Genomic DNA, 72089 nt, shown 5'->3' on the forward strand with positions numbered 1-72089 from the left:
ATTAATCATTTGGTGAAGTCTAACTCATGGGCGTGTTGTATAGGTTGTGAAGCTCACACAACCATGTGACAACATCACATGATCATGTCTATGACTAAAACACCATCAACATCACTCTCAAGGCCATCTGCACGGAATATAAGGGGTTCAGTGAAGCTCAACAAAATGTAAAAGAAAATACGAGTTCAGACAAATAACATAATAAAGCATATACTCGCACAAAAGAAAGACAAGAAAATAACTCTCAGAAGGTGAAGCCTTTCTGAGTACAAAAGCCTAAATACTACTAACAAAGCAACTAGGAGAAAGAAACTAAAATAATAGTCTCATGATTGTGACGCCTCAAGCGTCAGTATCTGGAGCTGGTGCTGGTGCTGGCACAGAAACGGATGAGACCTCTTCATCAAGAGTCTGCTGAATACGATCAAGATGCTCCATAATCCGTGCCTGGTTCTCAAGGATGGTAGCAACGGCAGCCTCGAGTTGAGCCATACGCTCGTGAACTTGAGGGGAAGATGACTCAAGATCAGCTGATGCTGCCGGAGCTGCCTCGGTGACTATAGGCTCGGCTGCAGGTGGTGCCTCTGTAGCCTCAACAGGCTCCTCGTCGTCCCCAAATGACAATTCTACTAGTGCATATCCGCCCGAGCCTGTACATCTCACAATGCCCATCAAACGGAGAGTAGCCAAACCCAATGGTGCCAGACTACTGACTCTCTCCTCGCCTCTGATCGAGCGGATAAGACCCATCTTGAACATAAGACGAGTGATGTAGGGTCCTGCAAACAATGCTCCCAATCGCAAATATTCACTCTGATGACGAAAGTAGTCGTCAACCACATATCCTAAGTGGAGAGGGACTCCATAGACCATAGAGTGGAGGTACAAAAGATCTTTCCTGGGAAGTGAACCAGTACCATCCCCCCGACCTGTCACGGACCTGCTAAGAATAGCATGGATGTACCTGTTCGCCGGTCGAGTAAGCAATGAGGCCTTAGACTGGCCTGTGGAATACTGACGATCACCGCATAGATCATGGAAGACCTGGCCCGGAGTGAGATTATAAGGATAATCGGTGAGGAGCACAGTGTACTCGGTAGTATCAGCGTAGTTCTGATCGTATCATCCGAGATATATCGAGAACTGGGTCAAAGACATCCTATGCGGCTGACCAAAAGTGCGAAACGAATGGAATTGGAAATGTCAAAACTGATATCAACTATGTCATGATCAAAAGGAAATGAGGCAAGAACTTCCAAGGTGATATCTCGCCTGACGGGCTCCTGAATGGAGAATAATCGGTCCCAACCCCCCCACACTAACAAGTGCTCTTTCCTCCTCAGCAAGACCAATGTCCTCTAGTGCATCTAAGTCGATAAAACGTGACTACCCAATCTTCAGGTGCTGGAGACGCTCAAACCGTTGCTGATGAATAGGGTCAGGAAATTCGATTACCGGTGGTGGGGTCAGTTCCCTATCATGGCGAGAACGTTTCTGGGCTAACCTCTTGGTCCGTGGTGCCATAATCTGCGAAGAAAGCACTTAAAAATATCAGTTCGGCATGAATACAATGAAACTGGGCACCACATGCGCAAGAACAGCAAGCCGGGGAAAAAACAGGGCTAACTAGCCTTTGTTCCAGCCCACGCGGGCACGTGGGACAGCCACGCGCCCGCGTGGGTGTGTGCTCGGCTCGGACAAGCAAAGACTTAAGTGTGGTGGAGTTTGATAAGTGCTTGAGTAGACATATTTTTATATATGTTTTACATGCATTGAGCATCATTTTTACCATGGTTTATGTCTCATATTGTGTATTTGGTGTTCTTTTATGCATATAGGTTGTGTGAAGAGTAAAGAGGAAGCAAAGATAGGCTATAAAGACACAATGTTGGGAGTTCTTGTTCAATTCAAGGACGAAGACAGGAGAGGAGTTCATAAACATGGAGATGTGTGCCAACTTCCAAGAAGATTCAAGTCAATTCACTAGTTGGAAGGGCACAATGGCAGCAACATCTTCATGTTCCTTCTCTTTGTGAAGATTACAAGACCTCTCAAAGATATGTCGATGAAGAAAAGTTTTATAGCCTACCACATGGACATGTCCCCGGAAATGTGGCCTCAAGAGAAGAGTGTTCGGATCACGTTTTGTGAAAAGTACTGTAGCAATTTCACTTGACACGTCCGAATATGCGTGTAAACCGCAAGTGCACGGGTGTCGAAGTAATAATTACCCCGGTGAGTTGGTAGTCGAATCCACAGGGAACGGAAGTATTAGTATTAACCAATTCTTAGTTATCTAGTCGAAATCAATGGATGTGATGAAATAAACTAATTGCAAGAGAATTAATAAGCAAGCAAACGAGCGAGAAAACAAGTAAAGGAGATCTCAATCAATAAAGATGAGGTACCCGGACAATGCTCCCCCTAGGATCTAACATGAAGCTCATGATTCACTAAATAGTTCTAAACCAAGTCTAATGAGTCGAGGTAATCCAAGAACAACCGGCCCTTGCATCGAAGCCATCGGTACTAGTCCCCTATAAGGTCCCGGCGGAGAAATCACTCAATCTCCATACCTCACACCTCATATGACCGCAATACGCTCTAGGGACACCTAAGAGTGAAACTGATTCCTAAAGATAGATCCAACCATAATTCCCGGCGAAGGATCTCTAACCCCCTACAAGGTCCCAGCGGAGAAATCTCTCAATCTCACGCCTCACACCAAATATGTTTGCATAGAGTTTAGGGAATACGGAGATAGGAAACACTCAATCGGAAGGGAAAGGGGACACTCCACTATCTCATGACTCACCTTCTCAACCCTCTTTAACCTTAAAATTCTAACTCTAATGGAGACCTCTCTCACATCAAAGTAACAAATCATGCGAATCCAATCAACCACAAGGATTAATTAAACAAGCAAGCAATGGGAATACAAGATTAAAACTCAAATCAACTCGGATTTAATAGAAACATAAAGTAAATCATTATAAAAACATAGATCCTAGGGTTCTCATACCCAAATACTACTAAGGTTTAGCCCTCCATGGAGCAAGTTACAAAACAATGATTATTACAATGAAAAGCAATGAAAACCATGAAGTAAAACCCCTTAAATTCGTGATGATGGCCTTGATGGGTCGCCCAACGTCTTGAAGGATCCTTCTCCGAAACTAGGTCGCCGAAGGCTCCCTCTATGCTATGACGGAGAGAAGATCGATCAAAGTTGGTGATGGACACCCCCCAATATCACCAAAGACCTCGTCCAAAACCCTAGCCGCCTTGACTTCAAAGTGCTCGCGAAAACCCTCGCCAAAAGTCCCTCAAAAATAGGGCAAACGGCCTATTTAAAGTCCAAAACCGCTCCTGTCACGTGCCCTCACGAGCCCGTGTGGATTTTCCACGCGGCCGCGTGGGCTGCAGGAATTTCCACACGGGCGTGTGAATAGTAATTTTGCTACAGTGATACTACAGTGAAATTACCACAGTACTTTTCACAAAACGCGATCCGAACACTCTTCTCTTGAGACCACATGTCCGGGCACACGTCCATGTGGTAGGCTATAAAACTTTTCTTCATCGACTTATCTTTAAGAGGTCTTGCAATCTTCACAAAGAGAAGGAACATGAAGATGTTGCTGCCTTTGTGCCCTTCCAACTAGTGAATTGACTTGAATCTTCTTGGAAGTTGGCACACATCTCCATGTTTATGAACTCCTCTCCTGTCTTCGTCCTTGAATTGAACAAGAACTCCCAACATTGTGTCTTTATAGCCTATCTTTGCTTCCTTTTTACTCTTCAAGGTATTCACAACCTATATGCATAAAAGAACACCAAATACATAATATGAGACATAAACCATAGTAAAAAATGATGCTCAATGCATGTAAAACATATATAAAAATATGTCTACTCAAGCACTTATCAGTGTGCCGCAAGTGCATAGGTTGTCAAAGTAATAAAGTACCCAACGGGTGGATAGTCAAATCCAGAAGGAATAACTGTCGAAAAACAAGTAGTATTGCTACTTAGCTAATAGTGAAAGTCAAGTGATGATTGTGATTCAAGCTATTGATTAAAATAATAACAAATGAAAAAAGAGAGAGAGCAAGAGAAATTGGAAATGTAACCAATGACGAAATGGGGTACTTGGACGATGCTCATCCTAGGACTATTGTTTCAAGTGCAAGACTAATATTATACCTCCTAATTGAAGTTTAATGAGTTATGGAGATCTAAAGACACACGGTCCCAAACCTAAGGTCAACCGTGACTAGCCCTCTACACTAAGCCCCAACGAAAAGGTATACTCTCAACAACTCACACTATGTAGGACTGCTTAGGGCTCCAGGGATTCCAAGTGATGAACACTATTTCCTAATGTAAATCAAACCCTTTGGTCCAGGCGAAACATCCCTAATCACAATTAAGCCCCGGCACTAAAGATTTCTCAACACTTCACTTTATTCTCGCGCAACTAAGCCCCAGTGGAAAAGATCTAATAGCACTTCACTCTATCATGATTGCAAAAAAATCTTGGAAAATGGAGGTAGGATAAATCACATCAGAAAGGAAAGGGGACGTTCCTCTACTTCTCGACTCACCCTCTCAACCCTCTTCAATCTTGCTAAGTCTAACCAAATGAAGTGTCACTCATTCAAGAGGTTACCTAGAGGATTTCTTAACCCTAGTGTCACTCTATGGGAAAATCACAACAAAGATTACACAAGATTGAAACTTAATTAAAACATCAATTAAAGAAAAAAAGTAGAAGTTAATGAAACAAAATCATTTTAGGGTTTACAAGTCCAAGTACCCACTAGGGGTTTAGCCCTCCATGGAGTAATACAAAATCAAAGATAAATCAAAAGTGAATACAAAAACTCCATAAAGATAACCCCCTTGCTTTCGGTGATGACAGTCTTGAGGAGCTGCTTCTTCTTCTCCAAAGATTCCTCCTTCGAGCCTAGGGCACACCGCGGCGAATTAAGTCGTCGGAAGCTCCCCCAATAACACTCCTCCGAAGGAAATCGATGTTGAATGCCATAGAAACGCTAAAAAATCCCAGCAAAAACCTTTCCACGCCTAGCCTCACTCTCTCCAAAACATAGACAAAAGATCCCCAAACCGATATCTCAAAGTGGTATTTAAATGGCTGAAATCGGGATTTCACATGCCCAGTGGAAATTCTACACGGGCATGTGAATTTCTAGGCTTCTCATTTCCTACGAACTGCAAACAATAATTGCTACAGTACTTCGCTATACTGACTTGCTACATTACTGCTGATTTTATTTTCTTCATCAGGGCCGCATGGTTGGGTACACATCCATGTAGTAAATCATATCGCATCTTCACTTCCAAGCACATTGACAAAGCTCTTGACAATGTCATACAAGGTGGAACATATGAGTGTGACTGCCTTTGTGCCCCTCCAATTTATAGATTTACTTGCACATTTTGGAGATTGGCACACAACCACATGCTGGTGATCACAACTTGTGCCTTGATCCTTGTTTGGTACAAGAGATTCTTCAAAAATCGCGTCCATGATCTATTTTTGCTTCTTTTTTCCCAAACTTGTCTCCACAAACCAAAATGAGCAAATAAACATAAATACACAAGAATCAACAATAAAATCTGATAAAAGTGATGATCAATATTAGAAAAGTATACTTCGTAATACTTATGCACAAGCACTTATCATACACTCTATGGCCCTTGCTTTGTAACTAACCATGGTCCATGCACGTCCAGTGTTTATCTCACCAGGTACATTGGGGACAATGTTCAATTTTAGGTGTGGGAATGGAGTGTTTTATGATATTGCATGCTTGAATTACCCATGATAGCTATGATTTCATTGTTAAGATCTTCCTAGCTTGAGAGAATGATATATGTGAGTTATACTTCTTATCTATGCTTGAATGTAGTTCTGCTTTATCTTTAGTGCACCTTCAAGTTTTTCATGATTACTTCCACCTTATACAGTCCAACCAACTCATCATAATGACATTGGCATTAGAATGTTAAATTCTATCTTCAATACTCTTTTAAGAGCTTTTGGTTCTGTCATTATTTTCTTTAGCCTTAAGTAGAGTATTGTAACAAGTTCCACACTAGGGGACATGAGATACAGTGTGTACTTAAAAGAAAAAGAGAGTCTACGACAGTATTCCTCTACTAATTTAGCACGAATGCGTTTATGTAGATCATAATTGAGTAAATTGGGTGGCTCTTGTGCCTAATCAGCATGTGTATCCTTCAGAAAGAATTTTTCTTTTCTTTTGTTTTGTACAGTCTACGTTAGTCAGCCACAGAAAAAAAAAGAGAAAAATAAAAAATGAAAATTTTGTATATATGAGAGAGAGAAAATAAAAGTGTCTCAATTGGTCTCCTGGAACATGTCGCATAATCACTTGAAGGCTAGAGTTGTATTTAGGAACCAAAGGACTCCTAACTAATTATTAAGGATGTCTTTAACACTTTTAATGTTGATCTCATTGTCGTGGGATGAATGGGCATCCTGGGGTAATCCAAGGTTTTGAGGTTAAGGTAAGGAGCTAGCACACACTCACATGATCACTTTAGATGAAACATGACTATCATTACTTGATTATTTATAGAACAACTCACTTTCTTGATTTCTTCTCACTTGTGTTTGTGGGGTTCTTTGCATTTGAGCTTGAGATCGTATATTTAGCCGTTTATCTTCTTGCCCCTATTCTTTATGTTTGTTTGCTTGGGGACAAGCAAATGCTTAGATGTGGGGATGTTTGATAAATGCCTAAATGTATGTATTGTATATATATTTGTTGTGTATGAATTGTGTATTTTCTTAATGAATCAATTCCTTTTTATCGTTTAATTAGTTCCTTTTATGTTACAGGCATAGAAGAAGCCTAGGTGAGCTTGACAATGAGATTAAAGAAGAAATCGACACCAAAAATGGCGTTTTATAGCCCTAGTGGACTGTAGCATTACTGTAGTAGCCTGAAGCATGAAGATTTGAAAAAGAAGCTAAGTTTGGAATTTCTTACGAGCAACCTCACAGCCGTGAAGATGACCACAAGCTGACTACAGAAACAATACTATAGTAGTTTTGTTGTAGGAGTTGCTATAGCACCTTACTGAAAATTCAGCAAGTTTTCTGAGGACCCTCACAGCCCGTATACTGACAGTGAACCAGCTCGTAAGCCATCCCGAGATCATCTTTAAAAGAAGACTTTAGGGTATCTTTGAGAAAGAGAGGAACCTTGTTCTTGAAGCTCATCACCACCATCTTTGATCCTGAAGAAGAATAAGGTTCTAGAGGGCAAATCTGAGGGGAAGATTGACGAGGAGAGGGGGATTTGATGAGATCCACTCCTAGGGCACATATACAAGAGGTTGAAGACGACGAAGATGCCTCTTCACAGGGTTTCTCAAGCATCAATCGGCTCTTCATTCTTGATGGAGTTGATGCTATTATTTTTGGCTGTTTTCATGGATTCTACTTTGTTTTTTATTAGTATGAGCAACTAAACAAAATAGGTCACCGGATGTAGATGAACCTTATGGGGCAAACTTGTGTAGATTGTATGATTTATTGCATTTGGTTTGTTTGTGATCTATGCTTGGTGCATTTTAATGCTTTGATATGTATGAGAACTCTGTGTATCATTTTCTTGGCTTTACAAGGTTGCGTAATCATCGCCCTTATAAACTGAGAATTCCATTACCCACATTACAATCATAGGAGGATTTGGTAGAAAGAAATTCCATATCAATACTCATACTAGATTAGGGGTCAATTACCATGACCATCGGGTTGGCCCAACTTAGGGTTTTCACGATCCAAACTACCATTTGCATGATTGTTGTAGCATCCTTCACACTTTAGTAGCCCCAAGGTGATCCTCATCCATGACCACTTTTGTTACTTGATTATCACTCATAATTTGCCTTCACTATAGACACTCTAGTTGACTTTTGTTTGTTAATTAGTAATTTCATTGCACCACTTGTAGTTGTAGGTTGAACAATAAGCAAGAAGGAAGTAAGTGTAGCTTCTCAAACCCCAGGGAATACGACCCTCTCGTGCTCGCACGAGAGGTATTACTTGACAACTCGTATACTTGCGGGATTGCATGCATCACTAATCTTGCGAAGCCAAGGAAAAACATTAAAGCTCAATAAAATAAAATAATATAAAAGAAAAATAAAAATCCACAAATGTGTCCAAAAATAAGTACAAAACTGGCAGGTCTAACTCTTGCCATAAAAGATGAATACACGTGATGAAAAATAAATAAAAGATACAAATGAAAAGCAAAACTAAGGCTCGATGGCGTCGGATGTATATACGGAGTCAGTCAATGGGTGTGATGTGGTCGGTAGAGCAATAGCCGGTGGTGGCATGACCAAGTGTCTCAAAATATCAAGTGTGCTAGTCTGCCCAGCTCTCATAGAGCTCAACTCAGGTTTGCTGATGTACTACCCGCACCTCCTCATTCTACTGTTGAATCTGAGTTCTACATCTTGGGAGCGCTAAGAGGCTAAATGTGCTCAGGCCAGTGATAGCAGAAGGGAGTGACACATCACCATCACTGGACTCGTCTTCTGACTCTTTATCGAACTCATCCTAAACCCTATTAGTTAGTTGATCAGTAATGCTGAGGATGAGGATATATTGGGACATTCTACTCATCACTATACACATCAAGCGTAGGGTATCCATCTCGAGAGGTACCTACCTACGCCCTCCTGCCTCTCGAGCTAATCTGCTAGTCCCATCCCCCAGATCAATCTCATGATGTAAGGATTGGTGAAGATCACTCCAAGGTGTACATGCTATCTCTAATGAGTAATGACGTCCACCAACATATAACCAAGGTGGATAGAGTAACGTTTAGTTAAGCTATATAGGAAAGGAAGCTAAAATTGCCCCACTGCACCTGTATTGTTGAGCCAGCCTATAAAAGATTGAGGCATCACAGTGTGCACACACCTCAAAGCCAGGTGATGCAGGAATAAGGCATTGTCAAGCCCAACTCATAGTTTCACTTGTGACTGATATGAAGTCACACGCTAGTTGCCGCCACTCACAGTGAGAAATTAATTAGAACCTGCTCGTACTAGGGGTGCTAGTGAACTGCGTGTAATATGATCCAGCGGTGACAAAAATTCAATATAGCTCTCGATCCGCTACCCACTAAATAACTGCAATCATACAGTACCGACCAGATCAAAGCCTACCAGCCCCCAGTCCAGTGACACACCCCTTCAGAATGCGTACAGCAAGTGCACAGGTTGTCAAAGTAATAAAGTACCCTAGTGAGTGGGTAGTCGTATCCACAGGGAATAGTGCTTAGAAACACAAGTATTGCTATTTAACTATAGTGAAAAAGATTTAAGAGTGGTGTGAACAATATCAATGCAAATAGAAATAAAGTAAAGAAGAAATAGACGTAATAGAATAATTGGAGAGGCAATCAATTAAAATGGGGCACCGGGACATTACTCATCCTAGGACTATTGTTTTAAGTGCAAGACCACTCATTATGTCTCCCAACTGATGTCTAATGAGTCATGGAAATCCTAAGACACACGATCCCAAACCTAAAGTCAACCGTGACTAAACCTCACACTATGCCCCAGCGAAAGGGATAGTCGTGATGCCACACACTGTGTGGGGTTGCATGAAGATTTGGGGACTCCAAGTGATAGATCTAACCCTTTGGTCTAGGCAAAAGATCCCTAGTGACATTTAAACCCCAGAGACTAAGAATTACTTCAACACTTCACTCTATTGCTCACACAACTAAGCCCCAGTGGACTTTGTCTCTTACCACTTCACTCTATCATGACCGCAAAGAACTCTTGGAACGTGGTGGCACGATAAATCACATCAGAAGGGAAAAGGGGATGTTCTACTACCTCTCAACTCACCCTCTCGACCCTCTCCAACCTAGCTTTGTCTAACCCTCATGGTGTGTCACTCATCCACAAGGATTACCAAGACAGATTCTCAACCCTAGCATCACTCTAAGATAAAATCAATTCAACAAGCATTCAAGGTTGGAACTCAATTAAAAACATCAATTAAAGAAACATAATGAAAGATCAATGAAACAAAATCATCCTAGGGTTTACAAGTCCAAGCACCGACTAGGGGTTTAGCTCTCCACGGAACAAGATACAATCAATAATGAAATCGAATATAAAAGCATGCAATCCATAAGTAAAACCACCTCGTAGTCCATTTCGATGGTCTTATGGAGTTTCCTTGTCTTCTCCAAGGGTTCCCTTATCATGCCTAGGACACACCTCGCCGAATCGATACCAATGAAAGCTCCTCTAATAACTATCTTTTGAAGGAACGCTGTGTCCAAGGCTGTGGAACCATTCTAAAGACCTAGACAAAGCCCCCTAATCCACACTTTTTATCAAGGCCACATGAATGAGCACACATCTATGAGGTAGATCACATTGCGTCTTCAATAAAATCACATTTGATAAAGATCTTGCTAGTATTGCACAAGTCGGAACACATAATTGTGACTGCCTTAGTGCCCCTCCAACTCGTATGTTCACTCGAGCACAATAGAGATTGGCATACACTCACATGTCTTTGAGCACAACTTGTGTCTTCACATTTGTTCAATCCAAGACTTCATCAAAAATTGCATCCACAATCTACTTTTGGTTCCTTTTATCCATACTTGTCTCCATAACCCTTCATGCACAGTGAATAAATGGTAAAATCAGAGAAAAGTAATGCTCAATGTAAGAAAAGAATACTTCGTATTACTAATACACAAGCACTTATCAAACTCCCCCACACTTAAGCTTTTGCTTGTCCTCAAGGAAAAATGAAACATTCAAGCACATAGAAGGAAAATTGAAAGTGTGATAAGTGCTTGAGTAGACATATTTTTATATATGTTTTACATGCATTGAGCATCATTTTTACCATGGTTTATGTCTCATATTGTGTATTTGGTGTTCTTCTATGTATATAGGTTGTGAATGCCTTGAAGAGTAAAAAGGAAGCAAAGATAGGCTATAAAGACACAATGTTGGGAGTTCTTGTTCAATTCAAGGACCAAGACATGAGAGGAGTTCATAAACGTGGAGATGTGTGCCAACTTCCGAGATGATTCAAGTCAATTCACTAGTTGGAAGGGTACAAAGGTAGCCACATCTTCATGTTCCTTCTCTTTGTGAAGATTGCAAGACCTCTCAAAGATACACCGATGAATAAAAGTTTTATAGCCTACCACATGGACGTCTGCCCGGACATGTGGCCTCAAGAGAAAAGTGTTTGGACCGCATTTTGTGAAAAATACTGTAGCAAAGCACTGTGTAATGTAGAAAAAATACTGTTTGCGGCCCGCGTGGAACCTTCTGCAGGCCATGCGGGCGTGTGGAAATCCACATGGGCGCATGGGGGCACGTGACAGACGCGGTCTAAGGCCTATAAATAGCTGTTTTGCCCTATTCTTTCTCATCTTTTGTGCGGCCCTTGAGGGGTGAGATGGCTAGGGTTTGGAGAGGAGGTCTTTGCGGCTTTCGAGGCGCTTCGTCACCAACTTTGATCGATTCCTCCTCCGTCATAGAATCAAGGAAGCCACCGATGAACCTAGCTTCGGAGTGGGTCCTTCAAGACGTCGAAGCTCTCCATCAAGGCCATCATTTTATATATAAGGGGGTTTATTTCTATGGTTTTAATGTACTTTCATTCATTGATGGTGTGTTTTGTATGTTGCTACATGGAGAGCTAAAACCCTAGAGGGTATTTGGGCTTGTGAACCCTAGGATTCTCATCTTTTGTGGATTTTCTTAGTGTTTCTATTTAATCCGAGTTTGATTAAGTTTTAATCTTGATTGTCTAATGCTTGCTTGCCTTATTGATCTTTTGGTTATTTGATTTGCTTGATTTGTTACTTTGGTGAGGGAGAGGTCTCCATTAGGGTTAGAATCTCAAGATTGAAGAGGGTTGAGAGGGCGAGTCATCAGATAGTGAGCATCCCATTTCCCCTCCGATTGGTGTATTCTATCTCCGTTACCTAAGCTCTATGCAACCATATTTGGTGTGAGGCGTGAGATTGAGAGATGTTTCCACCAGGACCTTGTAGGGGGTTAGGATCCTTCACCGGGAATTAGGGTTGGATCAATCTTTAGAAATCGGATACACCTCTTGGAATCCCTAGAGTGCTTTGCGGTCATATGTGGTGTGAGGTGTTGAGATTGAGCGATTTGTCCACCGGGACCTCGTAGGGGTCTAGTATCGGTGATCGGGAGGCCGAATCCGATTATATTTGGATTTCCACAACTTACTCTTCATAGAAACACTTTGCTCATTCAATACCTAATACCTGAATCCTAGGGGGAGCATTGCCCGAATACCCCCCTTTTACTAATTGAGATCTCCCTCCATTTCACCGTTGCATATTCGTCTCCGGTATTCATTTCTTCGCACATTAGATCACCACACCTTTCCATTATCATTAGGCTAGAAAGCAAAGAAGAAGTTAGTACTAGTAGCCCTATTCCCTGTGGATTCGACTACCCGACTCATCGGGTATTTTATTACTTTGACACCCATGCACTTGCGGTTTACACGCATTTTCAGGCGTGTCAAGTTTTTGGCACCGTTACCGGGGAACAGGATACTAGGAAGGCTAGGACTTTGTTGCTCTAGCAATTTATCTTTTTCATTTTATTTTTCTATTCCACACTTTCTTTTTCTTCCATCTTTCTCATCGGTTTTTATTTTGTTTTCATCATTTTCACTCTATATTCTTCCACCATTCTATTTTGTTTTATTTTGTCTTATTTACTTTTTCATGCATGGAACCTAAATAATGATTAATCCAGTTAGATTTATATTTTCAGGTTGATGCTCTCACTAGAAAAATTGATCAGTTTGTCAATGTTTATCAACAACACAATCCATATCGCATCAACTATCATCCAAATCAAAGGAGCTACCCAAACCTCTTGTGGGATATTGATGGACAACAATGGGAAGCACCTCAAGAAGAATTTCAGCTGGATGAGAAGCTTGAAGAAAATGTACTTCGTTTGGAAAGAGTGTTACCGAGATTTATTGAAGCAACCGATGCCCGTTTCCAAAATATTGTTGCCACATTAAGTTGTCATGAGATCTTCATCAAAAACATTGAGCATCAATTAGGAGAGATCTTAGACATGCTTGCTAAAGAAAAAGAAGAATTTGAACAAGCAAAGCAAGTATCTCCAGGACATGATGAGGCCATGAACAACATGGAAGAAATTGGGCAAATTGAGTACATTGGGGTAGAAAATGAAAAGCAAGAAGTTGAATATCATTTTGAGATTTTGGATAGTGTGACTGAAGATTGTGCTTGTGAGCGAGAAAATTTTCAAGGGGATTTGCTAGTGTCATGCTCCTCTCAAGTTGAAAATACATTAGAAGAAGCAATTCCTAAGGTTATGGAACAAGCATCTTTCTTTGGGATTGATCAACTCTTACAATACAAGAGAGAGGTTTTGGGAAGGGAAGAAGATGTGGGTAGGAGATTGAAGCCATCCAATGACCCACCTTTGCTAACCTTGGACAATTCCCAACCCAAATTGTTTCCTTGGAGGCCAAAAGTAAGATGGTTGGTCTCTACAATTAATATTCCACCACGACAACTAGATTCTTGGTTTAAAGAAAGTAGCTATGCAATGTCTAGTCGGGAGGAACACACTCTTTTCAAGCCTCCATAAGGTAAGGAAGAGGTACGCCAAGCTTAGTGACGTAAAACAAGCACTTCTTGGGAGGCAACCCAAGTTTTTAAATGTTTTCTAGTTTAGATTTTCATTTCTGCAGTAATAAATTCATGAGTGGGTGCTTCGATGAATTTTTGTTGGTGTTGAAGTTTTCATGGAAAATTTTTGGTGATTTAAATTGATTTTCGTGTATGTAGCATGGTTTATGGTGTAATTCATGTTTATAGTTGAAGAACTATTATTAATTTGAAGTTTGGAGCCTTGCGTAGACTGTCTGCAGAAATTTTGCAACTCACGCGGTCGCGTGGAATTTCCACGCGGCCGTGTACAGTACCCACGCGGGGGTGTGGAATTTCCACACCCCCATGTGGCTTATAAGAATATGAGGGGTCACTTTTCATTATCTTCATCACTTACACGCTTCATGTCCCACTTCTCCATCTTCAAGAATCCGAACTTTTGAGCACAAAACTAAGTTTCTTCAACTACTTTGAGATTTAAAAGTATTTTGCCGGCATTTGCATTAAGTTTCCTTCACAAATTTGCACCGGTAAGCTTCATCTTCCCCCATTTTCTCCATGCTCTTATTTTGCCAATCCATGAAGTTTTATTGGTTTATAAGTGTTGTTTTTCATGGAAAATCTTGTAGAAACACTTTATAATGTATGGATCGAAAATTTTTGGAAGCGTTGGAGGGGCTCCCACGCGGGAGTGTGGCCGGCCGACGCGCCCGCGTGGGCTGGCCAGACGTTCGGCGGCGCGCCCACGCGGGCGCGCGGCCAGCCCACGCGCCCGCGTGGGCTGGCCAGCCGTTCGGCTGCACGGTCACGTGGGCGCACGTGCATCCACTCACCCACGTTGGCTGGTGCTTGCATGGCCTTGCTGCTAGGCCAAGCCGCGCGCCCACGCGGCCGCGCGCCCAGCTACGCACCCACGCGCGCCTAGCTACATGCCCACGCGGGCTAACGCCACGCGCTGGCGTAGCGCCCTACCCAAGACTAGAACGCGCCCACCCGGGCGCTTGGCTTGCCCTCCACGCCCGCCTGGAACCCTGTACTCATCTAATTCATACTTAACTGACTTCTTTTGAAGCTTTATTTGCAGGTATGACCCCAAGGACCGAAAAACTTGTTCCGAAATGCTTTGATTTCATACGGTTAACCTTGGATGAGAACATTCTTTTGGTACACCGTCAACACCAGAAGACGACGTTGATGCTTGAGGCGTCCAACTCATGATTCTTTAGTTTTCTTTACTTTTGTTTTCATTTTTAGTTTTTCTTTATTTTATCTTTTAGACTTTAGTTAACTTTGTGTTTTGTTTTGTTTGTGCAAGTTTGTGCTTCATGTGTTTACTTATAAGAACTCGTACATCTTTTCTATTTTGTTGAGCTTCACTGAACCCCTTGCCTACGTGTAGATGGCCTTGAGAGTGATGTTGATGGTGTTTTAGTCATAGACATGATCATGTGATATTGTCACATGGTCGTGTGAGCTTCACAACCCATACAACAAGCCCATGAGTTAGACTCCACCAAACGATTAATGAGGAGTACAGGGGAGTATTGTTTTAATTGCATTCCCACACACATTATGCTTCCATTGTTATTATTTTTATTGTGCTTGCATGCTTACATTGAAGACAATGTACATCTTAAGTGTGGGGGACGGTTCACCTTATACATGACTTTTACTTGTGTTTTCATGAGCATGCTCTTGTTGCCAATGAAGGTTCATCTTAGGGTTAAGAGTTTAATTCTTAGTTTTTGGAGGTTATAAACATGGATTTCATCATGCTCTAGTTTTCATCCAATTTTATTGAATATTTTTGTCCGATTGCTCTTTGTGCACTTTTCTCGCTCATTAGACCTATGAAGACTCTAGTTCATTATGTTTGGGACTTTAGTGTGCTAGTTTTTATTTGAAAAAAAAATCAGAGGAAAATCAGAAAAAAATCAGAAAAAAAATTGAAAAAAAAGAATTGGAAATTGTTTGTTGTTTGTACATAGGTGGTAGAAAGAGCAACCACCCATGATGTATGTAGCTACTCTCATAAGTCGGATACTTGTTATGTCCTAATGAGAGAAAGAGCTATCTCATGGGATGTGTGAAAGCTACCATCCTTGGTAGAAAGAGCTACCACCTCAAAAGTGTGAAAGCCACTCGGGAGGCATCTTGGGAAAAGGCTACCTTAGAGGATTGTGTGAAACTGCTACCTATTCTTTTTGTTTATAAATAAGTCCCATGTTAATAAGAACCTGGTAGTGGACATAGTGTTGACATGAGTTGAGTTTTTCACACACACACACGCATTCAGATTTTATCACATTCATTTTTGATTGGATTGTTTGATAGAGCATTGATTGTTTTGTCTAGTGTTTGATTCTCTCCATGACTGTAGAATTTTATTCTTGTACTCTTTTGGTGAACCAAAGGCCAAGCACTTCTCTTTTCTTTCCATGAGTTTAATGTTTAATTTTGCTTGAGGACAAGCAAAGACTTAAGTGTGAGGGAGTTTGATAAGTGCTTGAGTAGACATATTTTTATATATGTTTTACATGCATTGAGCATCATTTTTACCATGGTTTATATCTCATATTGTGTATTTGGTGTTCTTTTATGCATATAGGTTGTGAATGCCTTGAAGAGTAAAAAGAAAGCAAAGATAGGCTATAAAGACACAATGTTGGGAGTCCTTGTTCAATTCAAGGACCAAGACACGAGAGGAGTTCATAAACGTGGAGATGTGTGCCAACTTCAAAGAAGATTCAAGTCAATTCACTAGTTGGAAGGGCACAAAGGCAGCCACATCTTCATGTTCCTTCTCTTTGTGCAGATTTCAAGACCTCTCAAAGATACGCCGATGAAGAAAAGTTTTATAGCCTACCACATATGGACGTGTGCCCGAACATGTGGCCTCAAGAGAAGAGTGTTTGGACAGCGTTTTGCGAAAAGTACTGTAGCAAAGCACTGTGTACTGTAACAAAATTACTGTTTACGCGCCCGCATGGAAAGTCCTGCAGCCCACGCGGGAGTGTGGAAAATCCACATGGGCGCGTGGGGGCACATGACATAAGGCCTATAAGTAGCCGTTTTGTGCTATTCTTTCTCATCTTTTGTGCGGCCCTTGAGGGGTAAGACGGCTAGGGTTTGGAGAGGAGGTCTTTGCGGCTTTGGAGGCGCTTCGTCACCAACTTTGATCAATTCCTCCTCCATCATAGCATCAAGGAAGCCATCGGTGAACCTAGCTTCGGAGTGGGTCCTTCAAGACGTCGAAGCTCTCCATCAAGGCCATTAGTTCATATATAAGGGTGTTTATTTCTATTGTTTTAATGTACTTTCATTCATTGATGGTGTGTTTTGTATGTTGCTCCATGGAGAGCTAAAACCCTAGAGGGTATTTCGGCTTGTGAACCCTAGGATTCTCATCTTTTGTGGATTTGCTTAGTGTTTCTATTTAATCTGAGTTTGATTAAGTTTTAATCTTGATTGTCTAATGCTTGCTTGCCTTATTGATCTTTTGGTTATTTGGTTTGCTTGATTTGTTACCTTGGTGAGGGAGAGGTCTCCATTAGGGTTAGAATCTCAAGATTGAAGAGGGCTGAGAGGGCGAGTCATGAGATAGTGAGCATCCCATTTCTCCTCCGATTGGTGTATTCTATCTCCGTTGCCTAAGCTCTATGCAACCATATTTGGTGTGAGGCGTGAGATTGAGAGATTTCTCCACCTGGACCTTGTAGGGGGTTAGGATCCTTCGCCGGGAATTACAGTTGGATCAATATTTACGAATCGGATACACCTCTTGGAATCCCTAGAGTGCTTTGCGGTCATATGTGGTGTGAGGTGTTGAGATTGAGCGATTTCTCCACCGGGACCTCGTAGGGGACTAGTATCGGTGATCAGGAGGCCGGATCCGATTATATTTGGATTTCTATGACTTAACTTACTCTTCATAGAAACACTTTGCTCATTCAGTACCTAATACCTGAATCCTAGGAGGAGCATTACCCGAATACCCCACTTTTACTGATTGAGATCTCCCTCCATTTCACCCTTGCATATTCGTGTCCGGTATTCATTTCTTCGCACATTAGATCACCACACCTTTCCATTTATCATTAGGCTAGAAAGCATAGAAGAAGTTAGTACTAGTAGCCCTGTTCCCTGTGGATTCAATTAGCCGGCTCACCGGGTATTTTATTACTTCGACACCCATGCACTTGGAGTTTACACGCATTTTTGGACATGTCAAAGTGCTTGGCCTTAGGGTCACCATAAGCATACAAGGGAAGCATTCTGCAAGTAAGGAAAATTTCAACATCGAATAAGAAAAATCAATGCTCCAGCTAAAAACTTGAATTTAAAAGGACAACAACCTGATATCGTGTAAGTGCGTGTAAACTCACTCAAGTCAACCCAATGTATACTCCTCAAAGCTCAAAGTAAGTGGGACTTATTTATTTACAAAAGAGGAAAGAAAAGGTAGTAGCTTCACACATCCTCTAAGGTAGCCCTTTTCTAAGCGTCCGCTAAGGTGGCTTTCACACTCTCGAGGTGGTAGCTCTTTCTACAGGGGTGGTAGCTTTCACTCATCCCATGAGATAGCTTTTTCTCTCATTAGGGCATAACTAGTATATGAATTATGAGATTAGCTTCATATTTCATAGGTGGTAGCTCTTTCCACCCCCATTGCACAAACAAAACTACATAAATAACACCTTTTTTTGTTGAAATTAAAACAAGAGCCAAACTAATTTAGTCCCTTAAACATTGAACTAGTGTTTCCATAAGGTTTAATGAGTGAGTAGTGCAACTAGTGTCAATCAGGAAAAAATTCCTAAAAAGTTCAAGTACAACTAAAGCATGAGAAAATTCAATGTTAAAAATTCTCCTAAACTTAAGAATATAACCATTGTAACTAAGGTGAACCTCCATTGGCTACATGAGCATGAACAATGAAGGATAAGCATAGAATATGTGTAATGTGAACTCCCTCCCCCCTACACACACACTTAAGATATACACTGCCCTCAATGTACACATGCAAGCACAATAAAAAAACTATAAAAATCAAAAGCATGTGTGAAGATGGGCAATTGATACAATACTCCCCTGAACTTCTAATGGTACGTTTGATGTAGCTAAATTCATTGAGAGTTGAGTTCCTATGGGTTGTGGAGCACACACGGCCATGTGAATAGCAGCATGACCGTGTCCATGACTATTCCTCTATTTCCAGACTCACAAGACCATCTGCACATATACATAAGAGGGTTCAGTGAAGCTCAACAAAAACAAAATAAACTTAAGTATATAAAGATATGAAACTAAAATACAACTCTAGACAACTAAAAGTAAAAGATAACCTCAGAAGAAGGATCCTTTCTGAGTAGTACAAGTTCAAATAAGATGCAAAAATAAAATACAAAAAACATAAAGACAATGAAAAGTAAAGACGCATTAAGTGTCAGTGTCGAGCTCTGTTGCCTCTACTACTACTGCTGCTATTGGATCAACTGGTACTGCTGCAACTGGTGATGGTAGTACTGGTGATGCCGGAGGAGTTAGTGCTACTGAAAGATGTCGAGATGGGCCATCACCTCTGTGTTGTTCGTAGCTTGTGTAGTGCAAACCTCAGCAATCTCAGCCTGTAGCACCACTATAGCACTCTCGAGCCTCTAAAAGTGATCATAGGCTTGAGATGGAGAAAACATATGCACTAGAGGTGGCTAATGTGCTGCAGGTGGTGCCTCTGTCTCCATATTCTCCGACTTTGGCTCCTACGTTGGCTGAGACCCCTCTACTGCATTTGTCTCGGCCTTGACTGGCTCTAGTGAGAGCATTTCCATCACATAAACCCCGTCTCTATACCTCCTTATCATACTCATCAGTTACATCATCTCAAGGCCGAGAGGAGAGGGTACCATAATCTTCTCGGCCCCTCAGATGGCGTTCATAAGACCCATCCGCATGATCAGTCTGGTAATGTACGGGTCTGAGAAGAGAACTCCAACTCTAGCATACTAGCCCTGGTGGCGTAAGTATTCAGCCAAGATATACTGACAAGGTCCCCTTGCATAAATCCCGTAAGTGCACGGATTTATCGAAGTAATAATCCCGGGTGAGCGGGGTCGAATCCACAGGGAGTAGGGAGTAAAGAAACTTAATTCGATTCTTAGTTATGTGGAGTATCAACAATGATAAGTGTGTTAATGATTCAATTCTCAGAAATTAAAACTAACAAGTAAGAGAGCAAAAGTAAGGAGGAGGCAAGGTAATCGATAAAGATGGGTTACTCGGATGATGCTTCACCTAGGATAATCGCCCCAAGTGCAAGAACTCTCTATTATGCTTCCTAATCAATGCAATGGTGAGTCGTGGAAATCCTTACATACATAGTCCCAAATCTAAGGTCAACTATGCCTAACTCTATACATGTCCCGGAGGAGAAATCGAACAATCTCAACACCTCGCACTCGCATAGAGTTGCGATAAGCTCTAGGGATTCCAAGTGATAAATCTCTTCCTAGATTTAGACCTAACCCTTTGGTCCAGGCTGAAGGTCCCTAGCCACAATTAAGCCCTAAATACTAAGATCATCTCAACGCTTCACTCCATTGCACGTACAACTAGGCCACAGCAGAGGTTCATCCCTTAGACCATTCACTCTATTATGGCTGCAAAGAACTCGAGGAACGGAGGTAGAATCTATCATGTCGGAGGGGAAAGGGGATGCTCCTGTACCTCTCGGCTCACCCTCTCAACCCTTTCCAACCTAGCTTTGTCTAACGCTCATGGTGTGTCACTCACTCACAAGGTTACCAACAAAAACTCTCAACCCTAGTGTCACTCTAGGGGAAATGTTCATACAATCAAGCATTCAAGGTTGGAACTCACAATAAACATCAATTTATTGAAATCATAATAAAGAAGTTCAATGAAACGAATACATCCTAGGGTTCACAATCACCCAATTACCCACTAGGGGTTTAGCTCTCCATTGAGCTAAGTATAATCAAAGAAATCGAATGTAAAAGCAATGAATCCATAAAGAAACCCCCTAGATGGTCATGTCGATGGTCTTGTGGAAAGTCCTCTACTCGTCGTCCAAGGATTCCTTCGTCCGGTATAGGATACGCCTCGATCGAAGCTCCCCTACCAACCTTCTTCCTAATGGAATCACGATGTCGGAGCCGTAGAACCTCTTCAAAACCTTGGCCAATACCCCTCGAAACCCTAGCCGAAGCGTTCTCGCAAGTTGGGGAAAACATGGAGAAACGAATACCAAAATCGGGGCTGAATCGGCTTTAAATATGGCCGGAATCGGGCAACTCCATGGGCGTGGACGATACACGCGCCCGTGTAGAATTTCCACACGGGTGTGGATAATTTCCACACGCCCATGTGGATTCTCTGTTTCTCTGGTTTCTCGGCCGGCTGTGAACAGTGCTGCTACAGTATTGCTGCAGCCTTCGTCCTGAATAACTTCCCAATTCCATACTTTCATCGGGGTAACGCAAACGGGCACATGTTCATGTTGTGAATCACTTGCTTCTTCAATAATATATATGTTGGTGGAGCTCCTGTTCTTATATGCATAAGACGGAATGCTCGAGTGTGACTGCCTTTGTGCCCCTTCAAATGGATGTACTCACTCGAATGCGAGGAGTTTGGCACACACTCTAGCATCTCACACCTGTCCTATGTCTTCGCGTTTGAACCTTAGCAAGATCTCCTCCAAAATGGGTGCATTATGATCCACATTGGCATATTTCCTTCATACTCAGCCTCACAACCATACCTGCATAAAAGTAACATAAAAACACACATATAAATGTAAAAACCTGAGAAAAGTAATGCTCAACATAAGGAAAGAATGCTTCGCATTCAAATCACACAAGCACTTATCATGTACCCAAGGTGAATCGGCTCACTGTGCACCATGGAGTATAAGTACAATAACTCCTGCCTGCTCAATACTCCTATAATGTCACCACACCCATTCATCGATCGGCTGAGTATGGCATGGATGTATCTATATGCTGTCCGAGAAAGGCAGATGGCCTTGGGAACACCTGGCTCATACTGCCCCTGTCCACATAATGCTCGATAAGCTCTCTATGGAGTCAAACTACCAGGATAGTCCATCGGCAACTGATCATACTCCTCAGTGTTGATGAATGCCTCATCATATAAACTCAAACGAATAGCGAACTGTGTCATACTCATGCTATGATAATGCCCAAACGCTCAGAACTAGATAGCGTCTATGTTGGAAAAACTGTTATATGCTATGTCGAACTTGAATGATGCTAAAACCTCCAGTATGAGCATACAAATCGTCGACTCCTGAATAAATAATAACCAACATCCAACTGCATACAGCTAGGAGCTCCTCCACTTCATCAGCCATCTTATCCCCTAACTGTATCTCTCTTAGTGTGCTCAAATCTGGGAAACGAGAGTGTCCAAACTTCAACTTGGACAAACGTTTAAAACGGGCTTGGTGCTTAGGAATGGCGAACTCCAGATGTTCCGGCTCTAGAGAATGCTCACGTGGATGCTTGTCAGCTTGCTTCTTTGTTCTGGGTGCCATATCTGCAAGAATTGAAAAACAATTGATCAAATTAACACAAGAAATCAATACTGTAGAAATCCACAAGGTTGTGTGGAAATTCCACACACCCGTGTGGATCTAGGGGACATGAAAACCGCACGGCCACTATGCAAAACATTCAAAAATCCATCACAAATTCATTCTAGAATCACTCTAAAACATGCACCATCCATTTAATCATGAAATCAAATAATATTAACCAGTTTAAGCTAAATATATCAAGATTGGCGAAGAAAAGAAAAGAGGGAAAGGGGGCTTACCGACAAAATAAGAGTATAAAACCTTGAATACGGCTGGAAAGCACACTAAAAAACCTCTATAAATCAACGGTGAAAGGTCGAGAGAGTGAAAGATGCGTTTTCTGAGTGGTTGGGAGTGAAAAGGTAAAGAGGTGCGAATAGATTTTAAAGAAAAGCCGTGCCTCTTGGCATTCTGTGCATCCATGTGGGTGTGTGGAATTTACCCATGCCCGTGTGACTCCATAGGGGGCATTACAAGGGCAGACACACGCCCCTGTGTGCTTTCGGGTTAGCTATAGTTGTTCTCGAACGCATCCACATGGGCGTGTGGAAATTCCCCACGCCCTGTGCCTGACCTACAAGGGCACCCACACGTCCCTGTGGCTGCTTTGTCCACCTGAGAATTTGGCTAAGTGTTCCACACGCCCCTGTGGAAATTCCATATGGGCGTGTGGATTCTCACAGGGGTACTCACAAGCCCCTGTGTGCTCTCAGGATGAAGAAGAAGTCTCTGCAGAGTTTCACACGGGCGTGTGGACATTACCCATGCCCGTGTGGTGTTAACAGGGTTATCCATAGGGTATTCACATACCCTGTGTCTTCTTGGTATGGACTCTGAGAACTCTACAGAGAAACACATGCCCATGTGGAAATTACCCATGGGAGTGTAAAGGTTATAAGGCCGTTCACAGGGGCATTCACACGCCCCTGTATCCTCTCGGGATGAGCTCTGAATGGAAACACATGCTCGTATGGGAATTCCACACAGCCGTGTCTCTTCTCTGGATGACTTAAAAAAATTACAGACTCTGTAAAAAACTTTTTGCACACTCATACACAGAGAGCCTATATATACTATGAAAAATTGACCAGAGAAACATGGAAAACACGCTCAAATTACCAAGAAACTTCACTAATCACAATTAAGCACACTAAAACAGCAATAATCCATAAGTAAAACACAGCAATAGCATGAAAAAGATTAAGACACCAACACTCAAGCTCTTATTCATGTAAGTACTAACCTAACATCTTGAAAAACAGTAAAGACTTGGGTTGCCTCCCAAGAAGCGCTTGTTTAACGTCACTAAGCTTGATGTACCTGACCTTACCTCACGAGGGGCTCATAAATGAAAGTTTTCCTCTTATCTACAACTCAAAAGCATGATGCACATAATTATTTCAAGGAAAAGGGAGAGTTGTCGGGGTTGTTACAACACAAGAGTCCATCATCTTACTCTGTGCTTACACATCTCCACTAGCCTTGGGGATCTTCTTGTGATGTCTCCTTGCTCACTTCATCTTTTGGATCATCCTCTTCATGATCCCCGTGGTAGGTTGCATCTTGTCCTCTAGACCAAGTGATAAGACTTTTTCATTGTCCACTTCTTGATCTTGCAACCCCTCATAAGGGTTTGGACACATCATTTCCTATGCGTATTCATCAATTAACTCATCAGTGGTGTCAAGGAAATATAAATTATCATCAAAATCAAGAGAATGTCACATGGCTTCAGTAAGGCAGTATGTCAACTTGTCATACTTAACTCGTAATGTCAACTCCCCACCATACATGTCAATGAGAGCCTTGGAAGTACGCAAGAACAGGCTTCTAAGTATCAATGGGACCTCGACATCCTTATCAACATCCAACACCACAAAGTCAACAGAAAATATGTACTGGTCAACTATCACAAATATGTCTTCAATGATGCCCCTCGGATGTCTAATTGTTCAATCAGCCAATTGGAGTGTCATCTGAGTGGCCATAGGCTCTCCCAAATCTAGCTTCTGAAAGAAAGTATAAGGCATGACGTTGATGCTAGCCCCTGAGTTCGCCAATGCTATTTCTTCACCCAAATTACCAATGTTGCATGGAATGATAAACCTTCTAACATCCTTCTTCTTGTTCGGCGTAATCTTTTGCAACATCGCCGAACATGAAGCATCTAAGATAACATATGCACTCTCTTCCAACTTCCTCTTAGTAGTTAACAGGTCTTTAAGAAACTTTGCATAGCGAAGCATTTGAGACAATGCATATACAAATGGAATGTTGATGTGCAACTGCTTGAATAGACCCAGGAACTTCTTGTATTCGTCATCATTTTGGTCGTTCTTCAATCTTGAATGATAAAGGATTCTTGGTTTATAATGTGGGGGTGCCACCTTTTTCTCTTTGTGGGCTCTCTCCTCAACCTCCATGACCACAAGTGACTCAACATTGATCTTCCGACTAGGGATCCTACCCTCAACTTCACCACCACTTCTCAAAGTAATCACCTTCAAATGTTCTCTCAGATTAGTCTCCATGTTGCTCGGAAAACCACTTGAGGCCTTTCCGAGAATGACTTCGTAATTTGTCCCACTTGGTTCTCCAAGTTGTACAATGATGCAGTGTGGTTGCGAAGTGTGGCTTCAACCAATTGAAATCTTCTATCTGATGATGAAATGAACTTGGTTAAAGCCTTCTCTAAGCAGCTAGTTTTCAACCCTGAAACTAGATTCTCCATGTTCGAGACCTATTGTTGTTGGAAACCCGGTGGTGCCATAGTCTTCTATTACCCATGATTACTTCAAGAAAGGTTTGGGTGGCTCCTCCACCCCAAATTGTAGGTATTTATATATGGATTTCCTTGACTTCTCATTGCATTACCTACAAAATCAACTTGTTCCATGGAAGTAGTACCACCAATTAAAATAGGGTAATCAGATGGTACATGTCCTCCCCACACCTAGTGTAACTCATCATGGCCTCCACTCTAGGAGAAGTTACAGTGTCTAACTTCTTGCTCAATGACTCAACCTGGGCTGCCAATGATATGACTGTATCGATCTTATGAAGTCCGGCTACCTTCTTTCTGTCCTGTGTATTCCACTAATAACTATTCATAGTCATTTCTTCGATGAGATGTCGGGCTTCGTCGGGGGTCTTGCCTCCTAAGATACCTCCTGCTGCAGCATCAAGTGACTGCTTCGTGCTTGGGTTCAAACCACTGTAGAAAGTTTGAACAATCATTAACTCGGGGAATCCATGTTGAGGACATTTCCACAGGAACTCCTTGAACCTATCCCATGTCTCAAAAAGAGACTCCAATTCTGTTTGCACAAAAGAAGATATCTCATTCCTAAGCTTCACAGATTTTCTTGGAGAGAAATATCAGGCATGAAAGGCTTCTACAATCTCCTCCAATGTAGTGATCGATGCTATAGGTAATGAATGTAGCCATTGCTTTGCTCTTCCTTTTAAGGAAAATGGGAAGGCCTTTAACTTGATAGCATCATCCGTGACACCATAAATCTTGAGCATGTCGCACACTTCTAAGAAATTTTCAATGTGATTATTTGGATCCTCATTGGCCAAACCATGAAACTGTGTTGACTACTGTAACATCTAGATGAAGCCCAACTTAAGCTCAAAATTCTGAGCAGTAATCAGTTACCACACACTGTTAGATTGCATGCCAAGATTTATGGGTCTGGCATAATTTGAGAGTGTTCTCTGCTGCTCATTCTATTCTGCCGTATTATCAGACCCTTTGCCTTCTATCTTAGCTTGATAAGACTGTTCTTGCACAGGTTCTTTTCCCCTTCTATTAATTCTCTTTCCAGTCTCTGGATTACCTTCAACCAACGTTGAAGGGTTCCCTCCGGTCATAACCTGGAGTTGCAACCAAAGAAAAAAATCAGAACGATGGAAGAATAAAAAAGTATGAAATAGAACAAGTAATGACTAGCTAAAACTAGCAAAGTGCAAAATGTTTCCAAAATGCATACTCCTAGGCAACGGCGCCAAAAACAATGACACAACCCTTGCGAGTGTGTACTGCAAGTGCACGGGTTATCAAAGTAATATAGTACCCTAGTGAGTGGGTAGTCATATCCAAAGGGAATAGTGCTCAGAAACACAAGTATTGCTATTTAACTATAGTGAAAAATATTTAAGAGTGGTGTGAACAATATCAATGCAAATAGAAATAAAGTAAAGAAGAAAGAGACGTAATAGAATAATTGGAGAAGCAATCGATTAAAATGGGGCACCGGGACATTGCTCACCCTAGGACTATTGTTTCAAGTGCAAGACCACTCATTATATCTCCTAACTGATGTCTAATAAGTCATGGAAATCCTAAAGACACACGGTCCCAAACCTAAAGTCAACCGTGACTAACCCTCACACTATGCCCTGGCGAAAGGGATAGTCTTGATGCCACACACTGTGTGGGGTTGCATGACGATTTGGGGACTCAAAGTGATAAACCCTATTCCCTAATATAGATATAACCCTTTGGTCTAGGCGAAATACCCCTAGTCACAATTAAGCCCCATCACTAAGGATTACTTCAACACTTCACTCTATTGCTCACGCAACTAAGCCCTAGTGGGGTTTGTCTCTTAGCATTTCACTATATTGTGAATGCAAAGAAATCTTGGAATGTAGAGGTATAATAAATCACATCGGAAGGAAAAGGGGCATTCCGCTACCTCTCGACTCACCCTCTCGACCCTCTCTAACCTAGCTTTGTCTAACCCTCATGGTGTGTCACTCATCCACAAGGATTATCAAGATAGATTCTCAACCCTAGTGTCACTCTAAGGGAAAATCAATTCAACAAGCATTCATGGTTGGAAATCAATTTAAAACATCAATTAAAGAAACATAATGAAAGATCAATGAAACAAAATCATCCTAGGGTTTACAAGTCCAAGCACCCACTAGGGGTTTAGCTCTCCATGTAGCAAGATACAATCAATAATGAAATTGAATGTAAAAGCATGCAATCTATTAGTAAAACCCCCTCATAGTCTGTATCGATGGTCTTGTGGAGTTGGCTTGTCTTCTCCAAGGGTTCTCTCATCAAGCCTAAGGCACACCTCGCCGAATTGATACTAACAAAAGCTCCCCCAATAACTATCCTCTGAAGGAACACAGTGTTGAAGGCCATGGAACAACTACAAAGACCTAGCCAAAGCCTCTCCAAATCCTAGCCGCGAGCACCTACAAAGATGGGGGAAAAATAAGAAAAACATCCTCCAAGATGTTTGAAATCACAGCTTAAATAGGGCTGGAATCGGCATCCACACGGGCATGTGGAATTTCCACATGCTCGTGTGAATTTCCAGGAATTGAATTTCTGCGAGCTATGAACAGTAACTACTGGAGTAATTTTTCTATAGTGCTTCGTCAAAATACTCCCAAATCCACACTTTTCATCAAGGCCACATAAATGGCACACATCCATGTAGTAGATCATGTTGCGTCTTCAATGAAATCATATTTGACGAAGATCTTGCTACTATTGCACAAGTCTGAACACATGAGTATGACTGTCTTTGTGCCTCTCCAATTTATAGTATCACTCGAGCACAATGGAGGTTGGCACATAATCACATGTCTTTGAGCACAACTTGTGTCTTCATCTTTGTTCAGTCTAAGACTTCATCAAAAATTGCATCAACGATCTACTTTTGGTTCCTTTCTTCCACACTTGTCTCCATAACCCTTCATGCACAAAAGAACACAAATACACATGAATAAGCAATAAAATCAGAGAAAAGTAATGCTCACTGTAAGAAAAGAATACTTCGTATTACTAATACACAAGCACTTATCATCCAACTAGAATATGCTCAAGGTCTCAAGGATGGTCTCTCGTCACGTCCTCTCCTCTACTAAGAACAACCAGCTTCACTTGCTGGCCTTAATCATCCATCGCACCTCATCCTCAAGCCCAGCTATGAAAGAACTTGCATGTCCACCCTACAGGACCGACCAAACAGATTCTTCCTTAAGCTGGCATACCACTCTCAGAAGGGAGGGGCAGAGATAATCGTTGTCAAGGGCACTTTAGTTGCATGCGGAACCACGGTCTCCTAACACAAGATCGTAGCCTCAGTTCTTGCCTCTTGGTCGGGCCAAATGTGTTGTTCTTCACTCTAGTCATCCTATAGAAGAAATAATATGAAAGTTCAGCTCAAAAATATGTTATTTTCTCAAAATAGGAGTGCTTACGGCCTACTTATAAGCAAACTCACAGTTGTAACCCTCGGGGAAACTTGCCTTTATGGCAAGTCTTACAGTGATAAGTCTTGAGCTCAGGCCGTAAGGACGCCTCCTAGTGTGAACACATGCAAGTGCACGGGGTCTTCAAGTAATACCTATGTGTGGCATAGGGGTCATATTCCATGGGGCCAAGGAGCTACTATTACTTCCCTTTCGCCTATTTCCTAGGTTAAAACTTCGAATGATGAACATTAATTATAAAAAGAGAAAAAACTAACTAGAATGAAATCTGGACTACTACTATGCACAATTGCCATGCAAGGGAGAATCAAACACAAGAAAAGGTGATTGGGACAGTGAATCCCCCTAGGGTTGTCATTAGGTCATGAACTTAGGATGATAAGTTTCGAAGGTAATTTGGGACCAAGAGATTCCTAAAGTAGGTAATCCTACATCCCTCGGTTATTACCCATAATCCCATACAAGTATTAGTTCAGGATCTCTTCAACCAAATCCTCCTATCATTGAATTGAGTGTCAAGAAATCTCTAATTATGGTCAAACACGCATCTAGGTTTATCTCTAATGGTTGGAGGAGTGCCAAATACCCGAATCTCTCTGTGTATTGGTATATGTATCCCTTTCAAGCTATGTGAGTCTAATACAAGGATGCATTTGTGCATCCAAGTACAATTAGAATTTGAACCACAGAGTTCTCATAAAATCCAAAACATCAAAGAACACATAGAAAGAACCACAAACTACAAGATTCCATAAAAGAAATACAACATCCAATAATACATAAACAAAGATGATCATCCATATTACAAACAAGCAACCAGAGAGTTCATCATGTCCAACCCACAAATAAGTAAGCTCCTCATGAAAACGAATACTCATACAACTCCAAGGAACAAATAAACATGAAAATAAGTAAGAACGACTCCCTCTAGCTTTGAAGCCTCTTGGATGGTGAAGATCTTGAAAGTTTGAAGAGATCTCCGATCAAACGATGCTTTGATGCCCTTGATCTTTTACCAATCTCCTCCTCAGGTGTTTGCCTCCCTCTTGGTGATGCTTTGAGTAGTAGATCACCAGAAATCATCGACGAAAAAGGTGGGGTGGTGGCCCAAGAGGCCCAAGAAGAAGATGATTTGTCAAAAGCACTAAAAAACCCACTTTAAAGACCTTCTTGGAGTGGCTTCATGACCTCATTCATGGGTGTGAAAGAACCTGTAAGAGCCTCAAGATTTCACCAAAAATTCTGTAAAGTGCCATAGTAAAATACTTCAATAACTGCCACAGTCTGTGCATTTTTCAACCGATTCACAGGCGTCTTCATGGGTGTCAGCAAACCCTTTAATGAAACCCGAGACTTTTCCATTTCCTAACTCCTTCGTTCTATAGTACTGGGCTCTAAACTGCCATTTTCAATGTCATTTTTCTTCTCTTTTGTGTTAACGAGCTCACCTGGGCATCCTCAAGACCTGTAACACGAATAAGACCAATTAAACCACAAAATGACAATGATTCATCAATATATACAAAAATAATACAACATAAATATCTATAGAATACAAACAATTAGGCATTTATCACCTTCTGTATATTGAAGCTCAAATATTTTACAAAAATTGAATTGATACTATAGGAATGACTTATTAAACATGCATACAAACATTTCAAGACATTAAATCAAGTAAAAGAGTTCAAACCCAATCCAAAGTGCTCAAAAATGTAAATAAAGAACAAGTGAAAAAAATGGGAGGAAGATTTAATCGCTGATGATGAAAATGGTGAAGAAAAATTCAAAATGAACAATGAAAGGTCAGTGGCAGCACTTAAACCATAGCTTCTTAAAGGTGGCTTACAGGTGTACTAATGAGTGCATTTTATATAGATATTTTGCATACCCTATTATATGATTTGCTTGTATTTTAGAATATATTTTGGTATAAATCAATTATACTTTGGGTATTTGTGTTTAATTGTGCAAGAAATTAGCTCTTGCGATAAAACAATGAATCTTGGAACAAATCATGTGTAAAACAGAGCTGAAATTCAAACTACAAGAGAAACACGGGCAGAAGCACGCCCGTGCTTATTCCTAAGCACTTTATGTGAAAATCCTCATCTGGCTAATCAGTGACTATAGCACGATAATTGTAGCATGGGAAGAACGATCAGAAGCATGCCATGTGCTTCACCCCATGCAAATTATAGCCATTTCTAGAAGAAGAGAAGCACAGTACTACAGCAGAAATATTGTAGCAGAAGTACTCTTTCAAAAGTACTATAGCACAGTTACTATAGCAAGCGAGGGAAAAAGCACAGCTTTGGTGCCAGAGCATGGCCTGCTTATAGGAAGCATGCCTGTGCAAATTATAGGTTTTGTATTTTTCAAGCCAAAACAGTGTCAAAGACTTTTCCAAAAGGGCACGATTAAGAGCACGACCATGCTTGCCTTGAGAATGCTTTTTTAGGCTCCAAAGTTAGTTTTTCAAGAGGAATTTTGGCTGGGGTTTCTTCTAGATCTTCTTGGAGGTAGTGGCTAGACTTCATTATCAATGGATTGGAGGTGGATTTGAGGTGCTAGGACATCTAGTACAGTGAAGCAATGTCGATGAAACTTTATCAGAGCATCGTCAGAGTTGTTTAGGAAGCAAAAAGGGGATTTTCATGGATTATTTCTCTTTTTCTTTCTTAAGTCTTTCATGTGTCTGTAAACCTTTGAGGGGCTAACTATCATATGCTGGTCTCTCTTGTGTTTTTTTTGATTATTCATCTTTGTGTTCATTGCCATTGATGTGTGTATGATGCAAAAATCGATATGGAGATTGCCACTATCTGTGTGAGTAATGATGAGGCATGCATGTCCCCCCGTAGTTGCAATTGTAGTCAAGAGTGCATGTCAACCCTAGATTTGATTAATCGCAGTCTAAAGGATAAGCTTTATTCATCTAGATAGGGCACACATTAGGAAAAGGGTTGAGTCCATTCTGAGCCTTGAGTGAGGATGTATGTTATCAAACCCTCTGTAGAGCGGATACCACGGTCCAAGGAGATGTACATATAATCATTACCTAGTCAATACATCTGTCAAGGGGATTAGTCTGAGGCACTAATTTATCTCAGCAATTCTAATAAGTGCAATTCATACCGGGTTTTACTTACTCATAATTCATTCTTTTGCTTGTCTTTTAGCACATTTTGGTTATATTCGATGCTATTCTCGGTACATTTGTTCATGGTGCTAGAATTTAGGGTTTAAAGCAATTAGGAGTGAAATCGAGGACAAAACAAGCAAAGGATGCAGATTTTTTTTTAAGTGTCCAAGCCAAACATGGGAGGAGCACGGTCATGCTCTGTCCCCGTGATTATTGACATGTCTGCATATGCGCGTAAACCGCAAGTGCACAAGGGTCGAAGTAATAATCCCAGATGAGTGGGTATCATATCCAGAGAGAGTAGGGAATAAAGATACTTAAATTGTTTCTTAACTAATGTGGAAGATGAATAGTGATATGTGTGACAAGATTCAATTCTCAAAAGTAAAAACAACAAGAAAGAGAGCACAAGTAAAGGAGAAGGTAAGGCAATCAATAAAGATGGGGTATCCGGATATTGTTCTGCCTAGGACAATCGTTTCAAGTGCAAAAAACCTCTATTATGCTTCCTAATTAATGCAATAATGAGTTGTGGAAATCCTTAATTGCATAGTCCCAAATCTAAGGTCAACCATGCCTAACTCTATACATGTCACGGAGAAGAAATTGAACAATCTCAACACCTCGCACTCGTATAGAATTGCAATGAGCTCTAGGGATTCCAAATGATAAACCCTATTCCTATGTATAGACCTAATCCTTTGGTCTAGGTGAAAGATACCTAGCCATAATTAAGCACTAGATGATAAAATCACTTCAACGCTTCACTCCGTTGCACTCGCAACTAAGCCCCAGCGAAAGGTCATCCCTTAGCCCATTCACTCTACTATAGCCGCAAAGAACTCTTGGAAAGTGGAGGTAGGATAAATCACACCGGAGAGGAAAGGGGACGCTCCGCTACCTCTCGACTCACCCTCTCAACCCTCTCGAATCTAGCTTTATCTAACTCTCATGGTGTGTCACTCACTCACAAGAGTTACCAAGAAGAACTCTCAACCCTAGTGTCACTCTAGGGGAGTATTCATACAATCAAGCATACAAGATTGGAACTCACAATAAACATCAATTAATTGAAAGCATAATAAAGAGATTTAATGAAACAAATACATACTAGGGTTCACAAATACCCAAGTACCCTCTAGGGGTTTAGCTCTCCATGGAGCTAGATACAATCAATGAAATCGAATATAAAAATAAAGCATCCATAGAAAACCCCCTCGTTAGTCATGGCGATGGTCTTGTGGAGAGTCCTCTACTTGTCGCAAGGGTCCATTTATCCAACCTAGGATACACTTCGCCAGATCGGTGCTGACGAAAGCTCTCCCACTAACCTTCTTCCAAACGGCCTGCGATGTTGGAGTCGTAGAACCTCTCCAAAGCCCTAGCCAATACCTCTCAAAACCCTAGTTGCAGCCCTCTCTCAAGTTGGGGAAAAGATGGAGAAAAGAATGCTGAAATCAGGGCTAAAATCGGCTTTAAAAGGGCTGGAATCGGGAATCCACACGCCCGTGTGAGCGCCCCTGTGGATTTTTCACACGGGCGTGTGGAATTTCCACATGCCCGTGTAGATTCTCTGTTTTCCTGTTTTCTTGGCCGGCTGTGAACAGTGCTGGTGCAGTATTCTTGCTATAGTTTTGCTATAGCACCCTACTACAGTACCAGCCCGAAATACTCCCGAATCCATGCTTTCATCGAGGTAACACAAACGGGCACACGTTTACGTCATAGATCGCTTTGCTTCTTCAATAACGGACATGTTGGTAGAGATCTTGTTCTATATGCACAAGTCAGAATGCTTGAATGTGACTGCCGTTGTGCCCCTCTAAATAGTTGTGCTAACTCGAATACGAGGAGGTCGGCACACATTCCCGCATTTTGAACCTTAGCAAGATTTCCTCCAAATTGGTGCATTATAACCCACATTGGCTTCTTTCTCTCATAATCAGTCTCACAACCCTACCTGCATGAAATTAACATAAATACACACATGTTAGCGTTAAAACCCTAGAAAAGTAATGCTCAACACAAGGAAAGAACACTTCGTATTTTTATCACATAAGCACATATCAAACTCCCCAACACTTAAGCTTTTGCTTATCCTCAAGCAAAAATTAAAACATTAAAGCATAGTCGAAGGAAATATTGGAAGTGCTTGGCCTTAGGTTCACCAAAGCATACAAAGAGAGCATTCTATAAGGGAAATTTCAACAATAAATACGAAAAATCAATGTTCTAGCTAAAAACTTGAATCAAAAAGGAAGGCAAACCCAAAATCATGTAAGTGTGTGCACTCACTCAAGTCAACCCAAAGTATATTCCTCAAAGCTCTACTTACAAGGGACTTATTTATCTACAAAATGTGACAAAAATTCAAAAAGGGTAGTAGCTTCACACATCCTTTAAGGTAGCCCTTTCCAAAGCGGCTGCTAAAGTGGCTTTCACACTTTCGAGGTGGTAGCTCTTTCTACCGGGGTGGTAGCTTTCACACATCCCATGAGATACATCTTTCTCTCATTAGGGCATAACTAGTATCCGACTTATGAGAGTAGCTTCAAACATCATAGGTGGTAGCTCATTCCACCCAATGAGCACAACTAAACAACAAAACTATTTTATTCCTTTTTTTTTAGAATTAACACAAGAAACAACTAAAACTAGTCCCTTATACTCAAACATGAGTTTCCAAAAGAGTTCAAAGAGTGAGTAGTGCAACAAATGTCAATCGGGCAAAAATTCCTAGACATTCAAGCAAAAACTAGGGCATGAAAACATCTAATGTTAAAAATTCTCCTAAACTCAAGAATACAAATAATGCAACTAAGGTGAGCCGCCATTGGCTATGTGAGCATGTATATCAATCAAAACTGGTATAAAAGAGATGTGTGCACTATGAAACTCCCCCCCACCACACCCCACCCCACACACACTTAAGTTGTACATTGTCCCCAATGTACACATGCAAGCTCATTCATAATGTAAATCAATTAAATTCAGATGTGGAGAAGCAATAAAAACAATACTCCCCTGACTCCTAGTGTTACATTTGATGGAGGTAAGTCCTTTGGAGTGTTGTTCCAACGGGTTGTGAAGCTCACACGGCCAAGTGCCGAAACACCTTGGTCATGCCCATGACAAAGTCTCAATTCCCTTGATGACAAGACCATCTGCACACATACACAAGGGGGTTCAGTGAAGCTCAATAAAAACAAAAAATAACTCGAGTATATAAGAGATAAGACAATGAATACAACTCAAGATACAAAATAAACTCAGAAGGAAAGTCCTTTCTGAGTATACAAGTCCAAAATAAAATGCGGAAATAAAAGACGAGGAAAATAAAATCAAGTGTCAATGTCGCGCTCTGGATCTGCTACTGCTGCTGCTGGTGATGAAGTACATGGTGGGTCATCTGGTGCCGGAATAGGGGATGGAGGTGCCGGAGAAACTGAGAGGGCCTGAGGAGTCCTCGGTCACAGGACAAATGATGAGCTGACATCTCGTTCTAAGATCTGCTGTAATGTGTCGAAATGTGCCATGAACTCCATATACTGTGCGGCCTGCGCAACCCTAATATCAGCAATCTCTGCTCGGGCCTCTGTTACCTCTGTCTGTATCACCCCCACAGCGCTCTCGAGCCTCTCAAAGCGATCCTGGGCTCGAGATGGTGAAAACATGCGCACGGGGGATGGGTCCTCTGTCACCGGAGGTGCCTCGGTCTCCATAGGTGCTGAATGAGGCTCAGGGCAGGCTGGGAAGCCTCGGCATCATCTCCCTCCTCCTCGGCTATCTCTGGGAGCATAAACCCCTATCTTAACCCTACGGACCATGCCCATCAATCTCATCGTCTCCAGGCTCAGGGGCGCAGGTATACCCGTCTTCTCAGCCCCGTGAATCGCGCCCAAAAGACCTATACCCAGAGCTAATCTCATAATGCATGGACCCCAGAAAATCTCTCCTAATCTGGTATACTGGCCCTGATGTCGAATGTATATAGTGACAATGTGCCCTAGATAGATCAGTGTGTGCTGCATCATTAAATACAAGTACAGAAGCTCTTGTCGGCTCAGTACACTAGTGCTATCAGCACGGCCATTCACCGACCTGCTCATGATGGCATGTAGATATCGGTACATAGGTCGGGAAAGGCACATGGCCTTGGACACCCCCGTCTCATACTAGCCCTAACCACATAATGCTCTGTAAGTTCTCTGTGGGGTCAGAGCTCCAGGATAATCCGTTGGTAACTGATAGTACTCCTCACTGTCTGTAAATGCCTCCTCGTACAAGCCGAGCCAAACTAAAACCTGAGTGATACTCAGACTATAGTGATGTCCAAGTGCTCTGAATTGAACTATGTCGAGGTCGTCAAATCTCACATAGGATCTGTCAAACTCGAATGTCGGCAGACGCTCAAAACAAGCCTGATGCTCGGGGATAGTGGATCTCATGCTCTCAGACTCAGGAGACGACTCTCGCAGATGCTTATCAGCTTACTTCTTTGACCTGGGTGCCATAGTCTGCAAAAATTGAACGAGAATTGATCAAACTAGTTAATTAAACATAGCTGCAGAAATCCACATAGTCGTGCGAAATTTTCGCACGCCCGTGTAGATCCATGGGCCGTGAACAAACGCATGGCCATGCTTCACACTCCACAAATGCACCATTACAATGCTTTTACTTCGTTCTAAATATAAATAATCATTTTAATTGAAGAAACGAAGCATTATTGACTAGTTTCATCGATGAAAATTATGAATTTGCAAAGGAAATCAAAGATAGGGCTTACAGTCGAGTTGAGATGAGAAAGCTTTGAAAACGGCCAGAAAACCAAGCAAAATCCTTCCAAATTGGCGATATGAGGTCGGGAAACAATGTAGAAGTGCTCTCAGACAACCGGAGGATATTAAGGTGAAGAGGAACGATAATTCTTTTAAAAGGACTCATGCCTTTTGGAGTTCTGTACATTCGTACAGGTGTGAGGAAATTACACACGCCCGTGTACCTCTACAGGAAATTTTCACAGGGGTAGGTGCACGCCCCTGTGTGCTCTCGGGAAAACAGTCATTGCCTCTGAACGCAAATGCACGGGCGTGTCAAAAATACCCACGCCATGCGCCCGACCCACAGGGGCAGCCGCACGCCCCTGTGGCTACTCTGGACATCTGAGAAAAATTGCTAAGTGTTCCGCACACCCATGTGGAAATTCCGCACGGGCGTGGACATTCACAAGCCCAACTCACAGAGGCAAGCGTACGCCCATGTGACTTCTCGGGATGAAGAGAGCTCCTCTGCAGAGATATACACGAGCGTGTGGAAATCACCCACGCCAGTGCGATTTTCACAAGGACGCCCAAAGGGGCGAGCCCACGCCCTTGTGTGCTTTCGGGAAAATCTGCCAATATCTGCAGGAATTCACACGCCCGTGCGGAAATTACCCATGAGCGTGCGAGGATTGCATGGTCATTCACAGGGGCGAGTCCATGCCCCTGTGCCTTCTCTAGATGAGCTCGCAATACAAAACCACGGGCGTGTGTTAATTCCACATGCCCGTGTGTTTTCTTTAGATGCCTTAGAAAATTCTGTAGAGCTCTGCAAAAAATTTTTGAACATGTTTACACACTGAGAGCCTGCCCTATTATGCAAGTTTTACCAGTGAAAAACATGAGAAATAGCTCAAACGACCAAAACTTCAGCCAAACTAACATGAAAACACATGATGAACTTGAAAACCCATGATAAATCATAGCAGAAATATTAAACATCAAGACACCATCACTCAACAATTTATTCAAGCAACACTAAACTACCAAATTAAGAAAACAGTAAACACTTGGGTTGCCTCCCAAGAAGCGCTTGTTTAACATCACTTAGCTTGACGTACCTTATCTTACCTTACGGGGGCTCATAGATGAAAGTTTCCCTCTTACCCATGGCTTGGAAACATGATGAGCAAAATCTCTTGAGGGTAGAGGGTGAATTGTCGGGCTTGGGACTGCCTAGCAATGATTCACCCCGTTTATTCGGTTCACGCACGTCTCCAACAACCTTGGAGCGTTTCCGGTGGCGTCTCCTAGCCCTCTTCAATTTCCGGAGCACCTTCTTCAAGAACTCCGGGGTAGATGGTACTTCTTCCGTCGAACCAAGTATCATGATCTCTTCATTATTCTCCTCTTGGTCGAACAAGCCTTCATATGGATCCCGATTGAATATTTCCTGCATGTATTCATCAACAATCTCATCAGTAGCGTCTAGAAAATACAAAGTATCATCGAAATCAAAAGAATACCGCATGGCTTCAGCAAGGTGGTATGTGAGCTTGTCATCTCCAACTCTCAAAGTTAGCTCTCCACCGTCCATGTCAATCAATGCCTTGGATGTCCACAAAAATAGCCTCCCAAGTATCAAGGGTACATCCGCATCCTCATCGACGTCGAGCACTATGAAGTCAACCGGAAAAATGTACTTGTCCACCTTGAAAAGCACATCCTCAATGATGCCTCTCGGATGTCTCACTGTTCGATCAGCCAATTGCAAAGTCATCCGAGTAGGCCTAGGCTCGCCCAAGCCTAGCTTTTGAAAGAAGGTGTATGGCATGATGTTGATGCTAGACCCTGAGTCCGCCAATGCCATTTCTTCACCTAGATTGCCAATATTACACGGAATGATGAAGCTTCCTGGGTCTTTCTTATTATTCGGCATGTTCTTTTGCAAGACCGCCGAGCAAGACGCATCTAAGATTACTAAAGCACTCTCCTCCAACTTCCTCTTGTTGGTCAACAAGTCTTTTAAGAATTTTGCATACTTAGGCATTTGGGCCAATACCTCAACAAAAGGAATATTGATGTGGAGTTGCTAGAACAAACCCAGGAACTTCTTGTACTGTTCATCCCTTTGGTCATTCTTCAATCTAGAGGGATAAGGGATACTTGGCTTGAAAGGTGGGAGTGTCATCTCCTTCTCTTTGCTTCTTCCCTCTTCAACCTCTATAACCTCAAGTGCGTGTTCATTTGGCTTCTCACTCGGAAGCCTACCGTCGACCTCATGACCACTTCTCAAAGTGATTGCCTTCAATTGCTCTCTTGGGTTGGTCTCGGTATTGCTCGGCAAACTTCCATGTGGTCTTTCCGATAAGGACTTTGCAATCTACCCCACTTGATTTTCAAGATTATATAAGGAGGCGGTATGGTTGTGAAGTATAGCCTCAGCTGATTCAAACCTTGTATTTGACGATTGCACAAACCTAGTCAAGGCCTTCTTCAAATTGGTCATTCAGGTCTCCAAACCTGAAACTCTCTTTTCTACATTTGGGCCTTGTTGTTGGAAACCCAGTGGCCCCATGGCCTTTTGTGGACCTTGGTTGCTCCACGAGAAATTGGGATGAGTCTTCCAACCTGGATTGTAGGTGTTGTTGTATGGGTTCTCTTGAGTGCTCATGCCATTACCTATAAAATTGACGTTCTCAACCGAAGATGCATCACCAAAAGATATCGGGCAATCAGAGCGAGCACGTCCTCCACCACACCCGATGCAAGTAATCATGGTTGCTACTTTGTTCGAAGTTAGAATATCTATTTTCTTACTTAATGATTCCACTTGAGCCGCTAACGCAGTCACTGCATCTATCTCATGGAGATCGAGCCACCTTTTTCTTCTCCCTGGCATTCCATTGGTAGCTGTTTAACCCCATTTCTTTAATTAATTGACGGGCCTCACCGGGGGTCTTGCTACCTAAGGTGCCTCCTACTGCCGCATCCAAGAGTTGCCTTGTACTCGAATTCAAACCGTTATAAAAGATCTAAACAATCATCCACTCTGGGAATCCGTGTTACGGGCACTTTCTCAGGAGCTCCTTGAACCTTTCCCATGTCTCAAATAGAGACTACAATTCCAACTGTATAAAGGACGAAATATCATTCCTAAGCTTTGTAGATTTTCCTGGAGGGAAATAACGGTGAAGAAAAGCTTCTACCATCTCCTCCCATGTGGTAATTGATGCTCTAGGTAATGAGTGTAGCCACTGCTTCGCTCTCCCTTTCAAGGAAAATAGGAAGGCTCTCAACTTGATGGCATTATCTGTCACCCCGTTTATCTTTAGCATATCACACACCTCGAGAAGGTTCTCTATATGACTGTTCGGATCCTCATCGGCCAAACCATTAAACTGTGTAGATTGCTACAACATGTGAATGAATGTCCGCTTCAGCTTGAAGTTCTGAGCTGTAATCTGGGGACGCACAATGCCCGAATGTGTCTCCAATACTGAAGGTCTGGCATAATCGGATAATGTTCGTTGTTGCTCATTCTGTTCTATATGTTTTTCATATTTTTCTACATCTAAATCAGCTAGATTAAACTGTTCTTACACAGGTTCTTTCCCTTTTTCTTCTAAGTGTACGTTCAAGCTCGAGATCTCCTTTAATCAGTATAGAGGGGTTCTCTCGGGTCATAACCTAGAGCTGCACCTAAAAAGAAAGAAAAAGAAATCAGAACGATGATAGAATAAGAAAATATGAAATAGAATGAATAAATGAATAGCTAAGAAAAATAAAGTGGAAAGTATCTCTAAACGCCTACTCCCCGGCAACGGCGCCAAAAACTTGACACATCCGTATATGCCTATAAACCGCAAGTGTACTGGGTGTCGAAGTAATAATCCCAGATGAGTGGGTATTGTATCCACAGAGAGTAGGGAATAAAGACACTTAAGTTGTTTCTTAACTAATGCGGTAGATGAATAGTGATATGTGTGACAAGATTCAATTCTCAAAAGTAAAAACAATAAGAAAGAGAGCACAAGTAAAGGAGAAGGTAAGGCAATCGATAAAGATGGGGTACGCGGACATTGTTCTGCTTAGGACAATCGTTTCAAGTGCAAAAACCTATATTATGCTTCCTAATTAATACAATAGTGAGTCGTGGAAATCCTTAATTGCATAGTCCTAAATCTAAGGTCAACCATGCCTAACACTATACATATCCCGGAGGAGAAATCGGATAATCTCAACACCTCACACTCGTATAGAATTGCAATGAGCTCTAGGGATTCCAAATGATAAACCCTATTCCTATGTATAGACCTAACCATATGGTCCAGGTGAAAGATCCCCAGCCACAATTAAGCCCTAGATGCTAAAATCACTTTAACGCTTCACTCCGTTGCACTCACAACTAAGCCCGAGCGGAAGGTCATCCCTTAGCCCATTCACTCTACTATGGCCGCAAAGAACTATTGGAACGTGGAGGTAGGATAGATCACACTGGAGGGGAAAAGGGACGCTCCGCTGCCTCTAGACTCCCCCTCTCAACCCTCTCCAATCTAGCTTTGTCTAACTCTCATGGTGTGTCACTCACTCACAAGAGTTACCAAGAAGAACTCTCAACCCTAGTGTCACTCTAGGGGAGTATTCATATAATCAAGCATACAAGATTGGAATTCACAATAAACATCAATTAATTGAAAGTATAAAAAAGAGATTCAATGAAACAAATACATCCTATTGTTCACAAATACCCAAGTACCCACTAAGGGTTTAGCTCTCCATGGAGCTAGATACAATCAATGAAATCGAATGTAAAAACAAAGCATCCATAAAAAAACCCCATCATTAGTCGTGGCGATGGTCATGTGAAGAGTCCTCTACTCGTCATAAGGGTCCCTTTGTCTGGCCTAGGATACACCTCGCCAGATCGGTGCTGACGAAAGCTCTCCCACTAACCTTCTTCTTAACGGCGCATGATGTTAGAGCCGTAGAACCTCTCTAAAGCCCTAGCCAATACCTCTTAAAACCCTAGCCACAGCCCTCTCTCAAGTTGGGGAAAAAATGGAAAAAAGAATGCTGAAAATTGGCTTTTAAAAGGCTGGAATCGGGAATCCACACGCCCGTGTGAGCACCCCTGTGGATATTTCACATGGGCATGTGGAATTTCCACATGCCCGTGTGGATTCTCTGTTTTCCTGTTTTCTCAGCCGGCTGTGAACAGTGCTGGTACAGTATTCTTGCTACAACTTTTGCTATAGTACCCTGCTACAGTACCAGCCTAAAATACTCCCGAATCCATGCTTTCATCGAGGTAACGCAAACAGGCACACATTTACGTCGTGGATCGCTTTGCTTCTTCAATAACGAACATGTTGGTGGAGATCTTGTTCAATATGCATAAGTCGGAATGCTTGAATGTGACTGCCCTTGTGCCCCTCCAAATAGTTATGCTAACTCGAATACGAGTAGGTTGGCACACATTCCCGCATCTCAAACCCGACCTAAGTCTTCATGTTTGAACCTTAGCAAGATTTCCTCCAAAATGGTGCATTATGACCCACATTGGCTTCTTTCTCTCATAATCGGTCTCACAACCCTACCTGCATGAAAGTAACATAAATGCACACATATTAGCGTTAAAACCCGAGAAAAGTAATCCTCATCACAAAGAAAGAACACTTTGTATTCTTATCGCACAAGCAGTTATCAATTATCACTATATAAAGATGCCTGAGTAACTGACCAAGTATGGGTGCCTCCAAGCCAAGCACGGTCAGAGCACGATGGTGCTTCCTCCCTGTGATTTTCTCTAAATTAAAGCACCATTTGCTCACAGGGGAAGCATGACTAGCGTGCTCCTTGCACGGTCCTGCTCAAGTGAAGCATGGGCAGAGCACAATCGTGCTCTCCCTGTGATGTTCTCTAGCTAATACTTAGCCGATTCACTCAAAAGTCCCACAACAGAGCACAGTCTAAGCACAATTGTGCTGAGACCGTGTTAAGCCCGAAAATATCTTTTTAACTCCCAGATCTAGGATTTCTTTTGATCTTTTATTCGGAGGTTTTCTTCTCTATTTGGAGAATACTGATGAGGATGATGATCAAGCTTCACCACACCAACTAAGGAGATCAAGGTCAAGTTAGAGGCACAAGAGAATTGGAGTTTGCTCATCCATGAAGCTTTTAAATCTTAACTAAGAAGATTTTGTAAAAGAGGGAAATAATGATTTCTTACCTTAATGCTTTCATTCATTCTTCTCAGTTGTATGAATTCATGAGAGGCTAATCGTTCCACGGTGCCCTAGGATGTTGAACTATGTTGCTTAGTTTACTTTGACTACTTTTTTTTAATGTCTATGGAATTCTTACGCATTCTTGTGTTTATCCATGTGTTTGTATAACTTGGCATGCTTGATTTATGTAGTTTCTTGTGTAAAACTTGGCGTGTGTGGATTACCATAGTTGTGATTGCCTCGTGTAGTTGCAAAACTTAGCGTATATGAAGCTCATAGTTATATTTGCAAAACTTGGCGTATATGATAGCCGTAGATGCAACATTGCTTTTAAGCACCCACAAGGATCTTAGGATGTACCTGGTAGATATTAGAAGCAAGTCAGTGCACTAATGCATATAGGGATTGTCTCGGGGTATTGCTCTCTTGTTGTTGACAACTCGATCCTAGACTGCCTAATAGTTCCACCCTTATCATTTTACTCTTGTTTATTGATTCTTTCCACCAACCATTTCTTGATCTATTAGATATTAGATGAGAAATTAGTACTAGAAGTCTAATCCTTGTGGTCTGACAACCCTACCCCTTGCGAGGTACCAGTTTATTACTTGTTATGATCCGTAAATTTGCGAAAGTACATCAGATCCTTACCCAATTCACTTCCATTCCTACTTTTACTTGAGCTGTTAGTCCATTTTATTCTTTTACCCTTTCTGATCCAGCTAGATATTAAAAGAACAACGAGTACTAAAAGCTTACATGTCCCTGTGGATTTGACTACCCAACCCATTCAAGTAAACTTTACTACTTGTACGACCATGCACTTGCGGTTATGCAAAGGGATGTATCATGTACACCATGACCATAAGGCTCTCTATCTGCTCTTTATGCAGTACTTAGGGTAGTAACGCCTCCCCCGCAAGTGTTTCATCCCCTTTACAACCTAAGTTATGGCTGTAAGAGACTTAACACTATGGCATAAAGTGCTCTAAATTACTCTTACAGTCTGACTTAAGGATGTAAGCCAGCCGTAAGGAACCTACGTCATAAGTACTGGCTTATGGACCGTAAGGGACACGGTGAAGTGGGTCATAAGGATCTCTTAATTACCCTTATGGTAGCCTTATTACAGGCGTAAGTCAGCCTATAAGGAACCTAGTAAAATTCCCCATGGTGGTTAGGACCACAAAGGTCTTTTAGTCTACCCGTAATGTTCTCTCGATGACCCTTACGGCTCACCATATGGGCGCAAGTACCTTTGAACTATCCTCCTCATGACATATGGACCGTAAAGGCACTCATAAGACTCTATGGATTTCCCTTACAGGGGTGGCTTACGGGCATAAGGACGCTCGTAAACTTCTCTATTGAGGCAGTACAGTTGAGCATACGGGCATAAGCTACCCATAAGTTATCCTAAAAATGAGTAGAGTTTCACTTATTATAGCAAGTGTGTCTAAATACAAAACATGGCCTGGGAAGTACAAAAGCGTGAGCAACTAACACTTTAAACAATCAACTAACTCATGAAAAAGAATAACAAGCCGAGAATTTTATTACTAATATAAGAAAATAAACAACTAATAACCTAAAAGAAAATACGGTAAAACTATAACAAAAATTCTTGGGTTGTCTTCCAAGAAGTGCTAATTTTACATCACCAGCTTGACGTGCATGGTACCCACATGTTAGGAAGGTTCTAAATAGGAATACTCCCCAACCCCAAAGTTGGTTTCTCCAAAAAAGTGCTCATGTCCAAAGTCGGAGTAAATAGGGATCTTACCAATTGCATGAAAGGACTCTGATTCTATCTTCTTGAGCAAAGGTTTGTTTTTGCCTTTCCTTTCTTGAGTGACCACCTTTCAATGCTTTTTGCATGTTCATGCCTCGACTTCATCCTTTGGAAGCAAGGGAAATGTCTCTTCTTCTTGAGGATTATCCAATAACTCCTCCAAAACTATTGTGTGCACCATGTCATGCACAAAATCGTCAATAAGTGAATTAGTCATATCCATATTAAAGTAAGTATCATTAGAATTAAGAGAATGTTTCATGGCATCAGACAAAGCAAAAATAACCTCTTTATCACCAACCCTAAGTATCATTCTACCATTACTGACATCAATTAGGGCTTCAAAGATGGTTTAGAATAGTCTACCTAGGATGAGAGGTACATCTACATCACCGTCGACATCTAAAATCACAAAATCTATTGGGAAGATAAATTTGTCAACCTTAACTAAAATGTCTTCAATGATGTCCCTAGGATGCCTAATGGATCTATCAGCTAGTTAGTTGCAAGGTCATCCTAGACAGTTTTAAGTCACTAAGCCCTAGTTTCTTTAACATGGTGAATGAATAACTTTAATGTTAGATCCTAGATCAGTTAAGGCATTTACATTGACCAATTCACCAATCATGCAAGGGATAGTGAAACTTCCTAGATCCTTCATCTTCTTTGGTATTTTATTTTATTAAATTACTGAGCTCTCCTCACTCATTGTAATCGTAGAGACCTCTTCAAACTTCCACTTGTTTGGGAGTACATTCTTGAGGAATCTCACATATTTTAACATTTGTGAACAAGCCTCTACAAATGGTACATTCATGTGTGCTTGCATGAGCCTTTACCAGATGTGGCACATTCTTCTCTAATATTAAAGTAGCTCCTCCCTCTTGTACCGGTTACTCATGACCTTCTACCACCTATTTCTTTTCCTTATCCAAAACAGTCTTCTTCCTCATCTCTACTTGTTTACCACACCTAAGAGTGATAGCTTTGAGATGCTTCCAAGGATTTGCTTCATTGTTACTCAGTAGACTACCTTATGGCCTCTCAAACAACAGTTTATCAATCTATCCAACCTAGTTCTCCAAATTCTAAAGAGATGCGTGCTAATTTTCATGGTGGACTCAATACTCTGAAATCTCACAGCTGATTACAAGAACTTGGTGTCTATCATCTGAATAAACCATGTCAAAACATCCTTGAGGATAGGTTTCCTATCGGACTAAGGATAAGAAGGGACTCCAGGTGGAGGCTTCTGCTACTACCTATGAGTGCTCCAAAAGAAGTTCGGGTGATTCCTCCACCCTAAATTATATGTGTTACCATAAGGGTTCCCCTAAGGTCGGAGGGCTCTACTAACAAAATCTATCAGTTTGCTGGGTCTGTGTGCTGCTCCTACGATCAGGCAATCTGCGTTGAGTATTATCCCCATAAGTATCATATACCATAATTGTAGCAGACTTCGGGAGTGATAAGCCATCAATCTTCTTGCTTAAAGCCTTAACTTAAGATACCAGTATTGTAACCTCACTAACCTTCAGCATCCCAGTGACTTTGGTAACCTATTTCCCCCCAGATTTCCATTGGTAGTTGTTCATGGAAATTTCCTCAATTAGTTATTTGGTCACCTCAAAGGTTTTACTGCCAAGTGGTCCTCTTACTACCAAATAATTGAGCTCTCGAGTGTTCTGATTGAGCCCCTGGTAAAAGATTTAGACCTCTATCCACTCTAGGAGGTTGTGGTGTGTATACTTCCTTAACAAGTCTTTAAATCCCTCACAAGTCTCAAATAAGGACTTAGTTTCTAACTAAGCAAATGATGTGATCTCTTGTTACAATTTGGTTGGTTTGCCTGGAGGGAAGTACCAAGCCAAGAAAGCTTCCACAATCTGCTCCCATGTGATAATGGAGGTGTGGGGAGTGCTTATAACCATTACTTGGCCCTATCCTTTATTAGGAACAGGAATAGCCTCAACCTGATTTGATAATCTGATACCCCATTCATATTTAACATATCACAGACCTCCAGGAAGCCTCTAATGTGGCTATTGGTGTCCTTCTTTGGCAGACTATGGAACGGTATGAATTATTTAATCATCTGCACAAAAGCTAGCTTCAACTCAAAATTTTGTGTCGCCAGCGGTGGTCAAACAATGTCGTATTAGGAATTACTTATTGTAGACCAGGCGTAGTCAAATAGGGTTCTCTATCAATCTCCCTATTTAGCCATGTTTGCTGAAATTCTCATCTTCTGCTCTCACTATAAGTAACCCTATCTTTATCAACAAAGTAGTCCTCACTCATGTACCAATAACTCTTTCCACACTGACATCTCTTTCTACTGGTCATGATGATTTACCTTTTGATGGCATACATTGGCAGTCAAATAAAAAAAAACACAAATCAGGATTGACAAAAGAAAAAAGAAACAATAAATCAAAATAAAAATAAATGGCTAATGTGGTAGAAATCAAGAAGTGTTCCTAATATATCTAATTTTCCCCGACAATGGAGCCAAAAAACTTGATAGGGACGCAAGTGTATGTGCCGATCTTGTGATAAAGTGTGCTAATGATCAAGGTATTGATACTCAGGAAAAATAAAGTCTACTAGAACTAGTCCTTAATCCAAAAACTAGCCTACTCGAAATTATGTGATGTAAAAACAAAGTAGAAGAAAAAGGAAATAGAAAATAATGAAATGAATACATCTAAGCAAGCAAGAGAAACAGGGTGCTCGGGTATAGACTCCCTCTAGGGTTTTGTAAGTCCAACATAAAGATTAAAGTTAGCAATCCTATTTGAACTAAGAGAAATCCTAAAATATAATATTCCCTTTCTTAAGATAAATAGTAACTAATCCAATATGGTGCTGATATAGACAACCCTAAGATCGCATTACACTCTATGAAATCTTAACAAGAATTCAAAGTATAGACAACCCTTCTCTCAAAGTGATCACCGCTAATCCCATATAATGTAGCAATGAGATATCTCTTTAGATCTACTCCCTATGATTACAAAGAGTAAAGAATTACTTGCCAATTCACTTGGGATGATTATGGGAGGAGAACTCTCGACTCCAAAATACGATATCTTTACGCTTTCTCACAAATCCCCTACAATCGTGGCTTGCCTATTGATAAACGCCTAAATCTATGTATGTTATAAGTATTTCTTATATATGATTTATGTATTTCTTGATGAGTCAATGCCCTTTTCAGCCTAAATTGGTTTTGTTCATTTTACAAGTACAAAAGAAGCCTAGGTGAGCTTGATAATGGGATTCAAGATGTAATCAGCACTGAAATCACCGTTTTAGAACCCGGGGGAGGAGGGGGCACTTTAGCTGAACTGTAGCATGAAAACTTCAAGAAAACGTTATGTCTAGAGTTTCATGCGGACAACCATATGGGTGTGAAGACGGCCGCATGCAGTATTGTAGCAGTTTCACTATAGCAACTTACGCGAATTTCTGAAATTTTCACTGCTCGTATGCCGACCATATTCCAGACCACATGGCAGCTAGACAGGCAGTTTTAAATGAAGTTTTAAGGCATTTTTGAATGGGAGAGACTCTTGTTCTTAGAGCTCACCAACACCACTCCGGATCTGAGCTAGAAGAAGACTTTGGAGGGTATTTCCGAGGGGAGGACAACGGGGAGAGTGAGATACGACAAAATCCACCATTTGATCTACTCGTTGAGGAGGTTGAAGACAAGGGAAGCCACCCCTTGATTGGTGTCTTTGGAAGCTCATCTCTGAGGAAGTTTATTCATGCTTTGTTTAGTTATTTCTATGGCTTTATTGTTTGTTTTGTGACTATCAACAATTAAACCCCCAAGGTCACTGGATGTAGGTGAACCTTGGGGGTGAACTTGTGTAGAGTGGTTGCTTGACTTGTTTATTGCAATTCATATGTTTGTGATCCTTGTTTGGTGTATTTGAATGTATTGGTATGCATAAGAAATTGGTACACTAATTTCTAGGCTTTACTAGGTAGCATGACCATTGCCCTAATATTAGACTCACCAAGCTTGGAAGGGATACATGTACGAATATACAGTGACCATCGGGTATTTGTACCCCTCCATTGTTAGTGTTGACCTTGGATGTGTTGCAACCCTAACTTGAGAAATCCACCACCCTCATTGCAATCGTAGGAGGATTTGGGCAGAGGAGACTCCGTATCCAATACTCGTACTGGATTACGGGCCAATTGTCGTGACCATCAAGTTGGCCTAATTAGGGTTTCTCGGTCCAAACTACCCAATTGCATGCTAGTTATAGTACCCTTCACACTTTAGCAGCTGCCCAAGGGGATCAACATCTGTGACCAATTTCTTGCCCTGATTATCACTCGAGAATCGACTTCATTATAGAGCTTTGCGTTAGAGTTTGAGTTGTTATTTTATAATTTTGTTACAAACTCGAATTAGTAGGCCAAACAATACATGAAGAGGAAGTAAGGGTAGCTCTTCGGGCCCTTTGGAATACGACCACCTTGTACTTGCACGAGGGATATTACTTTGCGACCTGTACACTTGCGGGCATATTGACCACCTATGCTAGGTGGGTCTCTTGACTCGTCACACAAGTACATCAATCATGAAACTAAGTCTTTTTACCTCAATAGCACTTAAGACAATAGGAACGCGTGATTGAATTCAAATATAAAGGATTGTAATTAGAAATCAAAATAAAGCATGAAAAACTTCACAAACAATGTCAATAAAATCTAAACCTAGAGTTCATATAATTCACAAGAGACAACAAGAATTATTGAAATCCACTTTTCAATTTCACCTCTTGATATTTTCAAAAGACTTCCCCTTTATCTTCCACAAATGCCTCCAAGGTGTTCCTTGACTACTCTAGTCTAATTCCTCCTAGGTGGATAGACTACTCTAGTCTGGCCTTTTCTTCATTTGTTAATGCCGAGAGAGCTCCATCTTCCTTATTTTGACTCTTTATTTCTTCTTTTGGCTCTCTCTCATCTTTTAGCTCTACCAAGTGCCTGATAATACAATTTTCACCATGTTTAGCATTATCTTTTATAAGAATACTCTAATGCATGCCAAATAAGTGTACAAAGTGATATTAATTAACGTAAAAATGCACACTTATCACAAATATAGGAAATGAGTTAATATCTACAGTCACCGGATGAAGAGTGTGCATAGATTCCTAAAGGCTTACAGATGCAACACACAACTATCATTTTCCCACTTGATACATCTCTTGTCTATACACCACAAGTACATGGGTCATACAAAGTGGTATAATATACCTGAAGGTTGGGTAGTAAAATCCACAGGGACTAACTCTACTAGTATTTCTTCAACCTCTATTATCTAACCTATGAAAAGGGATTGATATTACTAACCCTAATTATGAAAATCTAAAACTAAGGTGAAGAAAGATGATAACTTGTTGTAAGATCAAGAGATGGAGCAGTACCCCAAGTCACACTTCTCGAGACACTTGAAAAGACTTCCTATATTGGCTATTGATAGAGCATTCTTGGATTATGGAGGTTCATAGACTAGTTGATCCCTTTGGTCTAAGCAATTAGCCCTAATGCAATACAATAATGATGCATTACCTTATAATTCAATATAATACACCCTACTTCTAGGAGTGCACTTAACCTTCAAGGAATTTGACACCATACACCTTAATGCTTGGAGTGGACTCGACCTCCAAAAATTTTGACATTATACACACTATCTCAAGTAGTGCACACTTAACACCTATTCTCTATGTGTGACTTAATATGATGTATTTCTCAGTTATCATCACACTAATCAAATATGTAATTAAGGCTTTCACACAATGTAAATTGCAAGTATGAAGCAACACAGAAGATTCACAAGAATACTCATAGCCAATACATAGAAACCAATAAACCAAATCGAATAAGTCTTGATATTAATAGTCCAAGGCACTGAATGACAGTTTAGCCTCTCATGTTTAGCCACAACAAGATACAATCAAAGATTAAAGACAAGAAAGAAATCATAATGAAAACCCCCTAAAATTCCTCTTATTTGTTGCAATGAAATCCAAGGACGGAGAAGGCTGATTCATCAAATGCTTGCCTCTGCACAGCAAGGGAAGCTTCAATCTCCCCTTGATTGATAGCCTTTGGCTCTAGATTCAAAACCAAAGTTGTCTCCTCTCTTCTCCAACAAAAGTCCCCAAATAGTCTAACTTTTAGCCTTAAAATGCAAGTTTGACTAGTGCATGGCCTTGCTTTGGACATGCTCATAGCCATGAAATTTACTAGTGAATTTTGGGGCTTGAATCACATGAACAATCCATCTCCAAATTTTTGCACGAGTGAAGCACAGCTTGAAGCATGGCCATGTATAGAGGTGGTGATGGGTGAGCGGGCGACAAGCTAGAAAGCGAGCACACGACTCCCCGGCCATAAGTGCACAGGTCGTCAAGTAATAATCTCTCGTGCAAGCATGAGAAGGTCATATTCCCAATGGTCCAAGATCTACTATTACTTCCTCCTAGGTATCACTATCTAGTCTACCAAACAGAGATTTATTGTATAAGGCACAAATATGAAAATAAATAAAAGAAATAACTATAAACAAAATGGACTACGGCACACCATACAATCAATCTAAGGAGCAAGTAGCAATATGAACTAAAGGCTTCGGATGATGATCCCCTCGGGAGAAGAATAAGTTAGGATGAATCTGGGAATTTAAGCATAAGGTTGGCAAGAGTTGGTCCGCTAGACTAGGATGTCGACTACCCCGAAACCTTCATAGTGTAGTGACAAGATCCCCTTGCGTATATCCCGCAAGTGCACGGGTTTGTCAAAGTAATAATCCCGGATGAGCAGGTATCGAATCCACAGGGAATAGGGAATAAAAATACTTAATTCACTTCTTAGCTATGTGAAAGATCAATGATGATAAGTGTGACAATGATTCAATTCTCAACAATAAAAACAACAAGTAAGAGAGCAAAAGTAAAGAAGGGGGTAAGGCAATCGATAAAGATGGGGTACCCGGATAATGCTCCGCCTAGGATAATTGTTTTATGTGCAAGAACCTTTATTATACTTCCTAATCAATGCAATGGTGAGTCGTGGAAATCCTTAATTACATAGTCCCAAATCTAAGGTCAACTATGCCTAACTCTATACATGTCCCGGAGGAGAAATTAGATAACCTCTCAAACTCGCACTCACATAGAGTTGCAATGAGCTCTAGGGATTCCAAGTGATAAATCTCTTCCTAATTATAGACCTAACCCTTTGGTCCAAGTGGAAGGTCCCTAACCACGATTAAGCCCTAGATACTAAGATCACCTCAACGCTTCACTCCATTGCACACGCAACTAAGCCCCAGCAGAAGTTCATCCCTTAGACCATTTACTCTATTATGGCCGCAAAGAACTCGAGGAACGGAGGTAGAATCTATCACGTCAGAGGGGAAAGGGGACGCTCTTGTACCTCTCGACTCACCCTCTCAATCCTCTCCAACCTAGCTTTGTCTAACGCTCGTGTTGTTTCACTCACTCACAAGGTTACCAACGAGTACTCTCAACCCTAGTGTCACTCTAGGGGAAATGTTCATACAATTAAACATTCAAGGTTGGAACTCATAATAAACATCAATTAATTGAAAGCATAATAAAGAGATTCAATGAAACGAATACATCCTAGGGTTCACAAATACCCAAGTACCCACTAGGGGTTTAGCTCTCCATGGAGCTAAGTACAATCAAAGAAATAGAATGTAAAAGCAATGAATCCATAAAGAAACCCCCTCGATAGTCATGTCGATGGTCTTATGGAAAGTCCTCTACTCGTCGTCCAAAGATTTCCTTGTCCGGTTTAGGATACGCCTCCACGGAAGCTCCCCTACAAAACCTTGGCCAATACCCCACAAAACCTTAGCTGAAGCCCTCTCTCAAGTTGGGGAAAAGATGGAGAAAAGAATACAAAAATCGGGAGTTGATTCGGCTTTAAATATGGCTGGAATCGGGCGACTACACGGGCGTGGATGCTTCACGCGCCCGTGCGGAATTTCCGCACGGGCGTGGATAATTTCCACACGCCCGTGTGGATTCTCTGAACTTCTATTTTCTCTGCCGGTTGTGAACAGTGCTTCTACAGTACTTTGCTGCAGTGCCCTGTCTGAATAGCTTCCCGAATCCATACTTTCATCGGGGTAACGCAAACGGGCACACGTTCACGTCGTGGATCACTTGCTTCTTCAATGATAGGCAAGTTGATGGAGCTCTTGTTCTATGTGCATAAGTCGGAATGCTCGAGTGTGACTGCCTTTGTGCCCCTCCAAACGGATGTGCCAACTAGAATACGAGGAGGTTGGCGCACACTCTAGCATCTCACACCTGACCTATGTCTTCGCGTTTGAACCTTAGCAAGATTTCCTCCAAAATCAGTGCATTGTGCTCGACATTGGCTTCTTTCCTTCATACTCGGCCTCACAACCCTGCCTGCACGAAAGTAACATAAAAAACAGACATATTAGTGTAAAAACCCAAGAAACGTAATGCTCAACATAAGGAATGAACACTTCGCAAGGAGCTACAGGAACCCGAAAACCTCTTGTGTACCGGTACATTGCAAAAATCCCCCTTTAATCTATGTGGATCTAATATAAGGTTGCATCCCTCACATCCAAGTACAATCGATAAGATAAATTAAAGAGTTCTCATGCGATTCACTATAATCAATTACACATAGAATGAAACCAAGTAACAAACCAGCATTAATTCATAAATAAAAATCATCATCCATGCATACATGTCTCCTCCCAAGGTTCACCGGATGCTCGTTGGCCTTGGGAGTCTAGTTCCACATAACAAAGAGAGAATACAAAAGATGATCAATGACAAAGCTCATAAAAACTCCCTTAGATGTAGACTAGAAGGTGGTGACAAAGAGCTCGTCGGATCCGCGCCATCAAACTCCTCGATCTTCTTCCTTGAGTGTGACCTTCTCTCTTTTGAATTCTTGCTTCTTCAAATAGCTTTCCAAAATACCCTTCTCCTGTCGGCGAACTACTCCGGTGATGATGGTGGAGATGATGGTGAAGAAGGATGGAAGGGATGGTGGCCAAAGTCCCTTTCCAAAAAGCCCTAGGTTGGCTTATATAACTTCAAAAGAACAACTTCTGCCCATGTGTGTGTGGCTGGTGTGTGGGCCGCACACCTCTCTGTCTCCTCTGTGCGGGCTGCACACTGACCGCACACTGCTATAGTGGAATTACTACATAAATATATCTACAGTGACCACTACTACAGTGATCGGTGCCTAAAATTCCATTTATTTTACCCAGAACTTGAGGATGCAAGTGAGCTTCAATAAATTCTTCGATTTATGCCAAAACAAAGCTCATTCACACACTAAGTGATCCTCTGATGTCCTGGAACAATAATAACAAATAAAAAGCATAAAGGGCATCGGAGTCATACAAATATGCATGAAAGAGTATAAAATATACATAATAAAAGTGATATATTTAGACATTTATCAGCTTGTAGCCCATGCTTCTATAATTTTTTAAAACATGTAAACTACAAAGGCATAAGCATAGTTGTGCTTCTTTTTGCATGGCCATATAAGGAGCAAAAGGGCTATGGTGGATTAGTGAACTCCGAATTCTCAACTCCTGTGATCTACATGGCTTATGCATGGCCTAAGCACAGCCATACACCTTTCTAGACTACTTTTGTCTTCCTTGTTTAGCTCTAATTCGAATGTACTTTCCTTTTTTTGACCTAAAACTTATCTTCGTACTCATTAATGCACAAAATACCCAAAGTAGCACAAAAATATAGAATATCATGCAAGAAAACATGTAAGCTGCAAGAAAAATATATATAAATCATGTGTAAAATAAACACTCATCACCCTTTGACACACCCCTTGTATGTCCACAAGTACACAAGTCATCTAATATTAAAGTATACCCAACGAGTCCAGTAGTCGAATCTACAGAGAGCAAGGTACTAGTAGTAATTATATACCTCATTATCAAGTGTAAATAATGGAGTGAATTGATTAATTTTGCAAGCAAGTAAGAGAAGAGAAGTAGGGAAATAGAGAAATAAAGAGGAATTAGTCGAAATAAATAGGGTACCCAAACAATGTTCCTCTAGGATCTTGTCATAAGTGCTAGACTAATATTATGCTTCCTAAATGAGTATGGTTGAGTCATGGGAAATACAAAGGCACACCGGTCCCTAAACCTAGGCAACCGATAAATAGTCCCCTATGAGGTCTAGGAGGATAGTTATTTCGATGCCTCACACTACATATGATTACTTAGAATTCTACGGATCCCAAGTGATAAATTTGATTTCTAAAAATAGATCAAAACCTAAACCTAAGCGAAAGATCCCTAATTCTATACGAGCTCCTCGCGGAGAGTTCTCTCGATGCCTCACACCATATATGATTGCAAAGAATTCTTGGAATACGAAGATAGGATAAATCACATCAGAAGGGAAAGGAGATGCTCCGCCACCTCGCAACTAACCCTCTTTACCCTCTTCAATCTCGATGAATCTAACCCTAGTGATGATCTCTCTTGTCACTAAGGTGATTAAAACACACACTCAACCTAAGTATAGCAAATAGGGAATACATGGAAATAAGAACATGAGTGATTGATTTCCCGCAAGTATACGGGGTCGCCAAGTAATACCCTTTGAGTGACACAGGGGTCGTATTCCACGGGGCTAAGGAGCTCCTATTACTCCTCCATCACTTACTTTCTAACCTTACAACTTAAACATGGTATTTCACTCTAATACATGCAACAATACTAATAAATCACAAGTATAACAATTCCAAGGCAAGCAAGAACTCACAAGAGCAATGATGATGATAAATAGGCCTAGGGATGAGGATCCCCATTAGGGGTCATCATGATATATAGATGCATAAGAACGACATGGCAAGGGTGATTTAGACAGATGGATCACAAAATTAGTTCAACCCCAATCTCTCGGTGGTTAAACCCTAATCCCATACGAACAATGACAAGGATCTCTCCCTAATCACATTCCTATGATTGCATTAAGCGAAGGAAGATCATGCAATAAGGATACACTTAACCCAAGTCCATCCTTATAATTCGGAGGGGCTACCAACATCCAATTTCTCGGCATGTCGATACAAGAATACCCCTTCTAGCTCATTAATAATCTAGTACATGCGAGTAGGTCCCATCTACATGTACAACTCAATAAAGAACTAAGGATCTCTCCATTTTATAGTTCTAGACATGAAGAGCAATGAGCCAAACCATAAATCACACTAATGCATTCCAAAATAAAAGTATAGCATCGACAATACATGATGAACCCTCCAAGGTTCACCTACATCCGGTGGCCTTGGGGGTCTAGTGTGCCATCATACAAACAAGAATCACAAACTCAAGAAATATAAGAAACAAAAGCATAAATGGCACTCCCTAGTCCGAATGATGGTGAAGAAGAACAATGCCGGCCGAATGACGCTTCCTCTACCCTAAGGAATACCTAATGTTCCTCCTCCCTTGATGATGAAGCTCTCCCCTTGAAGTTCAAGACCTTGATCATCTCCAAGCCTCAAGCTAAATTCTCCCTAAGATGATGTCTTCGTTTCTCCTCTCCTTTCCAAAGTGTTAGCTACCCAAGATGTCAAAAGTCCCCCAAAAGAGCCTCCAAAATGCCCTCATATACCCCTGATATACTCCCTCTCAAAACCAGCCCGTATGCCGTCAAAATAAACACAAAACACCCTCAAAATAGCCTCCATACTGGTGGTATACCGGCTCAAAATGGCCTCCATACTTGCGGTATACTGGCTCAATGAGCTCCCCAATGAGGCCGTTTGGGCTAGGCAAAAGTGCACTCTAGCTCACATAATAGTATCCATACTGGCTCAATGAGCACCTCATTGAGCCAGTATGCCTTCAAACACATTATCCTCTTCTCTAGCTATAGTAATCATCCCGGGCTCAATCCAGGGCAGCAATGAGGCCGTATGCCGTGGTTCAATTTCTGACTTGAAAACTCTCTAGGTGCTACAGTCCCAGCTACAGTGTCGCTGCTACATTACCGCTGCTATGGTACTCTAGCTACATTAAATATGCTACAGTACCAAGACCTGGTTTTCTTCTCTTTTTCGCCCTTAATTATATCTTCGTGTCCTCCATGGCTCTTACATGCCCTGCGAAGCAAATAATACACGATTAAGCATAAAACGGGCATCAATTCTTATAAAAACACATGCTAGAAGTATAGAATACATATACTAAAATACGTACATTTAGACACTTATCAATGAGATTAAAACTCAGCATTAAAACTCAATTAAAAAAATACAATAAAAGTCAACACAAGATTAGATCCTAGGTTTCACAAATCCAAGTACCCGCTAGGGGCTTAGCTCTCCATGGAGTAATACAATATCCATTCAATCAATAAATGAAAGCGAATGAAAATCCATAAGAATAACATCCTTTTGATCCATGATGATGGTCTTCAAGAGCCGCTTCAACGCCTTCAAGAAACCCTCCAATGAAGCTAGGTACATTACCTATGAATCAAGTTGGTTGTTTACTCACCCACAAGTGTACAGGGTTCCCAAATCCTCTCTTATACCCCTCAAGTATACTCCCTCCAAATCAGCCCGTATGCCCTTCAAAATGATACTCAAAATTACACCAAATACCTTCCATATCGGGTCCATACTGCCTCAATGAGGAGGTCCATACTGGGTCAATTAAGGGGTCCATACTGCCTCAATGAGGGGGTCATTGAGGCAGTATGAACTAGGCAAACTCCATTCTACCTCTCGTAATAGTATCCATACTGGGGCAATGAGCTCCTCATTAACCCAGTATGCCTTCAAATAAGTTTTTTTTCTTGTCTAGCTATAATATCTATCCCGGGGTCAATTCAGGGCAGCATTGAGGCCGTATGGCTTGGATCAGTTCCTAACTCGAAAACTCTCCAGGTGCTACAGTGCCAGCTACAGTGAATATGCTAAAATACATGGCTTTTTCATATCTTCATGTCCTCCATGGCTTTTTCATGCCCTGTGAAGCAAATAATATCCGATTAAGCATGAAACGGGCATCAATTCGTATAAAAATACATGCTAGAGGTAATAAATACATACACTTAGACACTTATCACAAGTCTTCGGTGATTCCCCTAATAGCTATAACGAAGGTAGAATCGATGAAAGTTGGTGAAGAATCACTTGAGTGCAAAGGCCTCCTTTCCAAACCCTAGCCACTTTCTCCCTTCAAACTTGGGCAAATAGATCACAAAAAATCACTTGAGCAGCTATTATATCCAAAAATCAGGCTCCACACCACCTCCCACACAGCAGCATGGTTGCTCATGTATTGTTTTGTGTGTAGTGCTACAATAACCTTACTATAGTAATCCGCTACCGACATGGCTATATGGAAGGGCATATGGCTTCTGGGCGATTAAAATGGCTGAAATAGCTTCTAAAAATCATGCATAGGCTGGTACATGAGCATATAACTGGCTTTGTACCTACTTAACATACCAAATGGCTTTAGAATTCTCTGAAGGAGGCATATTTGCACAGATACATATATATATATATATATATATATTCTAACCCATATGTTTGCTTTTGTGGCTTGCAAAAACTCTTTAGAAAAATGCTCCACACCCCTTATCTTTGCTTCCTTTTTCTCAAAACTACTTCACACACTATCATTGTATAAAAGCACACAAATTAAATACATGTTATTAGTGAAAATATATGAATAAAAGCATGCTCAATATACTTAAAAGATGTGATCCAATATGTATAAACAAGCACTTATCAACCTTCCTTGCATTGATATGATGCTTGAGTTACTTTTAAGACATATGTATTATTGCTTCCTTGATGGTATGCCATGGTACTTCAAGATCCTAATTGCACCAGAGAAGACCACCTTTACATGTCCATATGGCACATTTACATATAAAAGGAATCCATTTGGATTATGTAATGCTCCAGCAACTTTTCAGTAGTGTATGATTGTTGTTTTTAATGATTTAGTGGAAAACATAATGGAGTTATTCATGGATGACTTCTCGGTATTTGGGGATTCATTTGAATTATGTTTGCATAATTTGGAGAAGGTCCTTTCTCATTGTGAAGAGACCAATATTATTCTAAATTGAGAAAAATGTCACTTTATGGTGTAAGAAGGAATAGTTCTTGGTCATAAAATTTCTCTTCAAAGAATCAAAGTGGATAAAGTGAAAAATTGAGACCATCGAAGGTTACCACCCTCAACTTCAGTTAAGGTGATCCAAAGTTTTCTTAGACATGTAGGATTTTATATGAGATTTATAAAGGATTTCTCTAAGTTAACTAGACCTTTAACAAAATTGCTTGAGAAGGATGCTCCCATTGAGTTTAACAAAGAGTGTTTGGATGCTTTTAACACCTAAAAGGAGAATCTTACACAAGCACCAATCATGGTAGAACCTAACTGGAATTTATCATTTGAACTTTTGTGTGATGTAAGTGATGATGTTGTTAGGGCATTTCCGGGGTAGAGAAAATACAAGCATTTTTTGCTAAGTTATTATGCAAGCAAAACTCTCACAAGTGATCAAGAAAACTATACCTATGCATAGAAGGAATTGTTAACCGTCGCTTTTGTTGTTGACAAAATCAAACAATACCTAATTTTATCTAGAGGGCTGCTTTCACAAATCATTTAGTATTGTGTTATCTCATGAATAAGGCTGATGTAAAGCAGAAGTTGATTCGATGGGTGTTACTACTATAGGAATTCAATATGGAAATCAAAGACAAGGGTGTTGCTAAGAGTGTAGCTGCAGATCATTTATCTCGGCTTGGGGGCACATCCCTGGCCGCAACTACATGGGTTGTCAAGTAATAAATCTCCCTTGTGTGCGCACGAGAGGTTGGTATTTCCTATGATCCCAAAAAATACTATTGCTTTCTCTTTGGTAACACTATCTAGTCTACCAAACGAAGATGATTGTTTCATTGCAAGTGACAAATAAAGAAACAGATATAAAAGACACCACGCAAACTAAAAGATGTGTAAACACAAAGGATAAGGAAGGCTTCCAGTAAGGATCCCTTTCGGAAAGTAGCAAAGTAAGGATGCATTGGGAATAAGGTATGATGTTGGCTAGGCTTTGGTCCGTGGGACTCTAAAGTCAACTACATTGGAGCCTCAGGTGGTAGCCCTAATCCCATATGGGTTCCATCCTTTGAATACACCTACGATGTGTTTGGGTACAAGGAGTCTTAATCTAGGGATAAAACCTAATGCGGGAGGCTATCAACCCTGCAACGTCTGGTGTAAGGATACACTAGATCCCTTTCTAATATATTTATGATCTAATAAATGCAAGCACCTAACATGACAGAATATGTGTGTAAACTGCAAGTGCACGAGTGTCGAAGTAATAAATCCTAGGTGAGTGGGTATTGTATCCATAGGGAATAGTGAATATAAACACAATGATTGCTATCTAACTATGATGAGAATAAATCGATGGTATGATAAATGAGATTTATATAAAAAGAGATAAAAGAAATAAGAACGAGAGGCACAATAAAATTGAGAGATAAGGTAATCGATAAAAGTGGGGTACTCGGACAATGCTCCCCCTAGGATTAATGTTTCAAGTGCAAGACCAACTATTATGCTTCCTAAGTAATGCATTATTTAGTCATGGAAATACTTCAATACACGGTCCCAAATCTAAGGTCAACCGTGACTAACTCTATACAATGTCCCGGTGGAGAAATCGAAAATCTCAACACCTCGCAGTTGTATAGAATTGCATGGAGTCCTAGGGATTCCAAGTGAGAAACCCTCTTCCTAGATATAGACCTAACCCTTTGGTCCAGGTGAAAGGTCTCTAGTCACAATTAAGCCCTAGATGCTAAAATCACTTCAACGCTTCACTATGTTGCCTTCGCAACTAAGCCCCATGTGCGGATTGCTGCAACATGTGGATGAATGCCGGCTTTAACTCAAAGTTCTGAGCTGTAATTGGGGACGCACAATACTTGATTGTGTCCCCAACACTGAAGGTCTGGCATAATCGGATAATGTTCGTTGTTGCTCATTCTGTTCTGCCATGTTTTCAGATTCTTCTGCTTCCAAATCAGCTAGATTAGACTGTTCTTGCACGTTCAAGCTCGGGATCCCCTTCAATCAATATTGAGGGATTCCCTCGGGTCATAACCTGAAGCTGCACCCAAAAAGAATGAAAAAGAAATCAGAACGATGATAGAATAAGAAGAGATAAAATAGAATGTATGGTGAAATAGCTAAGAAAACAAAGTGCAAAGTATCTCTAAATGCCTACTCCCCGGCAACGACGCCAAAAACTTGACAAGGTCCCCTTGCGTATATCCCGCAATTGCACGGGTTTGTCGAAGTAATAATCCTGGGTAAGCCAGTATCGAATCCACAGAGAATAGGGAATAAAAACACTTAATCTGCTTCTTAGCTATGTGAAAGATTAATAGTGATAAGTGTGATAATGATTCAATTCTCAAAGGTAAAAACAACAAGCAAGAGAGCACGAGTAAAGGAGGAGGTAAGACAATCGATAAAGATGGGGTACTCAGATAATGCTCCACCTAGGATAATTATTTCAAGTGCAAGAACCCTCTATTATGCTTCCTAATCAATACAATGGTGAGTCGTGGAAATCCTTAATTACATAGTCCCAAATCTAAGGTCAACTATGCCTAACTCTATACATGTCCCGGAGGAGAGATTAGATAGCCTCTCAACCTCGCACTCGTTTAGAGTTGCAAAGAGCTCTAGGGATTCCAAGTGATAAATCTCTTCCTAATTATAGACCTAACCCTTTGGTCCAGGTGGAAGGTCCCTAACCACAATTAAGCCCTAGATACTAAGATCACCTCAACGCTTCACTCCGTTGCACGCGCAACTAAGCCCCAACAGAAGTTCATCTCTTAGATCATTCACTCTATTATGGCCGCAAAGAACTCAAGGAACGGAGGTAGAATCTATCACGTCGGAGGGGAAAGGGGACGCTCCTGTACCTCTCGACTCACCCTCTCAACCCTCTCCAACCTAGTTTTGTCTAACGATCGTGGTGTGTCACTCACTCACAAGGTTACCAACAAGAACTCTCAACCCTAGTGTCACTCTAGGGGAAATGTTCATACAATCAAGCATTCAAGGTTGGAACTCACAATAAACATCAATTAATTGAAAGCATAATAAAGAGATTCAATGAGACAAATACATCCTAGGGTTCACAAATACCCAAGTACCCACTAGGGGTTTAGCTCTCCATGGAGCTAAGTACAATCAAAGAAATAGAATGTAAAAGCAATGAATCCATAGAAAAACCCCCTCGATGGTCATGTCGATGGTCTTGTGGAGAGTCCTCTACTCGTCGTCCAAGGATTCCCTCGTCCGGTATAGGATACGCCTCAACGGAAGCTCCCCTACCAACCTTCTTCCTAAGGAATGACGATGTCAGAGCCATAGAACCTCTCCAAAATCCTAGCCAATACCCCTCAAAACCCTAGCCGAAGCCCTCTCTCAAGTTGGGGGAAAGATGGAGAAAAAGAATACTAAAATCGGGGCTGAATCGGCTTTAAATATGGATGGAATCGGGCGACTACACAGGGGTGGATACTTCACACGCCCATGTGGAATTTCCACACGGGCATGGATAATTTCCACAAGCCCGTGTGGATTCTCTGAACTCCTGTTTTCTCGGCCGGCTGTAAACAGTGTTGCTACAGTACTTTGAGACGGCTAAGGTTTGGAGAGAATGTTTTTGCAGCTTGGGAGGCGCTTTATCACCAACTTTGATCAATTCCTCCTCCGTCATAGCATCAAGGAAGCCACCGGTGAACCTAGCTTCGGAGAGGGTCCTTCAAGACGTCGAAGCTCTCCATCAAGGCCATCAGTTCATATATAAGGGGGTTTATTTCTATGGTTTTAATGTACTTTCATTCATTAATGGTCTGTTTTGTATGTTGCTCCATGGAGAACTAAAACCCTAGAGGGTATTTGGGCTTGTGAACCCTAGGATTCTCATCTTGTGTTGATTTGCTTTGTGTTTCTATTTAATCCGAGTTTGATTAAGTTTCATTCTTGATTGTTTAATGCTTGCTTGCCTTATTGATCTTGTGGTTATTTGGTTTGCATGATTTGTTGCCTTGGTGGGAGAGAGATCTCTATTAGGGTTAGAACCTCAAGATTGAAGAGGGTTAAGAGGGTGAGTCATGAGATAGTGAAGTATCCCCTTTCCCCTCCAATTGGTGTATTCTATCTCCATTCCCTAGACTCTATGCAACCATATTTGGTGAGAAGCGTGAGATTGCTCAATTTCTCCGCCAGGACCTTGTAGGGGGTTAGGATCCTTCGCCGGGAATTAGGGTTGGATCAATCTTTAGGAATCAGTTACACCTTTCAGAATCCCTAGAGTGCTTTGCAGTCATATGTGGTGTGAGGTGTTGATATTGAGCGATTTCTCCACCGGGACCTCGTAGGGGGCTAGTATCGGTGATCTGGAGACAGATCCGATTATATTTGGATTTTTGTGACTTAACTTACTCATCATAGAAACACTTTGCATATCTGCTACCTAATACCTGAATCCTAGGGGGATCATTGCCCGAATACCCCAATTTTACTGATTGAGACCTTCTTCTATTTTACCCTTGCATATTCATCTCTAATATTCATTTCTTCGCACATTAGATCACCACACTATCCCATTATCATTAGGCTAGAGAGCAAAGGAGAAGTTAGTACTAGCAGCCATGTTCCCTGTGGATTCGACTACCTGACTCACCGGGTAATTATTACTTCGACACCCGTGTACTTGCGATTTACATGCATATTCGAACGTGCCATGCCTCACTGATGAAGCTCTTGCTATCAATACACAAATCAGGATACTCGAATGTGACTGCCTTTATGCCCCTCCAAATCATTGTGCTAGCTTGAATACAAGGAGGTTGGCACACATTCTCGCATCTTGAACCAGACTTATGTCTTCGCGTTTGATCCTTCTCAAGATTTCCTCCAAATAGTGCATTCACGATCTACACTGGCTTCTTTCTTTAACATTCGGCTTCACAACCCTATATACATGAAAGTAACACAAATGCACAAGTATTAGTGCTTAAACCTGATAAAAGTAATGCTTAACATATGGAAAGAATACTTTGCATTCTTATCACACAAGCACTTATCAGCACCCAACTCTACACATATCATTTAAAATCAAATCTATAGAATCTACCCACTAGAGATTGAACATGAAGAACAGAATATTAAAACCAAACAAATTTTGAGCCAACAATCAATATAAAATAAAGTAATCATCCATAAAAGCTATTCCCCCAAGGTTCACAGGAGCCTGGTGACCTTGGGAGTTTAGTTCAACATCAAATAGGAAGAGAATACAAAGTACAAGTAAAGGCAATAAAAATGTGCAATAATCTCCTAATTCATCAACTAATGGTGGAGATGAGAACTTTTTGAATTAGCGCTATCGAGCTCTTTGATGTTCCCCTTAAGTTCCACCCTCTTCTCCCTTCGATCCTTGCTCGAATCGATTTTCTCCAATGAATTTTGGCATTAGGAGTGTGTGGAGTCTCATGATGACAATCTCCTTTTAAAAAACCATAAGTTCACTTTTTAAAACTTTTCCAGGTGTACGGGCAGGCGTACGGCCACACGGAGCCCACACGGGACTCGAATTGGGGCTCAAAATCATGAACTAGGTGCACTCAGGGGGGATGAGGGTGTAGTGCGGTTCCGTGAGGCAGCATGAGGGTTGAATGAGCCTCTGCCTCAGCTATGCGGGTGTCGTATAACCACACGAGACCGCACAGTCGTGCTGATAGACCATTTGGCTGAGGCGGGGCTTTAATCCCTTCTTCTCTTTTCCCCGATGTTTAGGGACTCAAATAAGCTTCAAACATTAATAATTTATCCCTCAAAACACTTCAAAAGTAATTCTCTGAGCTCCAAATGGTCTTCTAATGTCCTAAAACAAAATAAATGTGAAACATGTAGAAATGGGCATTAATATTACGAAAAATGCATGAAAGTGTACGAAAGAAATGAATAAAATATAGTGTATTTAGAAGCTTATCAATTCTAATAGTCAAGAGATCAATGAATTTTTCCTTGAAGAGCACTTGCATAGCTTTCAAGACTTGCTATGGCTAGACATACCATGATTCACCGATTTCACAAATTATCTCTCAGGTAAGGTGCTTCCCAAGGGGCTCAAGATTTTTACAAAAGAAGAAATTCTTTTCTCACTTGAAAGATTATTTTTGGGAAGACCTGTATTTAATCAGGATTTGTGCAGACAAAGTGGTGCACATACGCACACTATAAGAAGAAAGATGGAAATCGCTAGGGCATTGTCACACGAGCTCTACGAGAGGCTATGGCTAAACTAGTGCTACGAGAGCTGGTCCTTGTGGATTCAACTACCTGACCTTCGGGTATATTATACTAGTCCTTATGACCTTGTGGTGTATGAGCAAGGAACATATCAAGTCTTTGGGGTCGTTGCCGGGGATCGGCATTCCAAGAACATTAGGATTCCGTTAGTCTAGCCATTTTATTTTCTTTTTATCTTTTCATCTTTCACAATTATTTGTTGTTTTTGCTTTTATTTTTTATTGATTGAGGACTGATTTTGTTTTTCTATTGTGAAATTCAACTTGCATGACCCAAAGGAAGTTCTTCTTAATTTGTTGAGAAAAATTTTGAAATTGAACACACCTTTCACATAAAGTTAAGAACTACAGTGTTACGAGAAATAGGATTAGTGGAAGCTAGTGTTGAGGTTGAGCAAACAGAGCCAATGGCAGCCCCTCAAAGAAGCATTTCAAATTATGCAAGGCCGGACATAGAGGGTGCTACTTCTAGCATTGTTTGGCCTCGGATTGCAACAAACAACTTCAAGTTGAAGCCGAATTCTATCCAAATGGTTCAACAAATGCCCTAGTTTGATGAATTTTAGGATGAAGAACCATATGCTCATTTGACAAACTTCATGGAAATTTGTGACACATTCAAAGTGAATGGAGTATCCGAGGATGCTATTCACCTTTGACTTTTTAGCTTTTTAATGCGAGGGAGAACAAAGCAATGGCTAAGTTCATTGCTTCAAAGGTTGATTACCACATGTCGTAACAAGCCGAGAATTTCCTTACTCATTATTTTCCTCCAACAAAGATCACTTAATTGGGGAGCAACATCTCTACTTACAGGCAATTGGAGTCTGAAACTTTTTATGACACATAGCAATGAAGCAAAGAACTCTTGAGGAAGTACCCCCAACATGATATCTTAGAATGGATGCAAATTCAGATATTCTACAATGGACTCAATATAGCTACAAAGCAAATGTTAGATGCCAATACGAGAGGATTGTTATGTAGTAAACAACCGGATGCCACACAAGCGTTGATTAAGAAGATGTCCACCATAGGTATCAATGGATATCTAAAAGGAACAAGCCAGTCAAGGTGACCGGGATTTATGAAGCTAATGCTTTCACCACTCTTGCAGCCTAAATCGACCCAATTACCAAACAGCTTGATGTGTTGCAACTCCCGCAACAACCAAATGCAGTCATGAGTTGTGGGACTTGTACATTTTAGGTGAGCACTATGTGTCAAGTTGCAAAGTCAAGCACAGGACCGATTAAGCAAATCGATTTCCTCAACAACACTTGTCAGTTCCCAAATAACCCTTACAGTTCTACCTATAATCCATGGTGGAGAAATCATCCCAACTTCTCAAGGACAAGCTCGACCAAATCAACCCTGGGCATGACTCTTGAGAGCTTGATTGCCACATATATTCAATTCAGTGATGCATGTCTCACCATGCATAAAGAGATCATGAGGAATCAACAAAGCATCCCTTTAGAATTTGGAGCACCAAGTGGCTCAAATTGCAAAATTATTGGCGAAATATCCATAAGGAATCCTCCCAAGCACCACGGAAATTAACCCCCCGGAGTCACTTAAGCAATCACTCTTATGAGTGGCAAGGAGTTGCCCCCACCTCATGAGAAGCAATCTGAGTATGAAAGCATGCAAATTGGAAAGGAAAGCGAGCTCTCCGGCAAGGAGAAGCAAGTGGTTGATCAAAAGGATGTAATTAAGGGCAACGAGAAAGAAGAGTTCAAACTATCAAAGAATCAACCAAGACTTCCTTATCTAGCCAAAGTCAAGCAAAATCAACAAGATGAGCAATTCAAGAAATTTTTAGATTTGTCCAAGATGTTACACATTAATATTCCATTTGTGGAGTCCTTTGTGCAAATGCCACACTATGTCAAATTTTTAAAAGAATTGCTCATGGATAAGAGGAAATTAGAAGATGTATCCATGATGACACTTAGTGAAGAGTGTCTAGCTATCTTCACAAAAAAGCTACCCAAAAAAGAGAAAGATTTGGAGAGTTTTGTAATTCCTTGCACCATTGGAGGAGTGGTGGATGAAAAGGTATTGGCCGACCTAGGGGTAAGCATCAACCTCATACCGTACAAATTTTTTCAACGATTAGGACTTGGAGATCCACAACCGATGAAGATGACTCTACAATTGGCCTATAGGTCGATTCGCTACCCAAGGGGTATTATTGAAGATGTTCTGTAAAGGTGGACAAATTCATTTTCTTTGTTGACGTTGTGATTCTAGATCTTGATGATGATATGGAGGTGTCTCTAATCCTTGGAAGACCCTTTTTGGCTACATCGCAAGCTCTCATCGATGTCAAAGATGTGTAAATTGTGAGCATAGGTTTAGTTAGCCATAGCCCAAGCTAAACCCAACTATGTGAATGATCTCCCACAATTGAAAGAGTTTGAGTTCATTTCTTAGAGTTAAAATGATAAGAACTCTCTGGAATATAGTGACTTAGTAGCGAGGATTCCAAAATCGAATTGCATTCATGGTGGGAATGTCTGAAATACTTGCCCCACAATGTTTATGAGCTAGTCACTTAGAGATAAGCGCTAGTTTATGTAAAGAACCTCCCTAGTCCAATAATCATGGCGAATTAGGTTTAAAGAATCTTTAAAAATAGAAACCTACACTCTAAACAACTAAGGGAATTTTTGTCCATGCACCATTCTCATCATCTTGATCTTTTCTCAATCTTACCTGCGTATTTTGGAAGTTTACTCTTAGTCTTAGTTATTTTTTGTTAAAAATATGAACTTCATTTCGATCGGCTAGATAATCGGAAAAGAATTAGTATCTAGCACTCAATTTCCTCGTTGAATCAACTTTGCTTTATTGCACACTTCTACTACTTGACATAACACATGCATTTGCATCTTTTAGCTTCCTCAAGCGACTCATCAAAGATGGATTATGATAGCAGTGCTGGCTTTACATTTTGATAGTTTTGGCTTTGTAATCCCAAGGTAGCGAGTGTACTTTGTTATAGTTTTAGCTTTGTATCCCCAGGTGTGGGTGTTTTTTAATAGCTACTCTGTAGCACATTTCACAAAAAAAAAATGTGAGTGAATGGGCTAGTGAGGTGGCAAGAGAAGCTAAGAGAAAAAACTTGGGAAAGCCCAACCAGAGAGCTAAAAGGAGATGGTGAGACGGCACGGAGTGAAAAAGCAAAATGACATACAGGATTTGATTCATTGTTTGGCAACTTCTCCCATGCCAACCCAAAAACCTACACAAATCTATTTAAATAATGTTCCTCAAATCCCTTAAAATTATAAATAAGCCTCCCAAAATTTTAAAACCATCTGTGCATCAGATAATAATGCAAAGAAAACTATGCACTACTAATAAAATATAAAAGCCAAAATTTAAAAAAGCTTAACCTAAAGTTTGCTTAGAGCTTAAAGCTCGTTGCCCAAACTTCATGCAGGTGAGTAGATAATCATACAAAGAGGACATAGAATGAATGGGCATGGCAATGAATATGGTGAACAATGGTTTTGATGTTAGTGGTAAGTGGTGGTGAGATGGTGGCCTAAAGATCACATGCTTCATTGGTTGACATTTCCCAACAACTAATGATAACCGTTCAACATTTAAAAAAAAAAAAACATTGATTACTGGACTGGGAAATTATAACAACAAAATAACATTTTCAATTGCAGCATGATTTCTCATTGTCAAATTTGGACAGATAAAATCACCCAAGGTGATTTTTTATTCCCATTATACACAACACGATGAAAGCTTCCAACCACAATTCCATGAAGGGGAGCAATCCGTTTCAAGATGTTCAAACAATATATTACTACCGCAAATAAACTTACATGTAATCTCAACTGATAAACATCAGATGCTACCAACCCATCCATCGCTAGGGTGATAGCCTCAGAGCCAGAGGTTTGGTTCCAAAAGTCGGGACGGTGGGATTCGTTGCCAGTTGGGGTTTTACGCAACCATATTAACCATCGCATCCAACACTGCTTCTCGAGTTGGTAATGCTGGAATGGCTCCCCTCTCCATCACAGTCAGACCTCCACATGCATTTGCAAACATGAGTGCTTTTCTCAGCTTACCTTCATCCTGCTCTTGTTTAAAGACATCATCAATTGCAAATATTGTATCAAACAGAAGAGAATCAGTTCAAAGAAACGAAAAAAGAGATCAAAGTAATATGACATGGAACAAAAGGATACAGGCAACACATGTTAACTTGAAAACACCAGAATCAATAATAACTCATAGCTAGTACAACAAAGGTAATGCTATTAGATGGCATGATAAAACTGAACAAAAGGTACTAGCTAATTTTAAACCTGTGACACAATTTCAATCACACAAGTGTTCAAAGATTTGTGTCATCAATGCTTCAATTTAGAGAAGTTCTAAAATTGGAATCATCTATACATTTTGGATAAAGTATCTGAACCAAATGTGATTCTCGACTGTTTCATTTCCTGAAATTATCAGACAAGAAGTCACTGAGATAAATTTTGCTGCTTATCTAAGCAAGCATAGCTTCTTTGATGCCTTTCAGACAATCAAATATAGGTCAAAGCAGAAAATAATATGAATGCTGGCATCTATATTTCTACAGGTAGAACCAGAGATGATCCACCTGAAAGTTGACAAGTGGGCTGAAATATCTGAGGGGAAATGAGCAGAAATCGGCATTCATAAGCTAGCAACAAAATTGGTTTCATTTTCTAATAGTTGTATTTCTGAAATTGCAGAAAGATTTCCAAAGCAAGCTTAAAGCATTCCACTTCAAAGATCTCCAATATCCGGAGGATATGCCCACAAATTTTGCAGGGGAAAAAAAATTGAAACCATACAGGAACAAGTTCAAAGTGTAATGATCATATTCTTACCTCCTTTACCTACTTTGACATAGGAACAATGACGTGCATTGAAATTATTCATCATGCTTTTGGTTCAGGGTCAAACTTTTTCTTTAAACAAATCCAAGTAGGCAAACATAAAACACACATATCTGGAAGATTTCAAGATTATCTCCGTAGTAAAACTTAATCTCAAGCAAAAGAAATTGAGATAATCTCAACAATGGTTCTTGTTAGGTAACTCTAAAGTCACAAGTCACATAAATGGTTCTTTTCCTATGCAAGCTTTCACAACCATTAACAATCACAAGGTTTCGATAGTTAATTCCAGTTGCTATATCAATTAACCAGTAACAAATATAAATACCAAGTGTTTGTTTACTATCAAAGAAATGATGTTATAGTCATGGCAGATAACATGTATCATCCAATAAAGAATGAAAATGTTGTGAAGATAAAAGGTGAAGTAACTTTGAAGAGTGATTTCTATGTTTAATGTATGACAAAAAGTCTTTTGTCCATCTCTCAAGTTATAGTTTTGGTAAATATATAAATATATATTATCCTTATGATGTCAAGATTATTTATAATATTAAGAATATTAATGTAGTTGTTATTTATTATGCAAAGTTAAGTCTATATGTGCTAGTTCAACAAATGATTCTGATGTTAATAACGCTAGGAGGAACAATAATGCTAAGTTTTAGCATGCTAAACTAGCACATGCAGATTTGACAGATGAAATAAATATTTTCAAGTTGATCCTTGGTGCTCCAAACCTTGACAATGCCAATCTTGATGGTGTTTGAAGGTTGCTAGCTTGGAATTTTTTATTGTTATCCATTTGGAGATTCTTCTTCTGGGTGCAAAAAGCTAATTGATCTTATTCAGATGGAAACAATGATGTTCAAGAGTGCTCGAAGCTATTTCAATTGTAGATCCATGCCAATTTTCATTGATAATTTCTCACGATTTTCTCGGATTTAGTTTCTTCAAGTCTGTGAGTTTAAACTACTCAAAAATATGCTTCAGAGTGAATATTCAGAAAAATCAAGTACTTAAAAATTTCACAATGAAAGCAAGTTTCTTTCTAAGAAGTTTAAGTGCTCTATAAGAAGCATAAAATTTGATGGCAACCAACTTGTCCTTGTTCCTCTCAAGAAAAAATGATATGGAGAAGAGCAACTTCAGGCATCTTTCAGAGTTTGGTCTTGGATTCACGTGAAGAACTTGTTAAAGGAACTATGGATTAAAGATATGATGTGTACATGCCATGTGATCAAGCAGACTCCATTGGCATCTGTGAAATAAGGTGTCCTTTTGATTTGTTCATTTTGTTGTACAGTAAGAAACCTCCTTTGCCTCAGAGTATTTGGCTTTGTCTATTATGTGCATGTGCATGATGCAACCAGAACTAAATTTGATGCCAAAGAAAAACTGTATCTGGACTAGATATAACCCGAGAAAGAAGGATTGAGAGTGCATGGATCCCAAGACTCACAGTTTCATTGCTTCTAGACATGTTTGTTGAGGTTTCTTTGTTCCATAAGAAGCTACCGCCTTTGACAAGCATAACTCTATCAAGCTCTAGTGCTCAGTGAGGATGGAAAGGTCTTTTTCTGTATATTTTCATTACAATGCCCCAATTGCTTCAAGCTCCCTTTCAGTGAGAGTTGTTGGTCGAGGGGTGAAACCTCACATGAAAAGAAAGATAGTGATAATCTTCCTTCTAGAAGATCCATAAGACATCAGAAAATTCTTGGTCTTTTAGGTCTGAGTGGAAATCTGGTGAAAATCATGTTTATGTGATGTTTTTTCCCTTGTCAGTCACATAAATGACTGAGATTTCTAGCTACAGTGAAATCAAAGGCATTATGAGTGAGAAGTGGCAATGGAGGAGAAAATGAGTGCACTCAAAAACAATGAACCTTGGAATTTGATTCTAAAGCGAAATGGCGTGAATTAGTCTCACATAAGTTGGGAGGACAAGATCAAGAGAAAATCCAGCAATACAGTGACTAGGGACAAGCCAAAGTTGGAGGCTCATGGCTTCACCCAACAGTACGAAGGACTATGAGGAAACTTTGTAAGTCCTGTGGCAACGATAACATTGGTCCAAGTTATCATTTCATTAGCAGCTAGCATGGGATGAAAAATTTGGCAACTTAATATTAATAATTC

General features: G+C 40.8%; 1 protein-coding gene and 2 non-coding genes across 4 annotated transcripts in view; 2 read left to right on the forward strand and 1 right to left on the reverse strand.

The window, feature by feature from the left end:
- Positions 1-25627: 25627 nt before the first annotated feature.
- LOC120264090 lies at positions 25628-25734 on the forward strand. Its single transcript, XR_005537269.1, has one exon. It is a non-coding gene; the product is annotated as a small nucleolar RNA R71 (small nucleolar RNA).
- A 13854-nt stretch (positions 25735-39588) lies between these two features.
- LOC120264066 lies at positions 39589-39695 on the forward strand. Its single transcript, XR_005537246.1, has one exon. It is a non-coding gene; the product is annotated as a small nucleolar RNA R71 (small nucleolar RNA).
- A 29003-nt stretch (positions 39696-68698) lies between these two features.
- Positions 68699-72089, reverse strand: part of LOC120263629 (probable fructokinase-6, chloroplastic) — a 17857-nt gene continuing 14466 nt past the window's right edge. For both annotated transcript variants that reach the window (XM_039271595.1, XM_039271596.1), the window contains exon 7: positions 68699-69150. In XM_039271595.1, coding sequence (XP_039127529.1) covers positions 69016-69150 — 135 coding nt within the window. In that variant the 3' untranslated portion in view covers positions 68699-69015. The remainder of the gene's footprint in view (positions 69151-72089) is intronic.

This window comes from Dioscorea cayenensis, chromosome 6 (assembly GCF_009730915.1).
Source record: "Dioscorea cayenensis subsp. rotundata cultivar TDr96_F1 chromosome 6, TDr96_F1_v2_PseudoChromosome.rev07_lg8_w22 25.fasta, whole genome shotgun sequence".
Taxonomy (NCBI): Eukaryota; Viridiplantae; Streptophyta; class Magnoliopsida; order Dioscoreales; family Dioscoreaceae; genus Dioscorea; species Dioscorea cayenensis.